The sequence below is a fragment of the Cydia splendana genome, chromosome 11 (assembly GCF_910591565.1).
Source record: "Cydia splendana chromosome 11, ilCydSple1.2, whole genome shotgun sequence".
Lineage (NCBI taxonomy): Eukaryota > Metazoa > Arthropoda > Insecta > Lepidoptera > Tortricidae > Cydia > Cydia splendana.
The window spans coordinates 7559011-7631099 of record NC_085970.1 but is presented as its reverse complement, the minus strand read 5'-3'; the positions used below and the strand labels follow the sequence as shown (position 1 = coordinate 7631099).

The 72089-nt window shown below is 40.8% G+C and overlaps 1 protein-coding gene across 1 annotated transcript; it reads left to right on the top strand.

Annotated features, from left to right (window-relative positions):
• Window positions 1-66623: 66623 nt before the first annotated feature.
• Window positions 66624-71777, top strand: LOC134795114 (uncharacterized). Its single transcript, XM_063766947.1, has one exon. It carries the CDS (start codon window positions 66624-66626, stop codon window positions 71775-71777), a length of 5154 nt encoding a protein of 1717 aa, XP_063623017.1.
• Window positions 71778-72089: the final 312 nt, after the last annotated feature.

Below are 72089 nucleotides of genomic sequence, written 5' to 3'. Positions count from 1 at the left end.
GTTGTAGAAGTACATTTAGTAAATTTAACTTCACTTTCTTCTTTGTTTTAAATTTAAAATGATGATTCTACTTGTGACTGCCACATCATTGATCACCTTTTAATTCTTTGGGGTTCACTACACCAGCCTACTTTCTCATTAGCGCATTAATTTAGCCTAAAATCCGGATGTCGCAGTCACTTGTACAAAATTGGACTTTTCTTGAAATGGCCATTTTTACCGGAATTCCAGGGACCAAGTCTGGGGTTGGAGTCGGAACCTACCAACCTGAATTCGCATGCTCCGCTTCGTTCCGGAAGGTTCCCGTGCTGGATCCGGAACCCTTTTTTTTGAAGACGGCCACCTCCAAGTTCGACGTTCTGCGACGTAGTGCAGGGAAGTGACCCCTATCAAGGACTCGTTTCACCACTGTTAATTGCCAGCTCAGAAAAGATCCACGACCTTGTCTTTCCTTTAGTTTTTTTTCTTTTTTTTAAATTATATTTCGTAAAATTTACTCTGGTTAGTTTTCTTTCGTCTCATTTTGCAATCTACCTACTTCATGCGACGCTAAACGTCACATTGGCAACAACAACAATACTAAACACTAATACTAAAGATCTAGTACAATAATACTAAAGACACTAGTACAATAATACTAAAGATCTTGAAAATAATAACCATGATTCTTATGCTTTTAATTCTGATCAAAATCAACATTCGTTTTTATGTTCAACACCAAACGCCAATAGTTCCAAAAATCAACATTCATTTCAATCTTCACCACCTAATTGTGCACCTAACAGTCCCAATATTCCTAATTGTGCCAATAGTCCCAATATTCCTAATATTCCTATAACTGACACTGTTATACGTAGAGTGCCTACTGGTAACTATACTACTAGAACAGGAAGGCAAGTAATTAAACCAAAACGATTAGATTTATAACTTTAATAGGAATTACAACCATACAGGGTTACTCTATAATCCGTACATCTTATAACATTGCTTTGTCGTCCAATATCAATGGTATAATTTACACTTATCACTTTTTCACTGATGTCATATTTAACTTAACTTGTGTTAACATTTATTCACAGATGTATTTAATTATAAAGATTGTTTCGATTAAAAACAACTTGTAAATTTATGTTACAGTATGACCAGTCATGTCAGATGTCACCTGTCACGTCAACGTCAATGAGATGTTTTATTTTTTATTAAAAAAGGGGCATGATTCATACTGGCCATATTGTCTATGGTGTTATAGTTTTTATATATTGTCTATGTTTAGAATAGGTTTTAGAATTTGGAATAGAATGTTATCGAAGATGGCTTCCTAAAAATAAAGAACTCCAATTAATATTCAAGTCTTTCCTTCACAAATAAAACAGGCACCACATCAGGGGGGACAGACACTCCCCTTGTGGGAACCCTCTTCTTGGACTAATTGTTTAATCTCTAATCTCAGGTGGGAGGCTACTTTCGACTTCGAGCCTTGACAATAATGTACTCAAATATATCTTGTGATGATAAATCAAGTAACTTTTTACGTCAAAACGCCGTAAACTGTTTTTAGTCACATTTATTAAATTACCTTTTCATGCTTGGCATATAAATCATTAATACAATGAGTCCAATCGACACTGAAGTGACTACTTTTTGGATTTTTATTGTTTGCTTATTTCTATATACTTATTATTAGATGACAAGCACCAGTTTATAACCACGTTTTATTGGTTATTTAAATATCTTTCATTTGATATATCACTCGTTTAAAAATGTTAGGTAGTTTTTGATATACAGTACAGCATTCTCAGTCGCGCCCGCACCTCCAAGTAACCGAGCGCGCGTGGTTCGCTGCGCCGCGCCCGCGGTATAATCATCGTAGTTTAATTATTTATTATCGGATTCACATCATTCAAGAAGTAACGTGTAGCTTAATCATCTACCTAAATTATTTATATAACATATTTTTTATCTAAGTGGCCGTTTTCATTGTGTTTTTTGAATGAGAAAAAAAAGACAGATATTAAGTTTTCGGATTTTTGTTAATAATAAAATAAATAATTGAATTACACTTTTAGTTATATAGCATGTTTTTTTCTACATTTCATCAGCTTTCATAAGACACCGCATTTTAAAAAATCTGATAGTAACTTGCCGAGTAATTATCTAAACTTTGAAACCTGGGACCGCCATCTTTGTGACGTCACAGTTAACCCCTCCACAGTCTTAGAAAGTGACGAGTTCTTATTTCGTACTCAGTAAACTCTACCGAACACAACGATACCACTCGTCGGTACGATACTGTCCAGTCACATCAAACAGTGTATAAGGCCCTTGGGCCGCTGTACTATTACCACTCAATTAAAGATAGTTTTCTTCATTTATACTTGTTTTATTTAATATAATTAATTAAATTGTACAGAGCTACTCATAAATGTCATCGAGTCGAGGGATGTTTGAGTTGCTATTTTAACATTTACGATTATGTAAACATATCACATTAAACTCGATACTTACGCGTGAAATGTAATATCAGGCGGTTAATTTTTATTATATGGTGTGTTGTGACTAGAGATGCAACGGATAGTTGTTTGGCCGGATACCGGATATTCGGCCTGTCCATCGGCCGAATATCCGGTATCCGGCCGCCGAATATTCGGCCGGCGGAACTATACCTACATTTCGGTTTTCAGGTGCACATTGTGCAGATTTTGACCTGCTTCGTAGTGAACGTTCGCGCGGACTCATTTCTAGGTTCGAAATGAGTGAGCGTGCATGTTTGTGGAATGATTAAATTGTTTTAAAATAAAAACGAGTACGATTATGACCGTGTCGCGAACATGCGAACCGGCTAATAGTTGCCAGCGTCATGGAGTAGATGGCGCTCGCAGTCATGTTTAAGTTAAATAACCGCTTCTAGGTTATTGTGATTTTTTAGGACAAGACAAGAGGGTAGACGCCGAACGATAGTAAGAAAGGGAGGTTATGTGCGAACAGATACGGAGGGAGAATTTTGCTTTGGGGATCAATTCAACGGCTTTCTTATGGTGTTATTAGATTAATGATGTGCCTCATGTAAATTGTGACTAACGTATATCAGTATTCAGAGTGAACAGTGATCCGAGGGAATTGTTGATGGCTAATATGAACTTATGGTAAACTTAGTGTGAGGAATGGGGTCGCTATAAGGGGAGGTTTGGAGGCGACTATGAGGTTCAAGAAACCAGGTGGATAATCAGGTGAAACTTATTTTATATGCAGGTAATAAAGTAGGACACCAGCAATGAGTGAATCGTCATCTCACTAACGTCCAGGCCTCATATAGGTATGTAGTATGATTACATATCGCTAACCAGTATCAGTAAAGGCATCATCTCATTCGATAGGTTAACAAGTATGGTGAGCTTGACGACAGACCGTGACTGTTTCTTAAATCCAATTTTGTTTACTCCGAAATCAAGCAATGTTACTATCCGGTATCCGGCCGAATAGTAACCGAATATCCGGTGCATCTCTAGTTGTGACACCCATTCACTGCACAAACAACCATCTTTCCTGTAGTTTTTGATTTTTAAACGGGAGGTGTACACAAACCGATTTGACTTTAAGTACTGCGAGGGCCATTCGAATACGATGATACCTCTACATCACATCTACCAATTTTTAGGTAGATCTACCTATTTTACCTGCGTCCTACCTATCTACCACCTTCGACGTCAAATCTACCTATTTTTTCAAAATATTACGGTATAAGCAATTTTCCTCCATGCGTGTACCAAAACGTTACTTACGTGGCAAGTTTGAAATATGTAGGCGCGAAGGGATATCGTCTCATAGAAAATTTGAATTTCGCGCCTTTTTCTACTGACAAGATTTGCTTGTTCATAAATATTTTTTACGCATTTTTAATAATTGTACTCTGACAAGCTAGGGTTGTCAGTAGAAAAATGGGGCAAATTTAAAAATATAAGCAAGAAGGATCGATATTTCATACAGATTTTGAATTTCGCGCCTTTTTTTCTGATTAAGCTGAGTAGGTAGATCTCCCTATTTTTCATTTTAAATTCTACCTATTTCTATGGCAACATCTTCATATTGCGTCTGCATTTACCAAAAAAATAATTTTCCATTAATTGGGTAAATATGGAATTAAATAAACAGGTGTTTCATATGCATGGAACAAGGACTTTAAATTAAATAAAAGATTATTTACGACGACCATGAAATGTATTCATAGACGCCATGTTCGCGAATCCTGGTGTTGCCACAGATAAACATATTTATGACACATGCCACATCCCCCCCCCTTATGCTAATTGACTACTTATACTAATTACAAAAGCTCTCGAGCCACTAGAAGCTAACTTAAATCAAATCCACCCAAGTAGGCAGGTTTCCTCGCCAACCTTCCCGTCCTTGTAACTATTGGCAAATCTAATGGCTCTTGTCGTAAATTATAAAACCTGTAGCTGTTCACGATCACGACGGTATTAGTTAGTTTTGTTTTACCTTTTGTACTAACTACCTAGCTAGAATAACATTGTTTCAACTTCGTGTGCCAGAATTCCATCGTAAATTGATTTATCACACGATTCGTAGTCACTATACAGGGTCTTACTTCTATTTCTCTCGTTGGTTCTTTACCACCGGTGCTTTATATGTACAGTCGACGTCAAATATATGTATACATTTTTCACCTTATTACAAAGGAGTATGCTGCAATAGGTACATATCTTTGACGTCGACTGTACATGATGTGACAAATTGTAAATGCTAACACATACAATATATTTTATTTTCAGTTACAAATATCGTTCAATGTGGAAGAAGAGCTTCCTGACAAAACCGTCGGTCGAAGAATTGTCGCAGTTAGTTACCATTCGATTCGATTCCTCACATTTTATCCAATAAAAGATTGTATGGAAACTATATACATAAACGCAATATTTCACCGACAAAATCGCTTGTTTTGTTCATACTTCAAGATGGACTCTTTGTGACCTTGACGTCACGGTCACATATCGTTTTGTTCGGGGCGTTTCGCGAGTGAAGTACGACTGTCGGACTTTGACTATCATTTCTGACTTTTGTATTCCTTTAATGCAATGGATCCCATATAGACTTTTGATCCTAAAGACAAACCTGATCGATTGATACCATAAATGAAAATTAGTCATCTAGCCTATTATCGATAAGTATATATGTTTTTCTACATCAAATTATCAATAATTTTCATTTTTTAGATTGTTTCCTCTATAAACTCCTAATAGTCTACCTTGGTGCCAAATTTCAAGTTTCTAGGTCAGCTCGAAGTGGGTTAGGTTTTTGATCTATTAGTCAGTCAGTCACAAAAATGCCGGTTTTAAAACGTTAATTTATGAATAACTGTTAGAGCTACGTTTACGAAATTTTGTATTCTAGACAAGATAAGGGGCTTGAATAAATGTGCAAAATTGCATGTGAGTAGGTAAAAGTGGTAATAAAATTATCAATAGGAAGGATCAAGAAGTTGTTGCAGCCAGAATTAAGAATTTACCAAGGAGAGGACATGTCACTATAATATTTTAATTCATTTTAAAATGTCATTCAGATTATCAATAAGAGTTTCTTATACCGTATTCGAATTAAAAGAAATATTTTATTAATTACACAATTCTCTCTAGTTTTTGCTCGTATTTAGTATACAACTAACTAATTATTCGTATAAAATTATTTATCGTAGAAACACTCGTATAGTTTCAAAATAAGCTATTTTATTTTGTTGGCATTGTCAAACCCATTGACTATTTTTGTTTTGCTTTAATATATGGTCAGTCGTAAAAGTATTAGCGTCAGCAATGGATTTATATAATGTATTTCTTTAAAAAACATGATATTTCAACATAAGACAAGCCCCGAGCAAATTTGCTTTTAAGAGGATGCTGCATAAACATCTGCTGAAACAAGAGTATGAGTAGGTAGTATCCATCGTAATATATTAGTATGTATGTGAGAATTATGTAGTAGTATATTTATTGTATATATTTTATTATTTTTATCTGTGTATTGTATATGTAGTTTATTATGTTTTTCAGTTGTTTGCAATAGTTCCTAATTGAATTCTCTTACTCTTCTTCTTGCACCATTTTTATTACATCTCTGTTTAGCCCTATGGTTGACTGGTAGAGAATGCCTTTAGGCATTAAGTCCGCCATTTGTACATTTTATTTGTATTTTGTGCAATAAAGTTTAAATAAATAAATAAATAAAATAAATATTTCATGCTAAGTAACAGAAAACAGTCAAATATTGTACCGGAAATATTAGTCCCGAAAATCCCGAAAGTACCGGGAATTTAATTCTGAAATCCCGGTTCTTTGCTTGGCTCTAAATCCCGGGAATTCCCGGTACTTTCGGTACCGGTATTTCCCGGGAGCAAACCCTAGTATGTAAGGACTGTAGGTACTGTAAAACGTTGTACGATACATGTGCCAATAGGTAATTCGCAACTCGTGTCGATTCAAAACACTCCCTTCGGTCGTGTTCGAATTTATCGCCACTCGTTTCGAATTTCCTATTTGCCGCACTTGTAAACGTAATGTAGGTAAGTACTATTACAATATGGTGCTACTTTACCGCATTCGTGCGATAATTAGCACATTACGTAACTATGTCGAAAATTTAAAGGGCCATATTATGTACTGTAAAACGTTGTATGATACATGTGCGAATTACCTATTTTTCGCACTTGTATCGGTATGCCCTAATTTTTTAATAAATATCGATGATATACCTGCACAGTATACCTAATAAATAATGATATTATAGAAAACTTGCATTCATTAATTTGTTTAAATATAAACTGTATTTACCCTTATAATTAAATATTATTGAAATAAGAGTTGACTTCATTAAAATGAATATTGAATTTGCACTATGTTTCATTTATTTTTCCAATTTAACTTTAACGCCATCTATGAGATGCAGCATGCTTTTTTTCAGTATTTAGTAGGTAATACGTTTTACAAATCAGTGTCCTGTTAGTTCATTTAAGTCGCTACTTCTTGCGTGGCGCTGTTGTATCGTCATTGTATCTAGGGGCGGGATGGGTGGCGTGAGGGGAGGCTCGATTGCAGATTTCATTTGGGTACGGGAACGGCCTTAAGCAAGTCGACCCATTTTAATGTAGAAGTGTCACTCATAACATTGTAAATCTCAAAAAAATCTTCGCCCGCGCAGGTTAAGAAAATGGCTACCTTTTTTTCATCAGACCCCTGTTCCAAATCCGTGGCCTGTATATATAAGTTTAACAACTGCTTGTATTTTTTCCAAGCCTCCGCATCTTCAATTTTGTATCCTTTAGGAGGCTGCTACCCCAGGGTCATTACGGGCGTTTCCTCCATTTTGTCTGATCCACAAAGGTTTTATTTTCTTAACAAAGACTTATATTTACCACTTAGGTTTTTTCTTCTTGTTATTCTCTGTTTACATTTTCACCTGACACCATGTTTCATATGCATGGAACATATGCATATGCATATAAAAAGTGCATATTCAACTTCGATAATTCAATAGGAAAACACTGAAAACAGTAATAGGATTGTTGTCGTATTGTACTGCCACCAACTGTAGGTTTAGGCAAAATTAGCTTAATATCATCTTCCTTTACATTTGAGAGATCTGGGACTGCAGGCATGTAATATTTATTATTAGTCTTCTTCCTCAGGAAACTTACGTAATAGGTATTCCAAGTTCCTGTTTCTCTCTTCCAGTATCTTGCCAATATAATACAGCAACTTCTTTTTTGTCTAAAATCTGACTAATACATAGTCACCCTCCCGTGGTAATCTATTTAATGGCTTGTTTATGTCTTTTTCAGTAATTATTTTATTTTCTTTTTCTTCCATGTCTTCTTCTATCCAGTCGTCTTCGTCTGATTCCTGATAAGGTACTTACATCAAACTGGGGTTCTTCTTCGTCTGAATCATCCTGAAGTATTTTTTTTACTATTTTGTTTTTAGTTTTCTTAACAACTTCCTTTTTTGACGCTGAAGCTTTAGCCAATTCAATTTCATTTTTTTCGGGAGTATCGGTGGCAATTAAGCTGCGTCCCAGTTTTCGAGGTTTGCGATTTGATTTCCTGGGTCCCCCCTTTATAGATTTTCTGAAATCGAACGGCGATACAAATTTCTGCTTACGTTTGCTATTATCAGTGCAAAGTGGTGTACTGTTGTTGTTTTCAAGGGCAGGTTGTAATATTTGTCTATTTGTGTCAATAGCACCAAGGATATGCAAGCCAATGTTATTTGGAGATAATCGTGGAGCGATTAATTTATTCGTGTTTGATTCATTATTTGGGCAAATAATATCATCTATTAGGCGATGTTGAGTAAATTCAATGTCAAAAATAGACGGCGACATTGTGTTTTCTCTGCGAATTCCCTTATCATCATTAGGCGATATCTCCTCTATCAAATTTGGAGTACTAGTACGAAAAAGTTCATTGTGATCTTCGTCTTCACAATAGGTGTCATCTGAATTATCAGATTGAATACGGATGGTGCGTGCTAGCACAGCCGAATAATCATCATCGTCAATTGCTCGTTTCGACACTGTTGCACGAGACGGACCCGGCAAATTCATTTCGGACTGTTGTTCATAAATTGGATGTAAACCAGTGTTGACAAAAAATCAATTCGAATTGACGATTGAGGATTGACCGATCAATTCGAATTGACGATTGACGAAACTAATTCTAAATCTACTGATTGAAGATTGACGATTACTAATCGTTAATTCGAATTGATCGGTCAATCCTCAATCCTCAATCGTCAATTCGGATTGACGATTACTTTGTATGTACCTACCTAATGTCCTTTTTATTTAGGCCATTTTTCGAAACTGACCAAATGCGTTCTGAAGCGGTGTCTGAGTTTACCAAAGGTTCCGAAACATGTTTCTGACGGCAATATGAAGGATGTCCTTTTTGGAACATTTTCGGGACTTTCCTTGAAATTAACCGATAGCGTTCAAAATCGATATCTGAGGTGCCCAAAGGTTTCGAAACTTGTTTCCGAGGGAAATATTGAGAGATGTCCTTTTTTGGGACATTTCTAGAAATTACCCGATTGCGTTTAAAATCGATGTCTGAGGTAACCAGAGGTTTCTAAACATCTTTTCAACTGCAATATTGAAAGGTATCCTGTTTTGGGTCATTTTAGTGACATTTGTGAAAGTGACTGCTTGCATTCAAAATCGATATCTGAGGTGCAAAACATGGTTTCAACGGCAATATTTAGATTCTACACTTTAGCCGCGTACTTACTTTACTACCTGCATTACGCCACCCTGCTGATAACAAGATGCGTTCTAAGGACGTACGAGTGCGAAAGAGATAGCATGATTCTAATCCTTTTATTGTTCTAGTGGTGTCCAGTTTGAGTCCAGTAGAGATAAGACATTCGGTCTTCAACCCTTGTTGTTTGTTGGTGTGTGACTGTGTGTGTTTGTTTTAAATTGGACTGTGGATTTTCTTTTGACGTTGGCTTGTTATACGGACTTTTGGATTTACTTCTGGACTGTTTCATACGATTAACTTGGCGTGACTTTGAGGATTGGACATCGCAGTTGTTCTTACGGTAAGTAACATTTACCAACTATTATTTGTCGTAAATATCGTCGATCAAAATATTTTTCAGAAATAATTTAATTTGTTCAAATACTTTAGTGTCAATTAGGGCTTCCAATACCGGGATCCCGTCTGTTTAAACGCATTTTTTAATACCGGTATTTTTATATGCAATACCGGGATCCCGGTATTTTCAAAAACAAGGAAAATGTGCCGATTATAACGTTTAAAATCTATTAAAATGATCAAATTCGGCTGTATCAAGAAGATTACTTGCCCATTGAATTAAAGAAGATCATTTAATTTAATTGAAACCAGATCTGAGCATATGCGTTAGATAAATGTTAGGTGATGAATTCTGATGTCCAGGATAATTAATATAATTAGTTCTTAAAATTATATCAAAAAGTAGAAAGAAATGAATTGTAGTATGGCAAACGAATTTTTGGTGGCAAATTTGAATAAATATTGGCTGGTTTATTAGGTTGAACTAAAAATGTGACTGGTGAAGTCAACAAGGCGGATAAAATGATTGCCAACCTGGAGGGTGAAATGATCATTATTGCAGATGGCGATTATTGTTTAATATCCTAAGCTAAGGACATACACATCTGGTGTTACAGTGAGCCTTTTTTAAATAAAACCCAAATTTCTTCATGCGAATATGATTCGAAATATTCCCTCACGGATTTCTTGCTATTATATTTATTTTTATTTAGAGCATTCAATGTTTCAAATGCTACATCATTTTTAGGGTTCCGTACCCAAAAGGTATAACGGGACCATATTACTAAGACTTCGCTGTCCGTCCGTCCGTCCGTCCGTCCGTCCGTCCGTCTGTCTGTCACCAGGCTGTATCTCACGAACCATGATAGCTAGACAGTTGAAATTTTTACAGATGATGTATTTCTGTTGCCGCTATAACAGCAAATACTAAAAACAGAATAAAATAAAGATTTAAATGGGGCTCCCATACAACAAACGTGATTTTTGACCAAAGTTAAGCAACGTCGGTCAGTACTTGGATGGGTGACCGTTTTTTTTTTTGCATTTTTTTCGGTTTTTTTTTTCATTATGGTACGGAACCCTTCGTGCGCGAGCCCGACTCGCACTTACCCGGTTTTTTTCTATCTTCTATGACTGATAATGGTGTTGGCTTATACTTCATGTCACTTGCTCCATTTGTTGTTGTCATTGGCTGTGGTAATGGCCCGATGTGCAAGTCTAATACGTGTGTGGTCATACGAGACTTCCTTTTTATAGTCTTCCCACACACTGCAGACATATTGACTCTTCGACTTGCCAGTATTGTCTGCATACGTAGTGACTTAGATGTAGTTTTCAAAGTCAATCTTAAAAGGCCGGTAGGCTAGTCGTGTCGCTCCAGACTCCATGCTCTTGACCGAATAATTAGTTATAGTAGATGCGATGGAAGGGCTGTTGAAGTGGGTGATTACGTATGCCGTATGTGTATGCGTAGCTATGATTGTCTAGGACGAATGGTCTAGGCAAAATGATTATACGGTATGTGGATTTGGTCTTAAATACTAACTGTTATCTATTTGTCTAGGAGTGGGGGGAGTGGCCGTACATTTGTCTAGGTGGGGAGGAGTGGGGAGACTAACATTAAAATGTCTATTATATTGCATTTAACTTCCTATTAAATTTGTATTAATTTTCAAATAAATTGCAAAGTCGTACCAGTAAGAATTATAAGTTTAATACCTATTAAATTTAGCCATCGTCATAAATTCATGCCATATCATATTGTACTTGTTATAAAAGGACCGTGCATACGCTCATGTTTCATACATCCTCAATACAATACAAAATACAAGCCGGTTCTTCTGCCGTTGTTTAGCAATAAATCAAAAATGTTTGCCTTTTACAACGAATTGTTGGACAAGCTAAAGTCCAAGGAGTATAGGCTATTTTCAGCCTATACTCAGGATCAGCAGTGTACGAAATATGTGCCTAAGGAATTCAAGTACTGCAAGGAACACTTCAAGTTACTCAAGCTGTCGTGCCGCCAATACCACTTCTTCGACAGAGCAGTATTGGTGCGCCGTGACTACGAAGAACGACTTAGAAAGCTTCGGGAGTACGACGCATCGATCACTCGCAAGTTGGAAGAGCCACAGCTTGAGCCAAACTACATAGAAGAATTGCAACACTTGAAGGCACACATAACGGAACGCCTGTATGACTTAATAATCAACCCACCAGTGCCAGCGGAAGAAGATGCAGAATTGGCAAGGGTGGAACTAGAAATGAGAAAACGTTACACTCAGCGATTCTGCATCAAAAAAGACACAAATCACGACATGTGGGAGGCCTATTTAAACAAAATTTTAGCCAATAGTAAAAAAAACAGTGAAGTGACAAAAGACAACACTATCACATAGTGAAAAAGACAAGTACGCTAAAGAACAGTGGTTGTTAGAGTTAAGAGCTATCGTATACGACTATACACCAGACTTGACCTCACAGACTACTCGATTGACAATTAATGAATTAGGATTAGAAGTTAATTTAGATAAAATTAAAGCCCCCCCCCATAGTTGATAAGTTAAACTTAATATCGTGTTTGCCGATTGGTGATCGGTATAACACATTTTTAGAAAAGCATGAAGAATTTGGAAAAACTAGACTTAACGAATATTATTATAATTATCATTATGGCTACCCCCTATTTCAACCGTCATATGTACCGTCCCGGGAAACATGGGCATAGCATTGTTATTAGGCTAGAATTGTATCTCAATATTATAGAATATACTTGTTATTAGGATTTACTTGTTATTAGGTTATGTACTTATTAATTTACTTTCAATTTATTTGTACGATGTAGAATATAGCCAATAGGATTGTATCTCGAATTTGCTTGTTAGATTATGCATTTATTCTTGTTATTCACTTAAATTTAAAAGTGGAAAAATTACTGTCTTGGGTGAGACTTGAACTCATGGATTGAATAAATAAAAATTATGCTATGAATACATGTATTTTTTTCATGATCCACATATAAGTATTATCCACGTCTTACGAACGAACGAACTCCTTCAAAACCCGCTTAAAATAAAAAAAATGGATAGGCTATATCAGGGACACAGCCGCTATGGTTGACGTGAAACGTGGTGTGGACAGCTAATGCGAAGGCCGAACGCCGAGCTCCGCGCAGGGCCGCAGGCCTGAAGCGTCCGGGATGTCAGTGCTTAAACACAGAACAATAGTACAAGTGTCTAAATGCGAAGGCCGAAGGCCGAGCTCCACGTAGGGCCGAAGGCCCGAAGCGTCCAGGCTGTCAGTGCTTAAACACAGAACAATAATATAAGTGTCTAAATGCGAAGGCCGAAGGCCGAGCTCCGCGTAGGGTCGAAGGCCCGAAGCGTCCAGGATTTAAGTGCTTAATCACAGAACAATAGTATAAGTATCTAAATGCGAAACCCGAATGCCGAGCTCCGCGTAGGGCCGAAGGCCCGTAGCGTCCAGAATGTCAGTGCTTTAGCACAGAGAAATAGTACAAGTGTCTAAATGCGAAGGCCCGAAGCGTCCAGGACGTTCGTGCTTTAGCACAGAACAATAGTACAAGTGTCTAAATGCGAAGGCCAAAGGCCGAGCTCCGCGTAAGGCCGAAGGCCCGAATCGTCCAGGCTGTCAGTGCTTAAACACAGAACAATCGTTCAAGTCAGAGCTTTAGCACAGAACAATAGTGTCCGGATACAGAAGTAGAATGGAAGAAAAAGTTTTTGATTATTTGCGGGAAAGGAAAAGGTCGGGGATAAATAACGCATATGCATTGTCCGATTCAATATTCAGTAGAAGCTTTTTAAACCAGTGCAGCTGGGCTGAATCTCGAACGTCTGAACAAAAGATTTGCTTCAAAAGCCACACTAAAATCATAAATCTCTTTTTTTGATATTGTTCATGAGTCAGATAGTTAATTTACCGTAATAGAATGCCACAAATTCTTCAAAACCATTTTGAAAAACTCACGTCAACGCAATGAAAGCAAACAAGAAAGAACATCTAGGACAAAGAATCGACCAAAAATAAAAGCAAACCGCAAGAACTTGTGTAAACGAAAACAGACACCTTTACCCATTACCGGAACATCTGCACAAGAGAATCGCTCAGAGGCCTCTTCACCAGTTGCTGGGACGTCTGCCTCTGGTCCAGAAAACTGCTCAGAGGTATCAGTTATTGGAAAGTCTGTTCCAGAAAACAACGACCAAATGTCATCTGCATCCGTCGCAAAAATACATACTGAGTCACTTCCCTTTTCCCTGTTTCAGTAGGTACGTCTGTATTAGTTTGTGTTAAGTTTTGTGTACCTGTCGTATAACCCGCATTAGTGCCCTTAGCAGTACCGTACTTGGGATCTAGCTAGTCGTCGATCCCATTTTTGCCACTGGACATTCACTGCTTTAGGCCGGATGCCCGGTGTCCTTATATATATGCCTTTGCCTTGCGCAGTTTGTGCACCTTGCTGGTACCTCACGATTCTGGCAGTCCCTCGTGTCATGCGCCTCTCCGCAGTGCCCGCATGCTTGCGGGTGTGAGCAATCTGTGGCCAGATGCCCAAAGCGCAAGCAAGCGTAGCACTGTAGCACTGGGGATTGGTCGTAGGCCGCTATCACTTGGTACCCCGAGTTTAATTTTATTCTTTCTAAACCGTGCCCATATCTCTGCCTCTACCTCTATGATAATGTTGGTTGTTTCTGGTATCAGGATACATTGGCGGGGTAGGGCCAGGGCCCTAGTTCTTCTTACAACCCTTATCTTCCCCTATGGCTCCTATTCCTATTCTCTTCCTATTCTCCTTCCTATTCTCCCCGGCCAGCTGATGTTTTGCCCGTCTTGGGGGCCAGGAACGGTGTCTGTTTTGACTCTGGGTAGTGTTAGGGTTTTTGCGACTTTTGCGTAGGTTACTAATTTCTGTCACATTTCCCTCACTTCCCTTCTAAGTTCCTCATCTTTTCCCACCGTTCCCAGCTCCTCTTTGATGACTTTGGCCATTTCCTCTCTAAACTCTGTTGGTTCTGCTATGGGGTGGACCGGGGCCCTTGCCATGATTTGAGCTTCCTCCGTTATTTCTTTTAACTTGCCTATTTCTTCACGGATTTCCGTAAAAGGACCTACGGAGGGAGCCCACCTCCTCCCTTAGTTCTTTTAGAGGTTCACGGATTTCCCTTCGAAGGATTGTTTTCTGGATAAGCTAGACCCACACACTCTGCGATATTGTAGATTGTATCGGTTTCCTTGAGTTTCTTCGGAACCATGAATCTAGAGCCATATTGTAATAAGTTTTAAATGGCCCATTTAAGCCCACATCAAGTGGTTGCATTTTGGCTGTTGTATGTGGGTGCAGAGTGAGAATAACGACCCCAGACCTTTTGGCTAAATCCAATGCTTAAATGGGATTCACGGTTGTCCATTATTAGTAACGCGGGGCTCTCGTGTCTTAGGAAATGCTCCATCACCTGGACAAAAAGCTCTGCATTAGGGCTTCCAATACCGGGATCCCGGGATCCCGAAATACCGGGATCCCGTAATACCGGGATCCCGTCTGTTTAAACATATTTTTCAATACCGGTATTTTTTAATGCAATACCGGGATCCCGGTATTTTCAAAAACAAGGAAAATGTGCCGATTATACCGTTTAAAATCCAATAAAATGATTAAATTCGGCTGTTTAAAGAAGATTACTTGCCCATTTCGTCGCCTAATACCCACAACACAAGCCTTATTAGCTTACCGTGGGACTAGGTCGATCTGTGTAAAATTGTCCTATAATATATATATTTAATTAAATAAGATCATTTAATTGAAACAAGATTTGTGCATATGCGTTAGATAAATATTTGGTGATGAATTCTGATGTTCAGGATCAAAAAAAAGAAGGAAAAGAGAAGTAGAGATAAATGAGCAAGGAATTGTATGGCAAACGAATATTTGGCGGCAAATTTATTTATTGGGTTTGCTGGTTTATTGGGTTGAACTAAAAATGTGACTGGTGAAGTTAACAAGGCGGATAAAATGATTGCCAACCTGGAGGGTGAAATGATAATTATTGCAGATGGCGGTTTAATATCCTAAGGTAAGGACATACATATCTGGTGTTAAAGTGAGCCTTTTTTTATAAAACTCAAAAATTTTAAGCGATTCATAGTCAATACCGGGTGTTAGCAACATTAAAAAGAAGAACTAAAGGTTCTTTATTTGAAATATTATAAATATTGTTATATGCCATAGCGGCACTTCTTCAATTTTCTTTCCTATGACAATGCATGTTTTGTGTTTTTTCTTAACCTATTATTTTGAGAGCGTTACTAAACTTTATTCACCTCTCAAAATAAACCTATTCTAACAATATTAATACTACTATGATATGCAGCGACATCATAACTTGGACAGCCAAAGCTGTTGCAGAGTGTCCTATATCTGCATTATTTTCTCGTGTCTGCGACTGCATCATATTGGTCCTTAACGGAGTCATGTGCTGCTTGAGCTGCATCCTTGCTTGGGCTTCCAGTCCTTGCTGTCGCTTTGATGGCAGTAGTAGTTGGACGCTTTGCATCTGTCTTGCTTTTGACAGACGTAGATGCATCAACAACATTGCTGGGCACTGTTTCTACTGTACTATCCATCTTGCTTTTAGCCAAAGCTCTAGCATTGGCCTGTTTGACCTGAATAGACTCAAATGTTGCTATGAGTGTCTTTGAGTCAAGGCCTGCAGGGACACCTCCCAATGCATACTGGCACAGGATTTCAAATGTATCTTCATTGTAGATCTTTTGCTTCCTGGTGTACTGCTTGACCATTTTAGACAGTATTGAGTCCCTTACATTTTTGTCAGTCATCTTTTTTGTTGCACTAATAGTTGCAGCAATTGCACACTCTATTCTAGAGTCAGATAAATGCTGCCCACCTGAGCAACAGCTAGCATTTATCATAGTCACCACATCAATCACCTGCTTGCCTAGGTCAGCACTCATTTTAGTGATGTCATCCTTTGAGAAGATTGCTCCAGCCAATGGTGTGAATACTATTTTTTGATCTATTGAATATATATATCTAGCGACTGCATTCATCACTTTGGTTGCTAGAATTCCTGCCTGCTTGAAGGTTAATACCATTGTCTGTGCTGTTGTGGTTCCAACATATGTAGCTTCTTTGAATGTCGATACAAGGACTGTATGCATACTAAGCACCTTCTTTCCAGTTTCTTCATTGTTCTTAACATATGGGAAGAAGAACTTGACAACTTTGTCACCCTTAGTCTTCTTCTCTGTCCTTAGCTGTGGTCCAACTTCAAATATAATCTTTGTTGCAAACTCAACTGCTCTTGATTTGCTGTTGCTTATAGGAGATCCATAATCCTTACAGTGCAGCATAAATGTCTCTTCAAGTTGTGCCAAGTCAAATTCTTGCCCAGCATACTTCTCTTGCACCTCAGCTGGTGTTATACCATAGCAAAGGTATGATTTGAATTGGCTTGCAGACACAACCTCCTGTGGGACTGCCCCAGCCAAGTTGAAGGCTGTGACATTATCTTGGTCTGAAGGATCAAGATCAAGAGCCTTGAGAATAGTCGGTAGCTGAGTCGGATCTGCCCTCTTTGCTACTCAAATCACTCAATGCTTCTTTGAGTGTCTCAAGTATCGGGAGCCTATCTGTATGATGGAAGTGTGCTAGTGCTGTAGCTAATGTCGATATGCCAGGGGCATCAAACGTTCCTGTATATGCAAATGTGTCAGATGATCGAGCTATGCCACTCACGAAAATTATGATATAAATATCCTGTGTCCCGTAAATAATTGGTGCAGTGTAAACAGTCCCTTCTGGGCTGACTTTGAAACTTGCAGATCCAAAGCAAGCTAAGTCTTTAGAAATCGTAAACTGCTTATCAATAGCGCTAACTTTTAATATATACTTGTTGAACATTAGTTCTTAATCCCCTGCGTGCTGCTTATTTAGATGACTACTAAGGAATGTCAAATGGTTAATTCTTAAATTCTGTAAACAAAGACCTTTTGTTTATATATGTTAACATTTGTGTTGATTACCAGATCATCCGTTGTTTTCTTTAAAATGTAAGTTATATTAATTGAATTGTAATGACTCATGTTAAATGTTGCTCATATTAACATACGCACTTAAATTTATGTAATTTCATATGATCCTCGTGGCGCAATAATGTTAGCAACATTAAAAAGAAGAACTAAAGGTTCTTTATTTGAAATATTATAAATATTGTTATTTAGTTGCCATAGCGGCACTTCTTCAATTTTCTTTCCTATGACAATGCACCGGGATCCCGGGATCCCGGTATTAATGAAGACAGTTTCGGTATTAATACCGGTATTGAAAGAAGTCCGGTATTTGGAAGCCCTACTCTGCATTCATCCACCCACTTGGTGTGATCTTTAAAGTTTTTCTAGGGAAAACAAGCACTGGAGGTAATGCATGCCCCGAAGCGCATACAATAGCGCAGGTGGTTACTAATGTGCCTTTTTCGCCACTCATAATCTGCCCAAGATTTTGACGTCCCTTTGCTGCCAACACTTTTTTTGGCTTTTGTACAGTAGTGGTTGCAGTCTCATCCAATATGTGCATTCTACAGCCGGTGCCGAAAGATGGATGCCGATCCATGGCATTTTTTAAGTTCCCAAAAAAGGTTTTTACTGTTTCTCTATTAAAGGCAGTAGCTCGGGCTAAACTGCAAGCTTCCGGTTTTTTCAAAGAAATATCAGGATGCCTTGTCCTAAAACTCCTGACCCATTCCACACCCGCCATTCTCTCTGCCTCCACATTGTCGGGATATTTGATATGATTTATGCGTGCCGTTTGGTATGCCATGCTCCGAACGTCTCTGCAAGATAATCCATAAAACTTTGCAGCGCATTCCTTTATGTAATCCTTCAAAGCAGCTTCCTGTTCATTTGGGTTTGGTTTGTGGGTAGGGTTTGGCAGGGATATTGCAAAGAAGAAGGCCTTTATTACATGCACTTTATTTACAAACGGGAGTAAATGTCTAATACAAGGCACACCGCTTAAGTGGGCGCTAGGAAGTCTACAATGTATGGACCGTTAATGAAACGTGGGCCGTCCCCACACTTATGTCTAACTTACGATCGCGAAACACACGAGACGCGAGAGTTTGGCCAAAATCATAACGTAAAGTCAGTGCACTCACATTTACCGGAGCGGAGACTCTATCCGCGAGAGCATTGATGCTCATCGCAGCAGACAAGTCATAGTCAAATGGCGGCAGGCGTCCGTCGAGCCCTCACTTTAGCAAATCAGAGCGAGGACAGCCCGCGGCAGCTGGTACTCCATCCATGGGCCCACGTGGCAAGGCCTTGGGATCGTCAGGCGGCGCTGCTCGCCGCCCGACTCACAACTCGTGGGCCTAAGCTGTGCCCTACGGTCGAAGACGGCGTCAATACGCCGCGCCGTGGGGCTGTGGCGCGCATGGGCGCGCAAGGGGAGCATAGCCTCCCGTCATGCTCGAATCCACGAGCAACGTAGGAAACACTGTTCCACGCACTTCACAAACACAATTTATACGCGGCGACAACCGCACAATACATTTTGGGCTTCCCCCCAGCCATACCAGACGGCGGAGGGAGGCGTAATAAATTTCCGAATATACAACCAGAAACCATCCGACCATTAGCAAATCCCCAATCGAAGTCCCTAGTGCCCCTAGTGTCAAAAAAGTACGTCAGTCAGACAAATGCCGTTCCGATGCACACAAGCTCGCTAAACGTTAAACCAACTTTTACCCGACGGATCCCTTTCTATGTTTCTAACTAATTTCATGATTGAATTTGAAAACGCTAATTAAATCGGGATGTGACCAATATAAACAGTTACAGTGACTCGCGACGATCATTTTGATATGCGCAAAGCCAGGTTCTGTCCAGTAATCTCTGCGCTATATGGGTGACAAGTTTCGTCAAAGTGGCGTGGTTCTTTGGACTTGATTCTTCGGAACGAGCTAACCAGGAGGCTGAATGTCCTAGTCGACCTACAGCTGAGAAGGTACATTACAGTTTTACATAAGTGGCACACTCTAGTATATGTTATTTTGTCGGAAATGCGACACTCATTTTGTTCAGGTTATGTACTATGTTTTTAGGATGGGAAACTGTGTAGCATCGCTACAGACTTTAGATTAAATAAAAGATTATTTACGATGATCATGAGATGTATTCATAGACGCCATGTTCGCGAGTCCTGGTGTTGCCACAGATAATCATATTTTTGACACATATGTCACAACAGGTGTATCACGAAACAGAGAATATTATGACGAAGAAGACCAATCACAGTCATTATCATCTACGCAGATAAGCCCTGAATATTAGACCAGAAAACATATGAAATAAAAGGATGCAGGAAATAATCCAGAGGCCAAACCAAGCGAAGATAGCAGTGCTAATGCTAAACCAGAAGAAGAAACTACTTCGAATGACAATTAATGTGTTTTTTGTACATTTGATCATGGCCTAATAAAACATGGTCTCATGGTATAATAATATACTCCGCCTGGTACTCTATTCCGAGATTCGCGTATGACCTAACTGACACGGGCCGACGTCATCATGCGGTTTACAGGTTCTCAAACTTTAAAATGTGGGAGAATTTTAACCAACGGTGAAAATTATTTTAACGGCATTAATTTTAAGTTATTCATGTAGAAACATAGTAAAATAAAACAAATCTAATGTATTGAATTAAACTTTATTTATCTATACTAGACAAACGTTTGAAAAACTAATTCACAGTTACACATTAATTACCAAGCTTACGACGTGAAAAGTTTGGAAAACACTGCGACTGCTGACACTGAGCGAGAAGGAAATAACAATTAACACGCTTTCGACAAGGATGACGGTCAAGGCATGAAGTTATCTAGATCCGAATTGTCAAATGTGACAGCGCTATCCTGTGCTGCCAGTAATGTAAACAGAATTACCCGAACGTCTGAAATTTCTTTCGTGAATCGGAAGATAATGCTAACGAATAATTAAAAATGACGTGTTATTGTAAAATCTAAGATAAAATACATATAAATGAAAATTATAAAATTATAAAGAAATATTTTAACTTATTAACCATAGGTATAATGTACCCATGTTTTATTAGACCATGCATGGTCTTCTATTCCCAGAGTGACACGGGCCTACGTCACAATAACATTGCCACTTTATTTCAACATAACATGTTACATGGGTACATTATACCTATGGTTAATAAGTTAAAATATTTCTTTATAATATTATAATTTTCATTTATATGTATTTTATCTTAAATTTTACAATAACACGTCATTTTTAGGGTTCCGTACCCAAAGGGTAAAACGGGACCCTATTACTAAGACTTCGCTGTCCGTCCGTCCGTCTGTCTGTCACCAGGCTGTATCTCACGAACCGTGATAACTAGACAGTTGAAATTTGCACAGATGATGTATTTCTGTTGCCGCTATAACAACAAATACTAAAAACAGAATAAAATAAAGATTTAAATGGGGCTCCCATACAACAAACGTGATTTTTGACCAAAGTTAAGCAACGTCGGGAGTGGTCAGTACTTGGATGGGTGACCGTTTTTTTTTTTGCTTTTTTTTTTCGTTTTTTTTGCGTTATGGTATGGAACCCTTCGTGCGCGAGTCCGACTCGCACTTGCCCGGTTTTTAATTATTCGTTAGCAATATCTTCCGATTCACGAAAGAAATTTCAGACGTTCGGGTAATTCTGTTTACATTACTGGCAGCACAGGATAGCGCTGTCACATTTGACAATTCGGATCTAGATAACTTCATGCCCTGACCGTCATCCTTGTCGAACGCGTGTTAATTGTTATTTCCTTCTCGCTCAGTGTCAGCAGTCGCAGTGTTTTCCAAACTTTTCACGTCGTAAGCTTGGTAATTAATGTGTAACTGTGAATTAGTTTTTCAAACGTTTGTCTTGTATAGATAAATAAAGTTTAATTTAATACATTAGATTGGTTTTATTTTACTATGTTTCTACATGAATAACTTAAAATTAATGCCGTTAAAATAATTTTCACCGTTGGTTAAAATTCTCCCACATTTTAAAGTTTGAGAACCTGTAAACAGCATGATGACGTAGGCCCGTGTCAGTTAGGTCATACGCGAATCTCGGAATAGAGTACCAGGCGGAGTATATTATTATACCATGCATTTGATAAGGACCTCGACAAACGAAACTATTATTTTGGAAATTTACTAATGGGTGAATTACAATTTCTACCGGCGTGTATGCGGTCTGAAGCTTATATCAATATTTTAAAGTATGTAGACTCATTAAAACATCAACATCGTGACAAATCCAATTGAAAATATTAATGTTATATACGTAATTGCTTGTTGACACCATGAGCAAATGATGTGATTTTCCGTATAAGTAAGTTCATATGCTGTGAATGTACTGCGCAGATGTGTAAATAATCCAAGTCAACAGCAAGTAAACGCTGTTAAACGCATAATTAGATACCTAATTAATACTCAGGATTTAATAATAATAAGCTTGGGGCCTGCGGGACATCCTGCCCCGCCCACGGCTCCCGCTACCGGTGGTATAGTGCGACGCATGAGATGGTCTCGAGACATGAACGAGAATGTCATGCGCGCCTATTATGGGGCTACAGAGGGGGGAACACAGCTGTCCGCCTATCGTTCGAGAATACTGCCTCTGTTTCAGACTCTTGAACCCACCATCACCGTGTCGGAGCAGATATTATCGGATCAGGTGCGCGTCATTCAGCGGCTAAAGCGCTTGGATGACGCGACACTTGATCGACTTCGCCAGGAGGCTCTCTCTGCTCGCGCGGACACCACCTTGGTCTACCCGCCACGTCGCCGGATCCGGTGCCCGTACCCGACCTGGCACCGGAGGCGCCACGGGTTGATTTTTGTACCGACGAGGGGGACTTCGCGAGTCAGAATGTGAGTACGACTGCTTATGAGCAACTGAGGAGGACTTTTGAAGAGGCGATTACACAGTATCGCACCACAACCAACTCTAGGCCACGATTACCACGTCTGCCTATGAATAGACGCAATCTAGCGCTAATGGGAGCCCTAAACGCTTTACTAGAGCCATATTTACGGACTAGTAAAGATTTAGATGATACGCACTCGATCACGTACTGCGGAGTCATCGCGGCGTGCCGTGTTGCTCGCGTCAAGTTTCCGGACGCTGAACGTGCACCTAGGACCGTCGGAGGTGTCCCTGCATGGCAAGTGCGGATCGAGCGACGTATCAGCTCGTTTAGGACTCTCATCCCAAAGCTGATCTGCTTCAGGGGGGGCAACAATCGCCCCCGAGTCATGCGCTTTGTGAACCAGGCGTTCGCGGGGACGGATATCAGGCCCCGCGACAACATGGCCAATGTCACAGAGCGCATCGACTTTCTAAAGCAGAAAGTCTATGCATGGGCAAACCGTATTCGCCGCTACAGAGAGCGTGTGGATCGATTCCAGCAGAATCGCCTTTTTCAAAGTGACCAAAGGAAAGTGTACCGAAAGTGGGAGGAAACCAACCTTCGTACACCCGACACGCGGCCGCCGGATCCTACTGCCATGACTGACTTCTGGCGTAGCATCTGGTCGGTGCCTGCCGGGCACACCGTGGGGGGTTGGATGAGTGTTGTCGAGCGTGAGAGCGAGTCCATCGAACCCATGGGGGCAGTCACCATCAGCCCCGATGACGTGAGTTGTGCCATCCGCACGGCCCAGAACTGGAAAAGTCCTGGGCCGGATGGATTGCACTACTTCTGGCTAAAGTGGTTCCGATGCTCGCACTCGCGCTTGGCAGCACAATTTCAACAAGCCCTCAAACTTGGTTCCGTCCCACCTTCCTTAACAACTGGTGTCACCTTCCTGCTAAGTCCGGTAGTACCACGGAAGCGAAGAACTACAGACCCATCACATGCTTGCCTACACTCTACAAGCTTACATCCATTTTGAGAGCAAAAATCAACGCGCACATTGTCGCAAACAATATTCTGGCTTCCGCTCAAAATGGATGTAGGGTTGGGTCCTGTGGTACTAAACAGCTCCTCCTTATAGACATGACCATCTGCCAACAAATCCGGCGGAACAAGGGTGCCCTCTAGACGTGCGCGCCGTCTTTAAATTGAATTTAAATTAAATTTATTTCATCATTTCAAAAGCTTGGAAGTCAATTTATGAATATTGTTTGGGAGACCTCCTGGATCGAGGAATTAAGCATCCCATCTGCCACTGCCACGTCGTCTTGGTACCACGTGCGCGGCCCCTGAGCTCTACATCTCCGCTCAGCTTCTAGCCTTCTCGGGGAAACCAGTCTGACACCCCGCAGCGTCTGAGGAAGGTTTTCATCCTGAGGTCGGTCCTTTCCATGTTTTAATTTTGTAGGGCATCAGCACCAGCTGTAAAGTGTAGAGTGAATTTTAAACTATGAGCAACCATTAAAGTAGCATAAAGACTTTTGAAAATCCTGGTACATCGAATTTAGAGTTACGATAATTTAGTTCTTAAATAAGTAGAATTCTGTGTGAAGCTTTATTCTGGACCTATTAAGCGGCCCCGCCGTCCACTGAGCTAAGTTCTACCATTAGGTGTCGTCAAATCAAGTTAGAGGTTCACACAGAGGTCATAAGTTTAGGTTAAGCCACTAACATTGCATAGGCAAGATTTTAGTAATAAATAAAGTTCCTTAAATATAAATTTGTTCGCTTTTTATCTCCCAAAATAGGTTCCTCCAGCAAGCAATTTTTGACACCACATTTTTACTAATTAAGTTAATTTTATTTTCTGTGCTAACGTGCTATGCTTTATTGAACAAGCCGGAGCTTTGCAATCTTATTTACCTTTTAAAATAGCACGTTTCACTGACGCTCGTCTACTCGGCGCGGCGCGGCGCGACCCGGTTATATCGAGGAAGAGGTAGAATCAGGTCCAGCATCAGAATCAAGCGATCTAAGATCTAACAATGACGATTTCGGTAGAATAGAACATGTGCCTACCATTAAAATATCTTATCCAACACGCTGGCATAGCGTGCTTGTTATGCTGGAAAGCCTTGCTCACTTTTGCAATAGAAATCTGGTCAATAATTGCAGTTTTTAGTAGGTAATCATCATCTTCCTCGCGTTGTTCCGGCATTTTGCCACGGCTCATGTGGTCCGCTTGGCAACTAATCCCAGTAATTGGCGTGAGCACTAGTTTTTACGAAAGCGACTGCCATTTGACCTTCCAACTCCGAGGGTAAATTAGGCCCGTATTGGGATTAGTCCGGTTTCCTCACGATGTTTTCTTTAACCGGAAAGCGACTGGTAAATATCAAATGATACCAATTTTTCATGCATACGAGTAAGTTCCGAAAAACTCATTGGTACGAGCCGGGGTTCGAACCCGCGACCTCCGGATTGCATGTCGCACGCTCTTACCTCTAGTTTTTAGTAGGTAATACCTAAATGAAAAAATTAGCTACACGCCGGCGCCGCCGCGCCGAGCCGACCTAAAATGCCGGCGCGCACGTCTAGTGCCCTCTCAGCCGCTTGGATTGACTACAAGAAGGCCTATGATTCGGTGCCCCATTTATGGTTGGGGAGGGTCTTAGAGTTGTATAAAGTTGATGCAGCTTTGAGAGCCTTCCTAAGCGCGTGTATGAGGCAGTGGACCATCACAGTCCTTCGTCAACCAGGAGGCGGGGATGACCGCCCTGGCCCGCAGGATTTTATAAGGATTGAGCGAGGAATCTTTCAGGGCGACAGTCTGAGTCCCCTGTGGTTCTGCCTAGCTTTGAATCCCCTCAGCACCCTGCTGAAGGATTTGGGACTAGGTTGCCGGCTTCGGAGAGAGAGTGAAATCATCTCTCACCTTCTGTACACGGATGACCTCAAATTATTTGCACCAAATAGCCAAGACTTATTGGAGCTACTGAAAATCACCGAAGTTTTCAGTAGTGCCATCAACATGGAGTTTGATGTCGATAAATGTGCGGTTATGTATGTACAGCGGGGGAGGGTTGTAAATTCAACAAATTTACAACTCTCTGAGACAATGTCTTTCAGATCTATCTCTGAATCAGAAACCTATAAATACCTTGGTATGTCACAGTCGTTGGGTATTGAGGACGAGGGTATTAGACGGTCGGTGAAGGTGCGCTTTTTCAGTCGGCTCACAAAAGTCCTTAACAGTCTTTTGTCAGGAGGCAATAAAGTGCGCGCCTTCAACGCCTGGGTAATGCCCCTACTCACATACTCCTTTGGCATACTAAGGTGGACTCAGACCGAGCTGGACGCCCTGGATCGGAGGGTCCGGTCACTGCTGCGCACATCGCATGCTACACCCACGCTCGTCAGTTATGAGATTGTATATCCCACGGAAGTGTGGAGGCCGAGGCTTCCTAAACGCCAAGGATCTCCATAACCGTGAGGTGTACAATCTCAGGAATTATTTCCTTAACAACGAGTGTGGGATGCATCGTGATGTGATGGCAGTAGACAGGAACCTCACGCCGCTCTCCTTGGCAAACGAGAACTGGCGCAAACCTGTGGTACTAAGTACTGCGGATCGCAAGGCGGCATGGGAGAGTAAGGTGCTACACGGGCGGTTCTACAAGGCCCTCACGGGACCCGATGTGGACCTGCTCGCGTCGGTGTACTGGTTACGATTCGGGGACCTCTTCGGAGAAACCGAGGGTTTTGCCTGTGCAATTGCGGACGAAGTGATGATGACGAACAACTATCGGAAATATATCCTGAAGGACGGTACGGTCGACATTTGTCGGGCATGCCGCCGTCCCGGAGAGTCACTCAGGCATATCATTTCCGGGTGTTCTCATCTTACTAACGGCGAGTACTTGCACAGACATAATCTCGTAGCCAGGATTATTCACCAGCAACTTGCTCTTCTATATGGCCTTGTGGACCGCGTAGTACCGTACTACAAGTACTTACCTGCGCCTGTTCTCGAGAATGGTCGTGCCACGCTCTATTGGGATCGATCTATCATCACTGATTGTAGCCAATAAGCCTGACATAGTGATAATAGATCGATCGCAACGTCGGGCTGTGCTCGTTGACATCACCATCCCCCATGATGAGAATCTCGTGAAGGCCGAGAAGGACAAGTCCAGTAAGTACCTAGACTTGGCTCACGAGATAACCGCCATGTGGGATGTTTATTCGACGATCATTGTCCCGATAGTCGTTTCAGTGAACGGTCTAATAGCGAAGAGTCTCGACCAACATCTTGAGAGACTCTCGCTAGGTGGTTGGATCAAGGGTCAGATGCAGAAGGCGGTGATCTTGGACACGGCGCGGATAGTCCGCCAGTTCCTCTCTCTGCGGCCCTAACCACCGGTATCTTGGGCCTTGCCCCGCTGCTGGCGGCACCCTAGGTTAGGTTTTTTATAATGTGTTTATATGTATTTTTTATCGTTTTGTAAGTGTTTTTTTATTTTACTTTTATATTCATATTATAAATAACCTAACTTGAGATGAAAAATAAATAAAGAGAATATAATAATAATAAAAGACGTTTATTCAAGAAGTTTGAACATAGGTACATAATAAAAGTACACGATAATGCTTACAAACTAATTAATTAATTTGTGTATAAAGTATGGAGAAAGTAATGATCTTGTTGGTTTTCCGGATTCTGATTTTGAAAGTGACGTGAGTGAGTGAGTTATATTTATATTTATATCTTTAAAACGAATAATGGTCCAATAACATGGCCCAGTCAGAAACAAAAGACCATTTCTCTCTCCACGACCGAGGCAGAATTTGTCTCGGCTTGTGAAGCTGCAAGGGAAATTCTGTAGCTAAATCTTCTTTTGTCAGAGTTAGGTGAACAATTTGATTGTTGTAGGTACTATCACATTCACATTAATATGTTGATAATCAATCAGCGATTAAGCTTATTAATAATCCTGTTTATCACAAGAGAACAAAACATATACTTAGATGTCAAATATAACATTAGAAGGGAGAAAGTAGCGTTGGGCCTCATTAAAATTAATTATATACCAAGTAAAAGTCAATGAGGGTTTCCGCCATCGCGTTTTTCACTAGATTACAACACCGTGGCGAGAGGTCTAGCTGTCATAATCCACCAATCATGTGTAACCATGTTTTTTTTTATTGGTGGTTTTTGACAGCAGGTGTCAAAAAGACCTCTCGTCACGGTGCTGCCATCTAGTGAAAATCTCGATCGCGGAAATCCTCATTACCAGATATTTTAACGAAAGCTTTGCCCACGCAAACTTTTACCTATTGTTATGAAAATTGTGTTGTGTTGGTTGGCAACACTGCGAATAGACTAGAGACTTAGGCGCATAGGCGCATAGGCGTCCATTTAAGACATGATGAGAAGATGTTGTAATATGTGTCAAGTAACCTGTGAACGTGAAAATAAATATATCTAATTATTTAACCTCTCGTATTAATGTTGATCCGCGTAAGAAGATCCTCAACAAGTGGCGACCGTAGGAAGAAATCGCATATTACAACAAAGGGTGCGCACTACAGCGTATCAAAATGGCGGAAATACCTAAAAGCAGACCGCGGAAGGAGACAAATACGTAGGTTGTTCAATAGAACAGCAACCGCGCTAGAACAAAAAATAGTAGAAAATGATGTCAGCGCGGTGGAAGAGGACTTCTTATACTTGATGGAAAAAAATAATCGATTGAGGGTGCTCGACGAAGTCATACAGTCTGCAGTCGACGAAGACAGAATTATGAAGAGGAGTTCACTAAGGAAGTGGATGAGGCAGAAGAATTTCTTACGAAATACGTGTACTTCAAATTCTGACATTATTTTGTTTACTTACATAGTCTGTAACGATGCACGTTACTATAGGTATTTAAATTAAAAGTATTCTTTAACTATCACTTAAAATAATAAATAATTATAAGCTTAACATCTTGATTTAACAATATTATTATGTTCATTTAAGAAATTAACGCAACGCTTCTGTGCGCGAGTGTACTTTCGGCCGAACGACGGTGTCAGCAGTTTTGTCCTTCTTATATGACCGGCCAGCACTCCGCGCCCCACTCTGCTTCCATTCGTCTTAGAGAACAGCCGTGCCGGCTGCGTTCACGAGCCTCGCGCCGTGACCCTACACGCGCCGGCCGGTCCTCGTATTATTTAAAATTAAAACTGCAATCAAGTTTTATTGAGAAAATATTTAATCAGTACAAGTAAAGCATAAGCAATTATGCAATTGCGTAAATTAAAACGTACATAAGTTCCGTCTTGCACCCCGAGTAAAGGGTAAGTGTTGAAACGTTATTAGATTAAGAGTGTGCTTGCTTATAGTGCTAATATGCTTAAAATAGTGTTAATAATTGTATCTCATTTAATGCTTAGTCTTGCAATCCGCCGAGTTATCGCTTGTTAACCACTACGGCGTAAAGTCCCGTTACAAAATGGCTGCCCATACATTTGGGCCAACCTTCAATTCCGCTAAATCATCTTGTAATTTCGATTAACACAGCTTATTACTCCAAACTATTAGTTAGATATTAGTATTTTTAAAGGTATCCAATTTATAATCTTACCACTTTGTTTTGCACCTGCTTGTAACTCCGTTCTGATAATGAACACCCACCAGCTGCTTTCTGCTCCCTACCGCCTAGCTTAGCGACATCAATGGGGTTCAATCTGAGCGGCTATTTTATACAAGTGCCTAAGGATGGACGTAATAAATTCCAGGGTGCAAGTTCCGGACTGAAAACCTGGGCGGCGGCGCGGTATCTTTGCTCCCGGCCGACCGCAGAGTACCCCACGACGCAAAGACCTCCGTCCACTCCAGCACCAGCGGGTCACGGCACCTTCCCACTGTTCCCCATCAACCCGGAGCGGTCCAGCGGCGCGACCAGCTAGCGCGACAGGGGAGTACCGTCCCTGCCACGGAACCAGACGGCCATTTTTGAATTATAACGGACCTTTACCACGACCCTCGCTCGGCAAAGTTGGATAGTTTTTTTTCTAATAAATTATTTATTTGAAAGCGACTGGGTGTTTTCCTTGACCACCCAGCCCTAACCGCTTCAAGTCTTCATAATATTGCTGGTAGACCCGATACTTTATGTACATATTCAAGATGCTAAAAACGCAAAACAGATTTGGGATAATTTAACTAAGGCATTTGAAGTGGATTAACTCGGACGGTGGGTTTGTTAAAGGAACTTATTAATACCAATTTAGAGAACAGTTTCTCCGTTCTGGGTGCAATTTATCTAGATCCCAGAGTAAATTCGATGTTGATAAATGAGCAGCTGGTATTAGCAGTGCCCATTTAATTGATACAAACTTACCAAAGACATGTAAAGTTGACAACGGACACTCACTTCATAGTAACAGAAGATGAAACACCAGCCGACGCCGTACCATCATCTTCAGCGTCTATGTGTAGGAATAAAAACAAGGCATCTGCCAGCATCAATTAAGGTGCCTAGCCATTCTTCGACAACTTGAAATTTTATATTTCTTAATTTGTGTGCCGCTGTCATTATTTTATAATAATCTTCACAAATATTAGAAACGGTAAAAAAGCCACAACGTCGGGTTTTAACGCGACGCTTTTTAAGCTCTCGTGCTAATGGGGCCTTATTAAACTGTTCTGACTCTGAGCCGCTGTAGCAAGGCATTAGCCGCCGTTTTCCTTTGTAGACGCCGACACAGAGACGCCGCCTTGTGCTCTCTCCTTCCCACACGAAGTAATTCGTGATTTTGTTTCGTTCGGTTAGCCATTTGACATTGCCACGTGGTCTATCCCAGGTAGCAAACTGACGTCACCGACGCACAAGCGACGTCATTTATAGGTCATATTAGGGTCAGTCATTTATTCATTATCAAATTACACAACGGGACTTAATCGCGTATTTAAGTTTTAAGATTTACCTCCGACGTTTCGAGGACGGCGTTGTCCCCGTGGTCTCGGAGAAGACTGGCTCAAGTTGACATCAACATCTTCTAGCCGCGCGAGTTTTTCGAACTACCCGCACTTGGTCTTGTTTATCAGTTTGAACGTTTTGCGCACTAGGGATGTTACTCTGTCGACACACAACACTAGTTATTCGTCGAGACGACGTTTAACTGACGTCATTTTGGGGTCACCATCAGGATGTACCTTTTTAGGCACATAATTGACGTTTTACTGACGTCTTTTTGGGGTCACTGTCAGGACGTATCTTTTTAGTAACAAAATTGACGTTTTAATGACGTCTATTTGAAGTTACTTTGAGGACATACCATTCAAGTCGCAAAATTGACGTTTCACTGACGTCTATTTGGGGAAGTATCAGGACGTAGCTATTTAGTCACAAAATTGACGTTTTACTGAAGTCTGTTTGGAGTCACTATCAAGACGTACCTTTAAAGTTTCACGGATGCGTTTTTGGGGTCACCATCAGGACGTACCCTTTTAGTCAAAATATTGACGTTTCACTGCCTTTTATTTGGGGTAATTATAAGTACCTACCATTTTTGTCACAAAATTGACGTTTTACTGACGTCTATTGGGGTCACTATTAGGACGTAACATTTATTCGTCGAGTGTAGACGTTTCACTGACGTCTTTTTGGGGTCACTATCAGGATGTACCTACTTACCTTTTAGTCACAAATTGACGTTTTACTGACGTCTATTGGTGGTGTCTATTAGGACGTACCATTTTAGTCACAAAATGGACGTTTCACTGACGTCTATTTGTGGTTGCAAATCGACACTATTAACGGTTGCAAACCATTTTAACTTGAAGTTTTAGGTGGCAGTTAATTTGTGCTAGTTAGTTATCCTATACTTTACTCAGACTAAATCTGGCCACTATCATAGTGAATGCTAAGGGCAAATGCTATACTAAAATATTATAATTTATAACAGCCAGTTCTTACTTATGGATAGGAATTTGAAATTTGAACAGTTTCATAGTCGTTATAAGTATGCGACTTAAAAAAATTACGCGTTTCGTTATCACGGACAGTTACACGACAGCATATGTTATAAATAAATCAAAAATGAACAGAAAATTCGCCAGATATGTTGTAGATTTAGCCCCATTTGATTTCATACCAGTGCAAGACCTGGCAAACAAAATTGTTTCGCAGATCTTGTCAACATATCCCTTAGAAGATTTATGTATGATGATATTAGTCACAAGTAATGAAGAAAAATTAAAACAAGCACAAAATAAGGACAATTTCATTAAATTAATATGCACAAAATTAAATCAAGACCCAACAACGCACCATTTTCAACAAATTAGACAACAATATAAAATAGAAATTCTCATACATGTCAATGAACAAGAGCTTTACAAAAAAGAGAAAATTATAGTACCACAAAGTTTGAGACCTTCAATATTAAAGTTGGCACACGATGACAGTGGACACATGGACATGAAATCAACATTGGCAATTTGGCACGCATAAAACAAAAATATTGGTGGAAATCAATGCACAAGGACATTAAAGCTTACACAACCTTACGAGTTGCGAATTACCTATTCGCACGTGTATCGTACAAAGTTTTACAGTAAGTACATCATATGGCCCTTTAAACTTTTGACATCGCACGAAAAGTGCTATTTTATGCACTAGTGCGGGAAAATAGGACCATATGTACTGTAAATGTTATTTTTAAAAAGAAGCTTTAAGAAAAGATATTGGAACGGAACGCTTAATTTCAGTCAGTTTGATTGAAGTGACGTTTCGAGTGACGCTGTTTTCCCTCCTTTTTCGTTTGCCCGTTGCGCGGTCTGTTGTCGGTTTACCTGTTGTGTCGTACGTAGGGTTTGCAACCCGGATCCGAAATGTATGAAATTATCCGGATCTGGATCCGGATCCGCGGATATTCCCATACATTTCGGATCCGTCGTACGCCACGCAAACCCTAGTCGTACGCCACGGGCGTAGCCAGGGGGAGGATTTTGGGGGTTCAAACCCCCCTCCCCCCGAAAAGTTCAGAATATTAACATTCATAGAATTAAAATAAGAACAGGCGTGCGGCATATTTCATTGATTACTAATTATTACCTAGTATACGGTGGTTTGGATTTTGGATTTCTCCGCCATCGTCGATTATCGGATCGCATTCGGTAATCTTCGTATATTTTCGTGCCCTTTCGTATCCCACGCGCTGCGCGACAAGTGCGCGGTGCACTTGTCGCTATTGAAGTCTGTCAGTGTATGCATGACTTAATCTTATCCTGCTCTATGGTATTATGACAACACTAAAGTGTCTACTTTATCTATACATGTCAGACGCCATGTCCTACCCCTTTTTTCTCGCAACCTCCGTCAGGATAGCATCGTCGCCGCTCCGCTCCCTAGAGTTATGTCACAAGTCTTTTGCTGTATGTTAATCAATGTTAATTCACAATATAAGTTCACTAACAAGACTGAGTTTACTTCGTGTACTTCAAAAGTAAGTTATCCCCTAGTCTACGGGGCCACGCGCACTCTGCGACACCCCACGACATACTTAATAGGTTACGGGGCCCAGACCACGTTGCGAAGAGAAGCAAGTAAGAAAGCACATTCATTAAATCGAATTACCTACTCAAGGAGGGAGCATGGCCGACCAACCCGTCGCGCCTGTTGGAGCCATGTCGGCCGGTTCGGGCCACGTGGCGGCCATAGAAAAATTGAACGGTGCCAAAAACGTCTACTCGTGGAAATTCGCCATGAAGATGTCGTTAATGCATGATGGCCTGTGGGAGACAATTAATAACGGTGCAGGAGAGGGCGATCGACGTGGACAGCGCGCTCTCGCCAGAATATGTTTGTCGGTGCAAAGTAACCTTTACCAATATATACGGTCTGCAAAAACTGCTCAGGAAGCGTGGAAGAGTTTAGCAGACGTCTTCGAGGATGCTGGCCTTGTGAGAAGAGTATTACTACTGCGGCAGCTGCACAGGTTAGAATTTAGTCAATTTAGCTCTATGTCAGAGTACATAGAAAATGTAATGACAATAGTGCAGCAGCTAGCAGATATTGGAAAAGTAATAGAAGACACCCGAGGTTGCAGAGATGCTTCTCAGCGGCTTGCCAGCGGAATATGACTCGCTTGTGTCCAACTTAGAAACGGTAGGCATGACCGAGGAACTCTCAAGCGAAATCGTCAGGGCTCGCCTATTGCAAGAAGAGTCGAGGAAATCCGACGTGGAGAACAACACCGCATTCTTATCGAAGAATAGGCCCTTTAAAGGGAAATGCCATTTCTGCAAGCGGCCAGGTCACACAAAAGCACAATGCTTCAAGCTGAAGAAGAACCGACCACGTAGGGAGGAACAAGCCATGATGGTGCAGCAGCAGTCGAAGAAGGAGTGGTTCATTGATAGTGGGTGTACTAGTCACATGTGTAATAATAGGGACTACTTCATAAACTTTAAGAATCATAGTACAAAAGTGACTGTTGCTAGCAATGGTGTTCTTCAATGCATTGGTATTGGTGATGTAGAATTAACTTTAAATGGTGTAATTAGAAGGCTGACAAATGTTCTGTATGTACCTGATTTAATTTCTAATTTAATGTCTGTTAGTAAATTGGCCAAAAGCGGTTTCAAAGTAGAATTTAACAATGATGGGTGTGTAGTGGTTGACAGATTAAAAAATGTAGTTGCGACTGCTTCGGAGCACAATGGAATGTATAAATTACATTGTAGTGAGCCTTTGCGCATTAGGGGGGGCTGCATTCCCTCGCTAGGGCGACAGATGTCAAGCTCCGCAGTTGCTGCTCCTGTGGTGACAACAGATATACTTCACCAGAGGCTGGGGCACATAAATCATAGGGACCTTATGGCTGTTAGGGACAGGTTTAATAATATTATGTTGCAGAATGGAGACCTGGAGATGGAAAGGACCTGTGTTCCCTGCCTGCAGGGAAAACAAGCAACAAAACCATTCCCTAAAGCGAGTACAACGGCGCCTGGAGACAAGCTGGCGCTGGTTCATACGGATGTATGTGGTCCTCTGCCGAGCAGCTGGAGTGGCGCAAAATACATTCTCACTTTTACCGACAATGCTACAAGAAAGTCATTTGTTTATCTATTAAGAAGAAAATCAGAGGTATGTAATAAATGTATAGAATTCATTAATATGGTCGAAAAGCAGTCTGGTTCTTCTGTCAAGTGCATAAGAAGTGACGGAGGTGGTGAATACTCCAGCAAACAACTTTCAAATTTTTTCAAGGGTAAGGGCATCTTGCATCAAGTTACAGTTCCATATTGTCCTCAGCAGAACTCGGTAGCCGAACGCCTGAATTTGACTCTCATGAGTAAAGTTAGGTGTATGCTGCAGCAGTCCGGTCTTGACCGAAGGTTCTGGGCGGAGGCAGTCATGACCGCTGTTTACCTTAAAAACAGATCTCCAACAGCCGCTTTAGGTGGCCAAATTCCAGAGGAATTGTGGACAGGGTCAAAGGTTAACCTCAGCCATCTTCGAGTCTTCGGCTGTGTAGCATATGTAAAGGTACCTGATGTTAAACGGACAAAATTAGATGCAAAATGCAAACCATATATTTTTGTGGGTTATTCGGAGACAACCAAGGGTTATAGGTTGGCTAATTGTGCAGACCCAAGGAAAGTTGTGTTGTCTAGAGATGTGGAGTTTTTAGAGAAAGAATTTTATAATTTTGGACATGTTAATAATAATGATCATTTTAATTATGAATTTTTAAATAATTTTGTGAATAATGATTTTATTAATGACATGAGTAATAGTGTGAATGAGAGTAACATTTCAGTGAAAGGCACGAATGAAAGTAATGTCGTTTCATGTGACTGTGTGAATGACAGTAGCACAGAGGGCTGTAGGAATGATAGTACTACGAGCGGTATACAGTGTGTGAATGAGAGTAACACAGTGGGCTGTAGGAACGACAGTACTACGAGCGGTATACAGTGTGTGAATGACAGTAACACAGTGGGTTATAGGAATGACAGTACTACACCCAGTAAAATACAGTGTGTGAAAGATAGTAGCAGAATAGATGGCAGAGGGAAAGAGAGTACCGTATGCACCAATATAAGTGCAAATGAAAGTAGCACAAGTTGTAATAAAAGCATGAATGACAGCAGTGACTCCAGAGTTGTGAGTCAAGCTGATAATGTTTTAAATAGTATAAGACAGGATCATAATTATTCTTTGAATTTTTCAGGGTCTGGAGATGAGTACTGTTCAGCCAGTGACAGCGACTCACACCGTGGCAACTCATCCCATGGCGGCTCACCCCGTGGCAGCTCACCCCATGGTGGCTCACCCCGTGGCGGCTTACCCCATGGTGGCTCACCCCATGGCGGCTCACCCTGTGGCGGCTCACCCCATGGCAGCTCACCCAGTGGCAGAGAGTCTGTGTGGTCTCCCGGTGCAGAGGACGCTTCAGGGGAAGTCCTGGCAGACCTGCACGTTCCACCATCATCAACGTTAGAACGTCCAGTAAGGAGTACCCGCTCCATTCCACCTAAGAGGTATGGTGATTATGATATGTCTCTGATGGCTAACGCTTGTACACTAGAGCCAACTACGTATGAGGAAGCAATGTCTAGTTTAAATGCTGATGATTGGCAAGATGCTATGCAACTAGAATATAACTCGCTAATGTCCAATAAAGTTTGGACTATTGTTGATAGGCCTAGAAATGTTAACATTGTCAAAAGTAAATGGGTCTATAAAACCAAAAATGATGCTTCAGGAAATTTTGTATGTCATAAGGCTCGGTTAGTCGCTAGAGGGTTCTCTCAGCAGGAGGGAATAGATTATAATGATACATACTCACCTGTCGTACGTCACTCTACTATGAGATTATTGTTTAGTATAGCGAATGAATATGATTTAAATATAGATCATATAGACATCACAACTGCTTTTCTTAATGGAAACTTAAATGAAACAATCTATATGGAACAGCCTAAAGGTTTTAATAGCAATAAGAATAAGGTGTGTTTACTTAAGAAAAGCATTTATGGTTTAAAACAATCCAGTCGCATGTGGAATTTAAGAATTCATGATGTCTTGTGTACTATTGGTTTTGTTCAAGGTAAAAGTGAACCTTGTGTGTACTATATAAGGTCCAAATCTGATATTGCCATATTAACCTTGTATGTGGATGATATATTTTTGTTTTACAGTAAAAACAGTGCATATAAAAGTAAATTATTGCAAGCTTTAGAAAAAGATTTTCAAGTTAAAGATCTAGGCCCCATACAAAGTTATTTAGGTATACGTGTTACTAGAGATAGACAAAGGAGCATTTTAACTTTGGATCAATCGGTGTACATACAGAATATTTTAAAAAGGTACAAAATCAATCAATCAATCAATCAATTATTTATTGATAACAAGCGTTATTTATTGATAAAATGGAAGATTGTAAACCTGTGTCTACACCCATGCTTCTGGGGACCCGCTTGGTGAAAGAAAGTGAATGTTTAAATGATGATACATATAGGTACAGACAGCTGATTGGTTCTATTATGTATTTATCTGTCTGTACACGCCCAGATATAGCTTTCACCTGTAGTCAACTTAGCTAGTTTAATAACTGTTTTAGTAAATCTCATTGGCTTGCTGCTAAGCGTTTGTTAAGGTATTTGGCGGGGACAATTGATTACCGTTTATATTATATAAAAAGTAAGGAATTGTCAATAAGTGCATATACCGATGCTGACTGGGCCAATGAATGTCTTGATAGAAAATCATATACTGGTTACATAATTAAGCTTGGTTATAACACAGTGAATTGGGAATCCAGAAAGCAGCGGTCAGTTTCATTAAGTTCTTGTGAAGCTGAATATTTAGCAATAGCAGATGTGTCTAAAGAATTATGTTTTGTTAACCAACTTATGTCAGAGATAATGCCAGAAACTGTAGTAAATATAACATTGTATAATGATAACCAGAGTGCACTTAAATTGGTAGATAAGAAAGAAATGTGCCATAAGCGCACAAAGCATATAGACATTAGATACCATTTTGTTAAGGATCTAGTAGAAAGTGGCTTTATGGTAGTAAAGTATTTATGCTCAGGCAGTATGATAGCAGATGCTTTAACTAAAGTGTTAAACAGTAAACAAAATAGTTTGTTCATGAATGCAATGTGTTTAAGGCGTTGTTAAAATGTATGTTAATGTTGAGTATAATGAGTTTGCATGTAGAGCCCATGCATTGAATGTGAATGTTTATGTTACTAAGTGTCAAGTTTTTTAGTAATAGAGTCACATCTGTTCGAAATGTAGAGTCACATTTATGCGAAATGTAGAGTCACATTTGTATGAAATGTAGAGTCACATTTATGCGAAATGTAGAGCAACATTTATATGAAATGTAGAGCCATTTGCATGATTTGTAGAGTCAAATTTATATGTCATGTAGTCATTTTGCATATGTTAGCATGGTTTTTGTATAAGATTGTAATGCCTAAGGGGAAGTATTGAAGTCTGTCAGTGTATGCATGACTTAATCTTATCCTGCTCTATGTTATTATGACAACACTAAAGTGTCTACTTTATCTATACATGTCAGACGCCATGTCCTACCCCTTTTTTCTCGAAACCTCCGTCAGGATAGCATCGTCGCCGCTCCGCTCCCTAGAGTTATGTCACAAGTCTTTTGCTTTATGTTAATCAATGTTAATTCACAATATAAGTTCACTAACAAGACTGAGTTTACTTCGTGTACTTCAAAAGTAAGTTATCCCCTAGTCTACGGGGCCACGCGCACTCTGCGACACCCCACGACATACTTAATAGTCGCGACGCGTTCACTTAGTTACCGAGCGCCGGTAAACGAAGTTATTTTTATGATTAGAATTGATTAGAATTTTCACTACATAGCAGTGTTGCCAAATCGTACCTTTTAGTACGGTTTTACGTACCTTTTTTGTACGCAGCGTACATCGTACTATTTGATGTACGATTGTATTTCAAATTTTTTTTCGTAATGTTGGTTCAGGTTCAGGACAAAATTTCTAATCTGACATTAATGGCCAACATAAAAAAAGTTGCAGTCGGCACTGTTTGCCGGTTGTGACTTTACCTGTGGTCTCAATTTTTTTTCAAGCTAGGAAACTTAGGAAAGAAAATGCCAATAGAAACGCGGGGTTTTGTTCAACGACAGTAACGACTTCAACGTACAATTGACCGTAGTTCTGTAGAAAGCGACCAACTTTTTATTTTTGTCAAAGTGACTTACACCCTAACTCAGTAGTGTTTGGTAAGGGGGTAAAATAAATAAAAGAAAAGCTCCGGCTTGTGGAAAATGGAAACAGCCATGTTAACAAAATAAAATTAAATCAAAATTAAATTAAATAGATTAAACGGAAACCTTGCTGCAGGAAAGCTAGGAGGAGAAACAATTAAACAAATTTATATCTAACAAGCTTTATTAGTCTAATCATTTACTGTTAAATGCTCAGTGGTAAAGCTGGGTCGCTTCACAGGTTCTAGTTATAAGGGTTTACACCCATTAATTAAAAACTAAAAACTAAATTTCGAAATACCTAAGTTTTATGCACCAGAACTTTCAAAACTTCAAACTGAATAAAATTAAATCATAATTAACCATTTTAAATTTGTAGTTGGTGGCGAATGCCACTCAAAAATTATGCAACAGACCGACCTCAAAAACTGCTGCTATGGAACTGCAGCAGCGGGGGCGAACTCGCCTTTCCCCGGGAAGCTGGCCGCTAACCTGGTTGGAGCCGGCCGCTGCAGATGGCGTGGTACATATCCCACAGCCTCATTTTACAACTTCTAAACATCTTCAAATGAATTTCAAAAGAAATTGAAGGCTCTTCAAAAGAATTCGAAAGCTCTTCCAAAAAATTCACAAGCTCCCGGCTCCTGTAAACCGAGAAATGGATACATTAGCCGACGCCTTAATGGCCGCTAAAGAAAAATGAAACAATTGGAAATTTAGCTCACCGCACTGGAAGCTGTTAGGACTTCTGGCGGAGCACTCCCAACCCTCGAGCAGGAGTCAACTCTGTAAAGAACCAAAAACCTGGTTAAGGACGAACCCACAACGTTTCGCGCCATTGTGGAGTTGATCACACCTAAATTCCATTTGTACTTACTCAGTGGAGCACACCGAAGGACTCGAGCTGCTTCCAGCATTTCGACCAACATGGCGAATGTGTGGTCTCACCACAAATAGTACTCATGCGAGCGTGCGTCCCCGGAGGGGTCCACACATCAAAAGTGCATGTCATCTCAAAGTGACCTCCTCATATGTTGAGTACAAAAGGCCAAAACAAAAGTAGGGTGCCAATCCCTTGAAGACACAAATCCAACGAAAATTCTGACTGATTTATTTAACAATTCACTCCTGAGCCTAAGAAATATATTTTATCAATAAATCTAATAAAGTTTCATTTCAGAGCCCCCTTTTTGGAGTCTGTAATTCCTATGTTTTATTTAACATCTAAATTCTCTCTTACCTAAAAAACATATCTAAATCATACAAAGTTTTCCTGGAGTGACAACCTAAATATCTCAAGTTTTAATTATTTTTACTCGTATGACAACCCCGACAACAGATAAGCATAAAGAGGTGCATCTGAATGCAACAGATTATGCAAATAAGTACAACCAATCGAGTTAGTTTGGGATATTGTTAAAATCGTCGAAATAAGAAAAGGAATTCAACCCAAAAATTTTAATTTAAAATTTAAGAGACTGTGGTCACGGAAAGACGTCGGAGTCTTTCCGTGACCACAGCTGGTGCAACTCAGCTGAAACGTCGGAATTAAAGGTAAAAACAATGAAATTATATCGCGGTAGACCCGTTTGTGTAATTAAATAAGTGCTTTCTTAGCTCAACACAACTTGCCATTGTGCTTGGCAGATGATTTTATACCATTCATTAGAAGCACTTTCCCGGACAGCAATATTGCTAAACTAGTATCATTGGGACGCACAAAAGCCACAAAGACGTTAACTAGTTGTGGGCGACAGCCGACCCGCGGACCACAACCGACCATATTTATCTCATAGATGATCCTAAGTTTTAAATCCGATACTTAAGTTGTAACAGCTAACAATAAAGATCTTGATCACCGTAGGTAGCCTAAGATCTAGGTAGACAATGTATTATGCCTAAGTTGTAATATTATTTAAGACCTAACTGAACCATTAATTTATAATAAGTACTAGAACCTACCTCTATCCCAGCCATAATAAGAATGAGCCCAAATTTGCCTACATTCAATTTATATTTACGTGGTCGAGCCATGGCACGGCGTTCTGTAATTGGTCGAGAGTAGAGCGTAAGAGTGTGTGTAGATAGGTATACAAATGGTATTTTTCCCCAAAATAATTGGGGAAAAACTTTGGTACTCATACCTACTTCAGGCTTAGAACTGCGGCTAGAAGTACGTATGACAAACATTGTGGAAAATGGTAACGGTTTTGATCTGGGTAAAATCTAGACACACACTTTTCTCCTCGAACCGTAGGACAAGAAAATGTGCATAACAAAAGTCATTCTGGCAAACTTTGGCTCATTGAATTTAGACCTTGTAGCTAGACCGTAATCATGCACTAGTTTAAACTATTACCAGCATATAGAACGTAATTAGACCCATCTAAAAACATATAGTTATATAGCCGAACGATTTAGCTTAAAGTAGGAAACCTAGATTTATACCAAAATGAAAGACAAAAACGCTGGCAAATACCTCTAAACTTGTGCATTTTTACCAAATAATATAGGCCAATCACGATCGAGAGACCGAACGCGTTAGTTGGTGCGACATAGTTCTAACAATGTCGCGCGCCCGTAATTACCGTAAAGAGAGCCGCTCTTACTCGATCGACATTGGCTATAATTCAGTGCTCGAAATCATACAAATACGAGCGGACCCGGAAAATCCAGTTCAGTTACGATCCAGGACCCGAACGAGAAACACGCGAACCCAAGTGACCTGACCCTAGGCCCTAAGCTAGACCCTAAGCCTGAACCTAGACCAGTTGTGATCCTTTTAAACTCATATTTAAGTGAACCTTGCAATAAGAACCTTTTCATATCAGACCCTTTTTATTTGAACTTTCTCTTACGATCCGAACCTGAGCGAGCTATCGTAGATGTAACTGTAGGCGACCGTCACCTACACTAGTATTTTAGGTGACACATGTTCATTCAATTAATAGGCAAATTAAAAAAAATATTTTTCAGCCTCATAATGGATGAGACGACAGATAACACTATAAAGAAGCAATGTGCACTTTCAGTTATATTATATGATGACATAACTAATAAAGTCCAAACTCAATTTCTCAGTATATATGAAGTAGATTCTGGAAAAGCAAAGGACCTGTGCAATGAAATGATGACCATTAGAAAATTTTGTGGGCTTTGCATCAGATACAACTAATAGTATGGTTGGTCAATTTAATTCTGTGTTTACCCATTTGAAAGAAAGTTTGCCAGATTTAGCATGTATAAAATGCAGTTGCCACATGATACATCTGGTGGCATCTAAAGCCTGTTTAAAACTACCCAGATCAATTGAGGATCTTTTGAGAAGTATAGGCGCTCATTTTAGTAGAAACTCCAATAGACAAAACAAACTTAGAGAATTCCAAACATTCTTCCAAGTAGACATACACAAAATTTTAAGCCCTTGCAACACCAGATGGCTGTCTCTAAAGGCATGTGTGGACCGAACCTTGGAACAATACACAGTGTTAACTGAATATTTCCGAGTTGAGTTATTGGAAGATCCAAGTAAAGTAACTGAGGACATAATCACAACTTTAAATAACCAATTCATAAAGATATACTTAGAATTAATGTCCTATACCTTAGGATTGTTAACTGATTTCAACACACTCTTCCAGTCATAAATCATAAATCATTTATTTTTCGTGATAAACTTAGTGTACATACAAAAGTAAAATTAAATGCTTAATACAAACATAATTACAAATTGTTTACCACGAAATGGGCTCGCCTCAGCATAATGCTGACCCGAGAGTCGGCGCTGGTCTTCCGGCGAGTCCATTTTGGTGGGCCACGAACGCAGCTGTACGGCACGGCCTCGTAGAACTGAACGCAACCACTTGCGGCGGCTGCCAGCGCCATCTGGCCTACGGGTGTGACAAATGACAGATAACCTAAAAGGCAATGCCGTACAGACAGGGTGCTAACAATAACAATTGAGAATACTAGAACATTTCAAGCATAAAACACATGGAATAACTGTGAAAACATTACAAATATTAAGATACAAACAAACAACATAAATAAATAAGACTACATACGTGATTAACGTTTAAAAAGTTACCAAACACACTGTTTACTCTGTTTACTTTACTTCAGACAAACCATTGCTGCATAAAATTAAACCTGAAATTATAAAACTAATAAAATCAATAACAAGTAATTATATGGATTTTAACTACTGCCGAACCACAGATGCACTGAAGATAGAGTATGCTAACCCCCGCTTTTTTTTGACATTGGACAAAATTTACCTTGGTGTGGCAGCACAACACTCCATAAATGATTTTAAAAATGAAGTGCCTAGCCCAGACTCAGAAATTCAGAACTTTCGAAAATCATGCTTATCATTCTACATTGAGGTCATAAAACAAATAAAAACCAGATTCGATTTCACTGACCCAATATATGATATCATCACCCCAACACTAGAGCCAAAAGAAGCGCAAAATTTTACAGTAAAAGATTTAAGTGCCATTGTACAGAGATTCCCTATTTAAAAAAAACATATTGATGAACAAGAGGCTCATAAAGAATGGAGAAACCATGCGCTTTTAGATAAGGACGAAAGTATAAATAATTTAGAGGCGGATGAGTATTGGCCGAACCTGTTTCAATTGAAAAAGAATTCAGAAGAACCTCTGTTTAAAAATTTAAAAAAAGTAATGTCACTTCTACTGGTTCTTCCTTTTTCCAATGCATCGGTAGAGCGTATTTTTAGCCAGCTGAAATTAATAAAAACTGACCATAGAAACAGACTCAACACAGATACCATAGAGGCTTTAATGCATGTAAAACAACAGATACCGGATGCCTCTGCCTTTGAGCCCTCAGAAAAAATGTTAAAAATGAAAATAAAATACTAAAGCTTTGTTTGTTTTATGCATGGTGTGATTGGTGTGTTACACAGGTGAATATTTACTTTTCATCCAACTCATCCAACTGTCTATCTAACATATTAATGTAGTCTGTATTTATTGAGCTAGCATATTACTTACAGATTAATTGTATTTCTTGTTTCAGAATCAGAATCAATTTATCACACCATTAATTGTTTCAATAATGTAATGATTTTATTTTATCCCTTGAGTATGTACCTATACATACAAATTAAGTAATTGGGACAAAACATATTGGTTGTTGGTGATGATCTGATGAAGGTAAGTACATAGGCAAAGTTAACTAAAACACATTTATATATTTTAAGTTTATTCCATATTTTATTATTGCATACAGACATTAAATTAATTTCTATTCTTTATTTCGGATTAATCATTCAAATTAAAATGATTATAATTTAAGTACAGTGATGATTCCTCTTGCTTTCAATGGCATATAATTTATAATAGAGAGGTAAATACAACACCATATCAAATAAAATATTTGTATCATCATCATTTGATTGAAAATAACATGTTTAGATATGGATTTACATTCACATTTTACATAATTTCAGGTGGACAATCTTTCTCACAACTCCATATTTATTTATTGGATGAAGTGGCAGCCTCTTGGCCCTCATGGGCCCTTATCAGTAACACAGTAAGTTTTTATTTATTCATATGACTATATGAAATATAAAGATAATATTTTGTGTTTATGTATCCATTGGATTACGTCACTGTCGAGGGTAAACAAGTCTGCCAGGTTTCCGTCGTATTTGCTAAGTGGGCAGTACTGAATGATGTGCTCGATGTCCTGCACAGGAGCCCCGCAATCGCATCTTGGAGACTATCCATCCACATTTGTGCAGGAATGCTCGTGAGCGACCGCAGCCAGTTGTCAATCTATTCAGTTGGCACCATTCTGTCTAGGTAATGAGAGGGCAGGTGGTTTTACTGTAGGGTAGGGCTGATACCTTCCATTTCCCCTCACACATTAAGTAAGCGTAGATCGTAAATTACAAGTAAAATAAAACATTCATTTCACAATACAAAGTGTAAACACTATTTTTGACATTGACAGTGACATGGAAGCGCTCTGGCAACACTGCTACATAGGTACGTTAAAAGGATTTTTGACTTCAAGATAACACAGAAGTAAACACTTGTCTTATAAATACAATGGTAAGTAAATAGTGATAAGATTTAAATTCATTCTAAACGCGCAGTGTAGAGGAATAATTTGACGATTATTTTTAAAACCAGATTGTTCAGGAATAGCTTGGTTATTATTTTAAAGCTATCTTGACATACCAAATTCAAAATCCAAAGCTTTCCTCTTTTAAAGTTCACTTCATTTTGATCCATTCTTCGTTTAGCCTCATGTTAATAGCTTATATTTTATACACTATGTACTAGTAATATTGGAAATAAAAACTCTGAACTTGGATTTTATCTTGAAGATTTATTATATTATTTGATGAATCAATAAACTGAGGCCATCTACGCCTCAAAGTAATTTATTAAATATCGTAATAAAATGTCCTCATCCTGATTACCTACTTAGCGTAATCTATACTAATGCTCGTATTATAAAGAGAAAAGCTTTGTATTTTTGTATGTTTGTAACAAATAAAAAACTAAAAAAGTATGGAACCGATTTTAAAAATTATTTCACCATTATAATGCTACATTATTCCTGAGTGACATAGGCTACATTTTATCGCGGGAAAATACCTTTTCCTACGGGAAAATTAAGTTATCGCGGGCGAATCTGCGGATGGAAGGCTAGCCATCTTATAATGTGTAAATTTGATTACCTCTTAGTATAGTATTTTTTTATTATTTTAGATTAGAAAATGGAGACAAACAAAAGAAAAAGAAAAGGCGATAAGCTTAAAGGTTTGGAGTATTGGAAAAAGTGGTGTGGTCAAGCGGCTACCCGTAAAGAAGAGTATTTGGGACCAACAACTAGTTCGCATGCCGATACTAAAATTGTGACGACAAGCGTGCCTTCGACTTCGTTTGCAGTATCCAATGTCGAGAGCGAGTCGGTAATGCCGCCGGCGCCCTGTTTCATGACTACCACTACCGAGTCTACATTTATCCTGGAACCAACCAGCAGCAGCACCAGCTCACCTGTTACGTCATCTTTTCGGTCGATGATCAGTTGTCTTCTGAAAAAAAGAGACAGCAGCAGGAAAACCGGAAGAAACTAATCCCTATCGTAAAAGGAGTAATTTTTTGCGGCAAACAAGGTATACCTTTAAGAGGTAAAACTGATTCGGGACGGATCCACATTACACCAGAGTCTGAACACTCTGAACAACCTCTTCAAAATGATAGTAATTTTCGAGCACTGTTGCGGTACGCAGCCGAATCTGGGGATAAAGATCTTTCTGAGCATTTGGTCACTTCTCAGAAGAATGCCCTTTACTCGAGCCCTCAAATCCAAAATGAAATAATTTACATTTGTGGTGAAATTATTCAACATAAGACCATCGGTGGAGTAAAGGAAGCCAATTTTTTTACGATTCTTGCTGACGAGACGACTGACATTGCGCGTGTTGAGCAAGTCTCGCTGTGTTTGCGATATGTTGATTTAAAAGATATTAAACAACATAAAGTTAAGGAGATGTTCTTAGAGTATATTCCAACTGTTGACGTGACAGGATCCGGTCTTGCAAATCTCATAATTACAGCTCTGAAAAAGCATGGACTTGAGTGTTCTCATGTGGTTCGTCAAGGTTACGATGGGACTGCAGCTATGAAACACGGTGGGTTCACAAGCATGAAGCCATTATAAGATTCAAGGAAATTTATTCAGCTATTGTGCATGCTCTCGAAGAACTCCAATCTAACCACAATTAAGAAACATCGCAACAAGCCGTTCAAATGCTTAACACACTTCGATCTTGGAATTTTGTCATGTGCCTAGTGATTCTTCAAAAAGTCATGAGCTACACATTGTCGCTATCAAAGCAACTGCAGGCAATTAACACAGACTTCAGCATTCAATCACGTGGATGATGTTATTAATGCTTTACAACTTTTGAGAGATAAAGTTGACGAAGAGTACCTCCATCTCTATGAAGAAGCAAAGGTGTTACTCGAAGAAAATGGTGGTATACTGCTTATGCCACGTATCGTCGGAAGGCAGTTGAATCGCTCTAACATTCCTGCGTCGGATATATCCACGTATTACAAAAGAAATTTATTCATTCCATTTCTCGACCATACAATTCATCAATTGATTGAGAGGTTTACAAAACACCGTAAAGTAGTATCGGCACTATCTGGTTTGTTACCGTCAAATTTTGCGGCCGGTTGCAAATCGAAGAGGCATTTTGTATGCATTCGCACACTATTCTCCTCAAGTCTTCTTGTTTTCCTGCAGAACAGAAGGACATCTTTGAGTTCGACGTCCTTTAGTTCGTTTTCTTTTAGTGTGTCTCTACCGAATGTATTAAATCGCGGTGCCGCGTACACAGTACATTCTGCTAGTAAGTGTAACAGACTCAACGGCTTGGCTCTCATGAACATTCACTATGGGATAGAAATTGATGCGAATGAAGTAGTGGATATATTTAAAAAGAAAAACAGAAGATTAATTTTGTAATATTCTGTTTCTGTGATATATAACAGAACGTTATTTTTGACATTGGAAATGTCTTTTCGTTCGCTCCAGTATAGGGTCCGATTTCACGAAAAAGTGCGATCCCCTTATATCTCGGAAAGTTGTGAAGATATGATATTAAAAAATAATTATGCTCAAAAGACGCATAATCACGAGAGCTGTAAAGTGCAAAAATAATTATTCGAGAAAGTCAAAAACGAAAAAAGTTATGGTCGAAATAGTGAAAATAAAATTAATTTTTTTCCGAATTTTTGAAAATGGTGCTCGATAATTTGGAAACGAAGAATGATATCAAAAATTTGAGAAAAACGGCTCTGGACAATTTAGTCAGCTACAATTTGAGCCTAAAACAAAGACGATCGGGTTAAGGGTTTGCCCTGTAGCCTAACCTTAAAATAGTCAAAAAGTCAGAACGCACTATTCGACAATCTATGCATTCTTGTGGTGGTGGAAATAGAAATAGAGATAGAGGTAGAGGTAGAGGTAGAGGTAGCGGTAGAGGTAGAGGTAGAAATAGAAATAGAAATAATTTTATTCGTGGAGCTCGGGTTTAATACAACATAAGCACACGCTGTTTTGGTCATCGGACTCGTCTCGATGAGCACTTAGGAGAGTAGTACCCAAGATAGAGCTGATGCTGAACCCTGGCTGTACCTAAAGGAACTCAGGTTTGTTGCAACATAGGCACACGCTGTTTTGGTCATCCGACTCGTCATGATGAGCACTTAGGAGAGTAGTACCCAAGATAGAGCTGATGCTGAACCCTGGTTGTACCTAGCGGAACTCAGGTTTGGTGCAACATAGGCACGCGCTGTTTTGGACATCCGATTCGTCATGATGATCACATGGTAGAGCATTACCCAAGATAGCTGATGCTGAACCCTGGTAGTACCTATTGGAACTCAGGTTTGGTGCAACATAGACAAACGCTGTTATGGTCACCTCTCGTTGCGTCAAACTGCTGTCAAGAAAATTTCATATCTTGCAGCAAATGGGCCGCTGCCGATCAAGACTCGAGTGACGATAACGGCGATGTGGCTACCACTTCTCGAGTTGACTACGGATTTGCCGTGTAATAATTTTCTTGTACTTTGAACATTAATATATCCTTATCAAACTGCACAACGGGACTTAATCGCGTATTTAAGTTTTAAGATTTACCTCCGACGTTTCGAGGACGGCGTTGTCCCCGTGGTCTCGGAGAAGACTGGCTCAAGTTGACATCAACATCTTCTAGCCGCGCGAGTTTTTCGAACTACCCGCACTTGGTCTTGTTTATCAGTTTGAACGTTTTGCGCACTAGGGATGTCACTCTGTCGACACACAACACTAACGATATTCGATTTATCGACTGTCGATATTCGTTTCCGCTTACATTTACTAATGACTGGATTCCATGTGGATGAGATCTTAAAACCCTCGTCCCGATTAAAATTGCAATGTTTTTTGATTTCAATGGCTTCCCGCACTTTTCTACTGTAGAAATGGCGATCCGTGGAGAGGATTTTAGGGTTATGCAGCTCAATCCAGTGGTTTGGTCCTGACTCCAGCAAATGCTCAGCCACCGCAGACTTGTTGACCTGACGATTTTTGACAGCTGCGATATGTTCCTTAACTCTTTCTGCTATGGTGCGCTTAGTTTCTCCGATATAGGAACTACCACAACTGCAATCTATTTTATAAACGCCAGGTGACTGGAACGGAATAACGTCCTTCGGTGACCTTAGGCTCCCTGCTACTTTGGATAAAGGTGTGTACACCGTCTTTATAGAGTACTTTCCAAGTACTGTGCCAACTTTATCCGTTACCCCTTTTACATACGGCAAAAATGCCGGCTGTCTGGAGACATCAGGACGTTTCCGCGTTGCCTTTCGTCTGGGTTGCCACTTTTTTACCTTGTACCCGTTCCTCCTTAGTACCTCCTGAATATGCGACATCTCACTCTCTAAATATTCAGGGTCACACAGATCATGTGCTCTGTTTACTAGCGAGGTAACCACCGATTGTAAGTGACGAGAGTTGTGCAGTTTGATAATGTTTAATAATCGTGAAAGTTTAAATCAGTATTAATATATCCTGCTTATTAATCGAAAAATGAAATATGTACCTATACTTATGCGCCACGGCGACAATTATTCAAACTTCGATACGCGTGTGGAAATTTTGCAATTTGTTTGTTCACATGCGTTATGTCCAGGATACTTGTGTTAATCTAAGAATAAAATAATTATCATTCAACGTTGTAGTTTTATTTTGTAACTTTTTCCTTATCCAGACTTTCTCGTCGCTCAGCGACAATATTTTTTCGAATTCCGTAGATTCATTTCCAATGTGCTCGATAGTCGTTTTATTTAGCTTATAGTTTATACTGTCCCACTACTCGAAAAAGGACTCCCCCAATTCCTTCGAGGAAATTTTTTCTGTATGTATTTGGGGAACGCAGAGGCCGTCCCCGAACTGAGCACCAGTACATACAAAATACTTGGGGCAATTGGTACGGAGTGCGCCACGGACATCGGCGTCAAGCAGGAGACAGGGATTGGACGGGGGGCGCATCCGCCTCACTCTTAATAGAACGGGGAACGCAGAGGCCGTCCCCGAACTGAGCACCAGTACATACAAAATACTTGGGGCAATTGGTACAGAGTGCGCCACGGGCATCGGCGTCGAGCAGGAGACAGGGATTGGACGGGGGGCGGATCCGCCTCACTCTTAATAGAACGGGGAACCCAGAGGCCGTCCCCGAACTGAGCACCAGTACATACAAAATACTTGGGGCAATTGGTACGGAGTGCGCCACGGGCATCGGCGTCAAGCAGGAGACAGGGATTGGACGGGGGGGCGGATCCGCCTCACTCTTAATAGAACGGGGAACGCAGAGGCCGTCCCCGAACTGAGCACCAGTACATACAAAATACTTGGGGCAATTGGTACGGAGTGCGCCACGGGCATCGGCGTCAAGCAGGAGACAGGGATTGGACGGGGGGCGGATCCGCCTCACTCTTAATAGAACGGGGAACGAAGAGGCCGTCCCCGAACTGAGCACCAGTACATACAAAATACTTGGGGCAATTGGTACGGCGTGCGCCACGGGCATCGGGGTCGAGCAGGAGACAGGGATTGGACGGGGGGCGGATCCGCCTCACTCTTAATAGAACGGGGAACGCAGAGGCCGTCCCCGAACTGAGCACCAGTACATACAAAATACTTGGGGCAATTGGTACGGAGTGCGCCACGGGCATCGGCGTCAAGCAGGAGACAGGGATTGGACGGGGGCGGATCCGCCTCACTCTTAATAGAACGGGGAACGCAGAGGCCGTCCCCGAACTGAGCACCAGTACATACAAAATACTTGGGGCAATTGGTACGGAGTGCGCCACGGGCATCGGCGTTGAGCGGGAGACAGGGATTGGCTCGGGAGTTGTTAGTATCAAATGCCGTACATAAATACAGAAACAAAAGTAAAAATTATGTTTTTCATATTATGGGACATGCGCTCACATCGACGGCCGGACGCAACTGAGGCGCGCGCAGGCGGCGCGCACGTATTTACGCAACGGTTGGAGCGAGATGGAAGACAGGGCGTGCTACTCTCGAAAGCGACATTCTCCGCGGTAGTCCTGAATTGCTGTATTTTCTACTACCCATTTCATGCAACCGGCGATTGTGAGCGGGATAGAAAATATGCCATCGCACTCTAGAGAGGCGCGATCTACGTCAAAGGGTAGATTAGATTCTGCAGTTCTAAGATACCTATCTTTCTGTTTTTCGTAGGTTTAGGAATAGTATATAAGACGACGATACATTTCAATAAATGTTCATTATTTAACTGACTATACCGCGGTTATTATTGCTCCTCCTGCCTGGACCCCCATATCTGGTGACCCCGACGTGATATTCTCGCCGCCATGGCCGACAAGATGTTAGAGCACGCCGAGCCAGTCACCGTTGCTGCAGTCACACAAGCCACAGACTTTCAAGCCCCGCAAAGCAGCCAAAACACTGCTTCGACAAGTCCTGGAACGCCTAGATAAATACGGCGTAACTCTCAATGTCGATAAATGCGAGTTCGGACGAAGAAAAATCAACTTCCTTGGCTATGAAGTATCACCCGACGGCATCAGTCCCACTCAAGAACGGATCGAAGCAATATCGAATTACCCAAAGCCGAAGACAGTCTGTGAGCTGAGAAGATTTCTAGGCATGTTAAATTTTTACCGTGACTGCCTACCACATCAAGCGGAACTTCAGTCTCAACTCAACAAGTATCTGCACAACTCCAAGAAAAATGACAAGACTCCTATCGAATGGAACACCGAGTCAGATGAAGCTTTCAAGAAATGCCGCCAAAGCATATTGGAAGCAACTACGCTATCATATCCAGTTCACGGCGCTCCTCTATGTATCATGAGTGATGCATCAGACCACAGCGTAGGAGGACTAGTCCAACAGAAAGTTGATGATGTTTGGAAACCTCTGGCATTTTTCTCGAAGGCACTGAGTCCGACGCAACGCCGCTACAGTGTGTATGATCGCGAACTCCTAGCGATTTACATGGCTGTAAAGCACTTCAGACGACTTATAGAAGGCAATGACGTCATCGTCTACACGGACCACAGACCACTTACGCACGCACTTACGCGAGCACCGAGCAGCAGCGACACTCCGAGACGCGAGCGCCAACTGCACTTCATTAGCCAATTTTGTTCGAGCATCCAGTATATCCCCGGCGACAAAAACAACATCGCTGACGCCTTATCACGAATCGAAGAAATACAATGTGCTTCCGCCATCCATTTTGACAAGTTAGCCACCGACCAGCGCACCGATGAAGAATTAACAAAATTGAAAACTCAAGAAAATCTGAAGTTCACTGAAGTCACGCTACCAGCCATCAATCGACCAATCACGTGTGAGCTCTCAACTGGCACACCGCGACCGTACTTACCTATCGCTTATCGTTATGCGGCCTACAAAGCGCAACACGATATAAGCCACTCAGGTGTACGCGCAACGAGGAGACTTATGGCATCTAAGTTCTTTTGGCCAGCAATGAACAGAGACGTCGCACTTTGGACTCGAGCATGCATTGGATGTCAACGAGCTAAAATACATCGTCACGTGATTCCACCTATCGGCGAGTTCCCGCCATCTCAACGTTTCGAGCATCTGCATATCGATATCGTGGGACCTCTAAGAATATCAAATGATTATCGATATTGCGTCACAATGATCGACCGCTGCACGAAGTGGCCCGAGGCAATACCAGTACGTGACATAACAGCTGAAGTTGTCGCTAAAGTCTTGTACGAGCACTGGATTACGAGATTTGGATGTCCGCTACGCATCACGTCAGATCAAGGTCGTACCTTTGAGTCAAACCTTTTCAACGCTCTCCTGAAGAAGCTTGGGACTACGAGAATACGTACCACTGCCTACCACCCTCAGGCGAATTCTCAAGTGGAGAGGCTACACCGCACCTTGAAAGCCGCTCTTATGGCAAGGGGCGAAAGTTCAAGATGGTCCGAAGAGCTGCCTACAGTTTTATTTGGATCACGAGCCGCATTACGCAGCGATAACAACCTAAGCCCTGCATTGATGACGTATGGATCTCCACTACGCATGCCAGCTGATTTCTTCGTACCTACAAAGTCGACGATTGAAGATGCAGAGTTTGTACGACGTTTGTCAGAGATAATGTCATCACTTGTTCCTGTAACCCGGACGCACGCCACGCAATGGAGACCTTTCGTGCATAAGGACCTTGCGTCGTGCACTCACGTATTCGTGCGTAATGACACCGTGCGACCCCCGCTCACACCACCATATGACGGTCCGTTCGAGGTTCTCAAACGCTACGACAAGTATTTCAAGATACAAATGCCACAACGAACTACTGTCGTCACTATTGAGCGTCTGAAGCCAGCCTACATCTACAATGAAGACGTCACAAGCGACAGCCAGCCTTCTGCATCTAGCCCAGACACTCAGACGTATGTGACGAGATCGGGCAGAGTCACGAAACGTATTCGCTTCGCTTGAGAGGGAGTGCTATGGGACATGCGCTCACATCGACGGCCGGACGCAACTGAGGCGCGCGCAGGCGGCGCGCACGTATTTACGCAACGGTTGGAGCGAGATGGAAGACAGGGCGTGCTACTCTCGAAAGCGACATTCTCCGCGGTAGTCCTGAATTGCTGTATTTTCTACTACCCACTTCATGCAACCGGCGATTGTGAGCGGGATAGAAAATATGCCATCGCACTCTAGAGAGGCGCGATCTACGTCAAAGGGTAGATTATATTCTGCAGTTCTAAGATACCTATCTTTCTGTTTTTCGTAGGTTTAGGAATAGTATATAAGACGACGATACATTTCAATAAATGTTCATTATTTAACTGACTATACCGCGGTTATTATTGCTCCTCCTGCCTGGACCCCCATAATATAAACTAGGTATGATTAAGATTTCTTAACATCGGATTATATACTTATTCATTCATTATTCATTATATCTTGACTTGAGTAGTTTCAGTTTCAGGCCCGCCCAAATGAAATGGAAGTAAATGAACATATTTAGTAATAAATTGTTTTCTAAATTTAAAGTTGTAGTTTTGAAATAATGGCATTGCAAGATAAATGTGAAATTCAAAATTAAAACAATACAAATATTCTTTTCAATTTAAATTTCAAAGGGCATTTAAGGGCAAAGTCGATGTTTAGGTCGAACCATAATACTCTCATTCGATAGGTAATAACAACACTAGAGAAATAAGGATAGACATATGTATAAACACTTAGGTAAGAAAGAGATAGCGCTATACCAATAAAGAACATTTCCAATATGTCGTTGTTTCATTAACACGTCCTTACATTGATAGAGTCTGGCTACTGAAATATTACACAAATGTTTGGCGGGAAATTCAAAAAATCTTGGGCTAGTCACATTTTGTGTAGTAGGAATTATAGTTTTGATACTAGAAAATATTTTTGATTTTCTGTGCACACGTAAGGTAAGTACCTAAGGATATAATTAAGTAAAATATACGTTGACGTGCAATCAACGTCAGCTCACATAATTTCTACCACTATGTAAAGTACAGTCAACGATAAACACATCGCCGTGTGCCTGCTATACGGCCACAATTCAAAAATTTTATCTTTCTGGATTATTGCAGATTCGTATTCAAAATTGTTCAATTTACGACCTTATTTCGAGAGCCATAGCAAAAAAGGTCTTTAAGAGCCTTTTTCTCACAAGTGGCCTTATGGATTTGACTATAAATTGTCAGACGATTCCCTGCAATACAGCCACTTGCCAGTCTGCCGCCTGCTCCCGCGGCGTTCGCACGTGAACTGACGGCCCTTTGAGTTGTGGCTATATAGCACACGTTTTAAATGAATCTTTTGAGTTGCGTCCTAGAAAATAATAATTAGTTGAGTGATAATTACGATGAATCACTATAAATATAAAAGAAACAAACGGCAATTGGTTGTGTCACAGCAGTAAGTATTACACTTATTATTACAAAATTACCAGCTGTAACGTTGCACGTTACTATATGTAGGTAATTGAACTAAACATAATCTTAAACTCAACTAACACTTAAAAATAATAAATAAATAAGAACTGTAATCATAGGCTTAGAATGTAGATTTAACCAAATCAATACATTAATTTACGAAATGAACGTAACGTTTCTGTGCGCGAGTGTACTTTCGGCCGAACAACGTTGTCAGCAGATTTGCCCTACTTATACGACCGGCCATCACTCAGCGCCCCACTCTCCTTCCAATCGCTTAAGAGAACGGCTGTGCCGGCTGCGTTCACGAGCCTCGCGCCGTGACCCTGCACGCGCCGGACGGTCCTCGTTTTATTTAAAATTTTAATTGTTATATTGAGAAAAAGTTTAAATCAGTAAAAGTAAGAAAATAACATAAGTAATTATGTTATTGCATAAATCAAAACGTAATTAAGTTCCGTCTTGCACCCCGAGTAAAGGGTAAGTGTTGAAACGTTATTAGATTTAAGAGTGTGCTGGCTTATAGTGCTAATATGCTTAAAATAGTGTTAATTGTATCTCATTTCATGCTTAGAGTCTTGCAATTTCTTTTATCCGCCGAGTCATCGCTTGTTAACCGCTACGGCGTAACTGTAAAGTCCCGTTACAAAATGGCTGCCCATACATTTGGCCCAACCTTAAATGCCGCTAAATCATCTTGTAGTTTCGATTAATAGAGCTTAGTACTCCAAACTATTAGATATATTTTAGTATTTTTAACGGTATTCCAATTTATATTCTTGCCTCTTTGTTTTGCACCTGCTGTAACTCCGTTCTGATAATGAACACCCACCAGCTGCTTTCTGCTCCCTGCCGCCTAGCTTAGCGACATCAATGGGGTTCAATCTGAGCGGCTATTTTATACGTGTGCTTAAGGATGGACATAATAAATTCCAGGGTGCAAGTTCCGGATTCAGAACCTGGGCGGCGGCGCGGTATTTTGCTCCCGGCCGGCCGCAGAGTACCCCAGGACGCAGAGGCCTCCGCCCACTCCAGCACCAGCGGGTCACGGCACCTTCCCACTGTTCCCCATCAACCCGGAGCGGTCCAGCGACACGACCAGCTAGCGCGACAGGGGAGTACCGTCCATGCCACGGAACCAGACGGCCATTTTTTTTTTTAAATCATAACGGACCTTTACCACGGCCCTCGCTCGGCAAAATTGGATAGTTTTTTTTTAATAATAAATTATTTATTTGTAAGCAACTGGGTGTTTTCCTTGACCACCCAGCCCTAACCGTTTCACAGCTCGCCACCGAAACTACCACAACGCAACAATATGATTAAGCAAATCTCAACTTTGTTTTCTTTCAGTATTGAGCATGTTTTCGAAGAGTGTGTATGTATTTAACTAACATTTTATTGTATATAATATTATGTGTGTCTAATTCTATTGCACGCTTTACTGCCAATAATATGCAACGGATTTTATTGTGTGAGGTAAATTACTAACTGTGTTCGGGATGGTTGTATTCGGGATGGTGTCATAATATTGGAATTTCGTTAAATATTATAATAACTGCTTTTATTTTGGGGACTTTGGCGCCAAACATTAAATCACGTGGAAAGTCGTTACTTTGATATATTTACATTTACTTATTTGATAATGGTTAAGGCATTTTCGTGGTAATGACTGTGTTTAATGTTTTTTCGGTGTGTGTCCTAGCTATTCAATTTATTTCAATTAAAATTATTTTATGGAGAATGATAGAAACTAGATATAGCTATGTTTTATATGATGGCAACCCCGGCTGTCAAACGATAAGCAGCTGATTTTGCTAGTTCCCTTGTAATTATTTTAATTTTAATGATATTTCATGTAATATTAAGCATTAAAAGTGTGAATCAAATAGTTATAACATTAAGTTTTATATATACATAATAAGTGAAGTGCTTTAGTGACGTTTACTAGTGTCTTGTAATATCTCGGATTTGTAGCCGTTACAGGTTATAAATTTGAAACCTGCGTTCGCCTTGGAATCCTTTCTGGGTTTTTTTTTATCACTAATATTTACTAAATGTGTTTATAATAAAGCATTGATCATTGTACAGGGTTAGAACGCAGTGTAGATACAGTCAATCGTCACTATTTCACGTAAGTACCTAAATATCACTTAGCTTGAGTGAGCGATTCCTTGTTTATTTTTGGGTTTAATTTCAATTGCAAAACTGTCTACAATGCTTACCCGCAGAGCAGCCGCAGCGGCTCGCCAGCAGGAGACTGATAAACTCCAACTTACCTTGCTGGAGTTGAAAATATCCAAGGAATCTTGTGCTCAATTGCTCAGTGAAAGGGAAGACAGTGAGAAGGAACTATTATTAGTACTTAGTAGCAATGATAAGCTTAAAAAGGAACTTTGCTCATTAGAAGCTGACTACAATAATGTAAATTCAGAGCGGGCCCGGCTTCAGGAGACGGTTGACAGGTTCACTGAGTGTAGTGTTGCGTATGAGCAGGCCCTGAAGGACATCAACTCATTGGAGAGAGCACTGCACGACGCCCACGAACAAATCTATGAGCTACAGGAGGCCCAACACAATGCAGCAGCGGCACACTCTCAGAGCTTGTTCGAAGAACTGGTCCGGCCCGACTCTCAGTTGGTTACCGCACCAATTGAAAACCTTGTGGCCACTACAGATTTAGCCTATGATACTACCACACCAAGGTTAGTAAATTGCAGCGGGAATAAACTAAAGAAATATATTAAATTAAATAGACTCATAAAAAAAAACCAAAACTTGTCAAAAATAAATAAATTGTTTTTTAAAAAACCGGCCAAGTGCGAGTCGGACTCGCGTTCCAAGGGTTCCGTATATTACACAATTTTTAACAATCAGTGCCGGATTAAGATATGTTGATGCCCTAAGGATTTCTAGGTGCCCCCTCTCCCTCGGGTCATCAAGATTACATTGATTTTTTGGTAAATTGAGAGAAGTTCATTGCCGCGTTACAGCTGAGAATGGAAATCAGTCACATCATTTTATCACGAAAATTGACAGTGGCGCAGCAGTAATGTTGCAACAGAGTACCTAATGCTGTTGCAGTCGCCACCCGAATGTCACCTTTATCATAGCTTAGAAAGTAATAGAAACGCGAGCGAAGCGAGCGCGGAAATTTTTCGATATAAAAACGCAATATGATAGACAGTTGTAAATTTTTACTTTTAGTATGGAAATCAGTCACATCATTTTATCACGGAAGTTGACAGTACTGCAGCAGTAACGTTGCAACAGAGTAATGTTGCTGCAGTCGCCACCCGAATGTCACCTTTATCATACCTTATAAAGTTATTGAAAACGCGAGCGAAGTGAGCGCGAAAATTTTTCGATATACAAACGCAATTTTACTTTTAGTCCCAACCAGGCGCGAATCCAGGATTTCATACAGAGAAGGGATGGGACAGTTTTCTATCAGCCTAGCTTCGCATAGGGCTCGATATTTCTTAGGCTTCGATATTCGAGGTTGTTTTCATGCATAAAATATGCAAGAAAGCAGAGCTTGGAATTGAATTGGCGAAGTGTGAGAAAGGCAGTAGGCCTAGCTGCGAAAGAGGAAAGCTTGGATTTGGATCCACGCCCAAGTGTAATTAAGGCAGAAGGCGTCGCATAAGACCTAACGCCGAACCGCAAAAGAGTGGGTTGAAATCGAATCTATGCATGTAATCACGACTCTTCTACTGCTACCGATTGTTTCCCAAAGAATTACGCGCCATTATTTTTGCAAATTAGCTTTTGGACAGCTAAAAAAAATCGTGTGGTAAAAACGATGTCTGTCCCTAATTTTAAAATTTGTTCACCTTTTTCAACCTGGCATTTTGGTGCCCCTCCTGAACGTGGTGCCCTAAGCACGTGCTTGTTTTGCTTATTGGTTACAAAGTCTTTATTAATTCAACCATTAAAGTCGACGAGTACAAAAAACTTTAAGCTAGCTCTCAATTTAACATTTTTTTTAAACATTATTTTTAATTTGACCTTACAATTACTCGTAAGTAGGTAAGACCGTTAAATATTTAAAATGATTATCTTATCAGAAAATTATCACCAATTACTCTAAGAAAACGACTACTCTAAGTAATCCGGCACTGTTAACAATGTATTTTTTATGTGAAACGTGAGTGAAATCTCTTTAAAAAATCCGTAGGGGTCGGATTAAAAACTGTAATTAAGTCCGACTCACGCTTGACTGTACATTTCTAATAGGTTTTCCTGTCATCTATAGGAATAGACCTATTTTATGTATTTTTTTCAAAATTTTAGACCTAGTAGTTTCGGAGATAAGGGGGGGGGGGAATGGTCATTTTTTGCCTATTTTCTTGAATAACTTCTAAACTGTTGATTCAAAAATTATAAAAAAAAAATATTTGAAATCCTTACAATAAGCTCTTTCATTTGATATGTAACATGATATAGTTTGAAAAATTTTTTTTTTTCATTTTTTCATTTACCCCCCAAAAGTGGCCCCCATGTTTAAAATTCATTTGTTTACGTTACATGTCCGTATTCGGGTCACAAACTTACATATGTGTACCAAATTTCAACTTGATTGGTCCAGTAGTTCCGGAGAAAATCGGCTGTGACAGACGGACAGACAGACAGACAGACAGACAGACAGACAGACAGACGCACGAGTGATCCTATAAGGGTTCCGTTTTTTCCTTTTGAGGTACGGAACCCTAAAAATTGAGATTTTGTAAAATTAATGTTAATTTAGTGGATAAGTTAGATTTATATTCTGCCCAGTTAGAAAATAGTCAATTGCAATATGAAACCGACACACAGACTTTAAAATTAAAAATTCAGAGTTTGGAGGATTCCATAGAATCCTTAGAAAAAATAAATGAGAGTTCTAAAAAGGTGATTAATGAATATTCTTTGGCCATGGATGATTTAATATCCCAGATTAAGCTTAATTCAGAACGGTTTGAGTCACTGACCAATGCCCAGTCATGTGCTTGTAAGCAAGTGACTGAACATTCGTCGACCAGTTTACTCGACCTAAGCCTGTGTGACGGTTTACCACAACAGCATGTAAATGATAATAGCTCCTTCCACACTACACAACAAAGCACACCTAAACCTAATGTTATTATGTATTCTGATGAAATTGGAAGCAATATGATCTCATTTTTAAGCTTTTACCTAAAGGGACTTAGTACAATCAGCAATTGTCTGCCTCACAGTAGCTTTGAAAATATCTTAAAACAAATTTTAAATGACAGTAATATTAATTCTAAGACAACACTGCTTATTCTTATGGGGAATAGGGGTAATGTGAACAAAAATAATTTAATTAAATACTTTGAACAGTTAAACTCGCTTGCAGTGCATGAAATTATTTTTTTCACATTCCCCTATTGTGAGCAAATGTCAGAGGCAGAAAATACCACTAGACATAAGTTAAATATATCTCTATATAATCTTTGTACATATAGTAGTAAGTTTAGCATAATTGACACTAACAATTTTGTTAGTAAATACCATATGCCTATGGTGTTTTTGACTAAAGGCAAGTGTTGCCTTTCAAATTATTACAAAAGACAAATAGCTTTATCGCTATCATATTTACTTGACATTTCTGCCAAGAATTTGGCAGACAATTCTGCTCCTATTGAGCAGCCCAGTATGAACATGGAATTGGTTCCAGTCATAACCAATGATTTAATAGATTTAAACTAGCTGTTAAGACAAAAGATTCTGTCTCTGGCAATTTAGTTTTAAATAAATATAATGAAAAATACTGCAAACATGGAAAGTATATCCACCTGGTGCATCAAAATATTCAATGTATTAGAGGAAAAAATTTACAGATAGAACTTTTTTTGAATGATTTTAATATTGATATTTTATGTCTTACTGAACATTGGTTAAATAATAATGAATTAATGCCCCAATTTAATAATCACCAGGCGGGAAGTTCGTTCACCAGACTTAGTTCCATACATGGTGGGTCATTAATTATATTAAATAGTCAGTTAAAATTTAAGGAACGTAAGGACATTGTATCCATGTCTGTTGAACGGACTATAGAACTAAGTGCAGTAGAATTAGAGCAATTTATTGTTGTCTGTGTGTATAGGCCGCCATTAAGTAATTTTGAATTATTTGAAAACATAATGGAATCTGCCCTACTTAAAATATCATCTTCTAGTAAGAAATTGCTTATATGCGGCGACTTTAATGTAAATATTATGGAAAATTCAACAATGTCTTATAGATTATTGAATCTTTTTAAATCTTGTAATCTCAACCACATGTTTATGGAGCCCACTAGAGTGACTGCTACTAGTGCAACCTGTATAGATAATATTTTCACAGATATTTTTCCTATTGCTAAAAAAGTTATCAGCAATTTAGAATCAGACCACTTAGGTCAATTAATGGTATTTGAGGCATTAAGGAAAAATACCATGAGAAAACAAATAACTTTTGTACCAGTAACCTCGGACCGCGTGGAAAGAATGAAGCTAAGTTTAGTTCAGGCGCTACCCTTTTTGTCTTCCGATATGAGTCCTAATAGTATGTATAATTCATTCTTTCACACTTTTATGGATCATTATAACGCGATATTCACCTCAAAATCGGTCGTAGTTAGTGGTGCATCAGTTTTTAGTGAGTGGGCTACTGCGGACTTACATCAAAGAAGACGTGAACTGTATGCCTTATATGAGGAACGGCGGTTTAATCAGAGTGATGAATTTAAAGAACATGTGAAGGAGTATTCGAAGAAGTTTAAAGTAGATTGTCATATAGCTAAGCGAAATTATCTAAGTCAGAAAATAAAAAGTAGTTCCGACATTGTTAAAGCAACCTGGAAAGTTATAAATGTGGAGACTGGTCGCTCGAAACATACAATTAAAGAACTTAAACTAAACATTGATAACAAAATTATAATATATTCCAATTTAGAAGTAGCTACAGAATTTGAAAAATTTTTCACCGAGGTACCAGTATCCACAACTAAGGATTTAAATTCATCACCCTCATCTGCTGTTACATTATTAAAACATAACGCTCCAGAGTGTTGTGGAGACCTTCATTTTGAACATGTTTGTACCTCAGATGTAATAAAGGCGTTTACATCAATTAATGTCAAAAAAACTAATGACCTCTAGGGAGTCTCTGTCCATGCTGTCAAATCCTTAGTAGAAATTGTAGCGCCTGACTTGGTAGTTATATTTAACAACAGTGTTGATTGCGGCGAGTTTCCTGATCTAATGAAACATAGTAAAGTAATTCCTTTATTTAAATCTGGTAGCAGCTCTGACCCCACTAACTTTAGACCGATATCTGTGCTACCAACATTTAGCAAGATTTTTGAAAAATTAGTTCTTTCTCAATTAGTACGACATTTTAACGTTAATAATTTGATGCATAATAAGCAGTTTGGTTTTACACGGGGTCGCTCAACAACCGATGCTGGTGTTGAGCTAATTAAGCATATTTTCGATGCCTGGGAGGAGTCACGAGATGCTTTAGGTGTCTTCTGTGATTTATCTAAGGCCTTCGACTGTGTTTGTCATGAAACATTAATCAGGAAACTTCATTATTACGGAGTTAGAGGATCGGCACTGAATTTACTTAAGTCCTACTTAAATGGTAGAATACAAAGGGTCGATGTGAATGGACAGCGATCACCTGGGTCATTGGTCTCTATGGGTGTACCACAGGGGTCAATATTGGGGCCTTTCCTGTTCCTTATCTACATAAATGACTTGCCATTCCTTGTTAAGACCCACCATGATATAGTATTGTTTGCAGACGACACCTCACTTATTTTCAAAGTCAAACGACAGCAACAAGCTTACAATGATGTAAACAATGCTATTTCAAAAGTAGTAAATTGGTTCAATGTTAATAATTTACTGTTAAATGAGAAAAAGACTAAATGTATTAAGTTTGTCACTAGTAGTAACGTAAGGCATGTGCAAACAAATGTCATTGTGAAGGATGAGGAATTGGAATTAGTTGATAGTACAGTTTTTCTTGGTATAACTTTAGATTCTAAACTCCAGTGGGGTCCCCATATTGCTACTCTTTCGAATAGACTGAGCTCTGCAGCTTTTGCAGTGAGCAAAATCCGTCAGTTAACTGATGTGAAAACAGCTCGATTAGTATATTTTAGTTACTTCCATAGCATTATGGCATATGGTATTTTACTGTGGGGCGGTGCTTCAGAGATAAATACCATTTTTGTTCTGCAGAAGAGGGCTATTCGAGCAATATACAAAATGAACCATAGAGACTCACTTAGAGATAAATTTAAGGAAATTGACATAATGACAGTGCACTGTCAATACATTTATGAGAATATTCTGTATGTACATAAAAATATTGTAAATTTTAGGAAAAATTGTGAAATTCATAATATTAATACTAGAAATAAACATAAGCTCGCAGTGCCCTTCACTCGGCTCCATAAAATTAAAAAATCATTCATGGGTAATTGTGTAAGATTTTATAATAAACTTCCAAACCATATTACTGAATTATCTATTAATAAATTTAAGAATTATGTAAAGCGTAAACTTATTTCTAAAGCTTATTATACCACACAAGACTACATGAATGATATTACAACGTGGGATTAATTGTTATTCGAAATGATTATTTATTTATTAGGTATATTTGATTATTGATGAGGAAATGGATATTCCGATGTAATACTATCTACTTCTTTTGTAACTTATGCTTTTTTTTTGACATTTAGATTTTATTCTAGAAATTCTAGACTAGTATTTTTTTATACAATCTTTTTAATGTTTGACGATCCTTTTGTGAAATCTTTAGTGTTAAATTTGATATGTATAATAATCCAATTTTATTATGGAATAATATTAACATCAATAAATTGCTCTGATAATTAGAATAAGATTAATTACGATTCATAAGAGCTTGTTGCCTACATGAATAAAGTAAATTTTGTTTGTTTGTTTGTTGTTTGTCTTGCTTGTTTTAGTTATTTTAGATCTAAAATTTCGAGGACTACGAGTAGATCTGCTAACACACGTAATGCCACCTCGGACAGTCTCTCTCGTGTGACACCTTTGTCAAAAGCGAAGGATTCACCAGAAAACAGAAGTTTTTCCGGTCTTGATTATGACCTAATGAAAGACATGTTCAAAGGACGTGGAAGACTATTATTGGACGCTGCTCGAGCCCTACAAGATTCACCACCAACTGTAAGCGATTTTCATTTTTCCGAAAGTCACTCGCAATATATACAATGCATTGATGAACTATCTTTGCCTAGGAGCCCACAACTAACACCTGTTCCAATTCGCGATCACGATCATCACTTTTTTGAGAGGAACATGTTGCAAGACCATGAGCCACCGCAAGAAAAACATTATGCAGAATTAACCCCAGTGAAACTAATGAATAAACCACAGGTGAATACTCCAATTAATGATAACGATCATCACTTTTTAGATAGGAACACATTTCAAGACATTGATACAAATTATGCACTATTTACCCCAGTGAAACCAGTGAATAAACCACAGGTGATTACTCCAATTAATGATCACGATCATCACTTTTTAGTTAGGAACACATTGCAAGAACTTGAACCACCGCATGAGAAAAACTATACAGAATTAACCCCAATGAAACCAATAAGTAAACCACAGGTGATTACAAATGAACCAATTCGCGTCGAAAGCCCCTCTTTGTTATGCGTGAGTGACATATCGGCAATGTTAGCATATAACGATTTAAGTTTAAGTGAACCTGATTTTACGCTACTCGATGACGGCGACTTGACGGACTGTGAAACGCATACCTGCAATTCCTAGCTCTTCATCTAGTCTTCTAATTCCATTTAATATTAAACCACCCAATGACTGTGACTTAACAGACTGTGAAACTCCTATAAAAGAGATCCCTGCCATGCCTAGCTGTTCATCTAGTCATCCGATTCAATATAATATTGAACCAGACCGTAATAGCAATTCGACCTCGGAATTGGATGCTGACCCAGATTATGACACCTGCCCAAACAACGAAAATCAAAATAGCGACTCTGATTCGAACCAGTCTTCATCCAGTATTCCTAATCCTAAAACTAGAAAACGCAAAGCTAATCCTGAACTATGGAAACGTAATATTGTAAAGAAACTGAAGAATTCTGGTAAACAGTACACTAATGTCAAGGGAAACTTAGTCCAAGCGAAAACTGTGGGGCCTCCATGTGGTGAAAATTGTAGACATAAGTGTTCTACAAAATTATATCAATTTAAAATTTTCATAAAAATCTTTTTCAGACGTGGCGTGATTTGAAGAAAATAGCCCGTGCGGACGGGGGGCGGATCCGCCTCACTCTTAATAGAACGGGGAACGCAGAGGCCGTCCCCGAACTGAGCACCAGTACATACAAAATACTTGGGGCAATTGGTACGGAGTGCGCCACGGGCATCGGCGTCGAGCAGGAGACAGGGATTGGACGGGGGGCGGATCCGCCTCACTCTTAATAGAACGGGGAACGCAGAGGCCGTCCCCGAACTGAGCACCAGTACATACAAAATACTTGGGGCAATTGGTACGGAGTGCGCCACGGGCATCGGCGTCAAGCAGGAGACAGGGATTGGGCGGGGGGCGGATCCGCCTCACTCTTAATAGAACGGGGAACGCAGAGGCCGTCCCCGAACTGAGCACCAGTACATACAAAATACTTGGGGCAATTGGTACGGAGTGCGCCACGGGCATCGGCGTCAAGCAGGAGACAGGGATTGGACGGGGGGCGGATCCGCCTCACTCTTAATAGAACGGGGAACGCAGAGGCCGTCCCCGAACTGAGCACCAGTACATACAAAATACTTGGGGCAATTGGTACGGAGTGCGCCACGGGCATCGGCGTCAAGCAGGAGACAGGGATTGGACGGGGGGCGGATCCGCCTCACTCTTAATAGAACGGGGAACGCAGAGGCCGTCCCCGAACTGAGCACCAGTACATACAAAATACTTGGGGCAATTGGTACGGAGTGCGCCACGGGCATCGGCGTTGAGCGGGAGACGGGGATTGGCTCGGGAGTTGTTAGTATCAAATGCCGTACATAAATACAGAAACAAAAGTAAAATTTATGTTTTTCATATAAACTAGGTATGATTAGGATTTCTTAACGTCGGATTACATACTTATTCATTCATTATATCTTGACTTAAGTAGCTTCAGCTTCAGGCCCGCCCAAATTAAATGTAAGTAAATGAACATATTTAGTAATAAATTGATTTTATAGCAAACCCCGTAATTAAATTACCCGCGCGCGCCTCTCGCGGACAACTCCCGGCGCGATATAAGTAGAACGGAAGCTATGGCCATCCGTCTCGTTCAAACGTTAAGACGTAGTGTTGCCGTCCCGCTCCCGCAAAACATCATGGCGAGCGCGTTCTGTCTTGTGGCTCGACACACGTCTCACACGCGCTCTCGAAGACTTTTGTTTATTTTGTTTAATGAATAACTGTAGATTAAGTTTAGTGATTATTGGGTTTGAATCCCAAACTGTGTGCATAAAAGAACTGGCTAGTGTACGGATTCTGTTGTTGTGACTGAATAGATTGACTATATAACCTACACGGCCGTGTTATTTTATCACCCCTGAGATAACCCTCTCATATATGGCGCATCCAACGTGAAATAATAACAAGTTCGTTCGAAAGTGTAGTTGAAAGTACATTTCTTTAGTGAGTGTGTCGATATGCCCCCGAAAACGAGAAAAGCGGCCAGTACAGAGCCCGACACCGACGACGAACCGCAAAATGGCGGTGATGAAGTTCGCGAAGCGGACGCAGCCGACGCGGTGACTACGGCATTGGCCGACATTAATATGTTTTCGACTCAAAATGTGCAAAATATCATAGAGACGCTACAGCGATCGCAGACCGAAGCCCTGAAAGAGTTGTTACAATCAGTATCGTCGCGTACTACGTCGTGTACAGCTCAAGGTCAAGGAACGTTAACGGGCTGCAAGACCACGTTCTCCGGCCAGCCGCAGGAGTCAGTGGAAGCATTTATTGACGCAGTAGACGCCTATAGTGAATGCGCACAGGTTTCGGATACAAATGTCCTGCGTGGTCTGGCGTACCTTCTAAAAGAAAACGCGGCGACATGGTGGCAGGGTGTGAAGCAGCAAATCACTTCATGGCAGCAGGCTAAAGAGAATCTGATAAGTGCCTACGGTGATCGCCGCCCGCCCCATCGCTTATACATAGAGATATTTTCATCGCCACAGCAAACGGAAAACACCGACGTGTTTGTGGCGCGAATACGTTCCCTTTTCGCGCGACTCCCCGAGGGAGATATTTCCGAAAAGGCGCAACTTGACATGACGTACGGACTCATGAATAGCAGGATAAGGAAGAGGCTACGGAGGGAGGACTTCGCAACTTTTAAAGAGCTACTCCGCCGTGCGCGAAGCGTGGAAGATTCTTTCGACGAGGGGGAGAGGAAACAAACACCGCCGCAGGCTTCAAGCCGCACGGTGACCTCAAACCAACGCGCGCCTCCCGCTTCGTCAACCACGGCGCGTACGGGTACATCGCATGCCAGCGGCGCCGCGGCCGCGCCGTCCCGGGCGCCGCAATCGTCCGCGCTCGCGCTGCCGCGCGCGCCGGCGCCGACGCCTGCTCAACCGGCGGCCGCGCAAGGCACCGGCGCTGCTGTCACCAGTGTCACCACCGCCGCCGCGGACGCGACCGCGAAGAAGCCGCGACCCGTGTGTGCGTATTGTCGAAGGTTCGGACACTCCAAAGACCAGTGCCGTAAGCTCATGAACTCAGGTGAGTCCACGTCTAAGAATAACTCTGCAAATAGTGCAAATGTGCTATCTAACAGTGAAACAAGTGATATTAGCTTTTATAGTGTCGATTTCAACCCGTGCAATATCACGTCGAAAGATAGATCACAAAATCCCTATTTTGCTATGAGTGACACATGCAGCAATTTGAACCCTATTTCGTATAATAATAAAGTCGAAAGTGGCACTATTCATAATTCTTATGAATACGATGGGCCAAGTGATAACAAGATTCCTGCATGTAACACTACAACTATAGGCGAGAAATGTGTACATTGTTTGGTACCTATAGCTTTTAAAAATATTACGTGTGCTAATCACTCTTTGCAAACGACTAAACCTCATTCATGTAACGAACAATTTCGCAGCCGCGGACCGCTTAGTTCTATTATAGTTCCGATGTGTTCTAGTAATAATTCAATAATTTCAAGTGAAGACGCGCGAAAAGGTTCGATGATGGATAGTCGTGAACAAAACGAGCCTAATATAACAAACGGTCCTAACCCACTTTTGTGCGTATGTAATAATAATCGTTCCTGTAATAATAATAATGAATACTCGTCGTTCGCGTCAAAGTGCATTAACCCTTCAAATGGCAGGGGCGTTACGGAAGTTGATATGTTTTTTGACGCGGACTGTAGTAAAATTTCTGACGATGAGTTGTTAAATCTGTACATGACTTATGTTGATGGGGATTGCGAGACAGTGAGTCGAACGACAAGGCCGATTTTTAATATAGAGATTTTAGGCGTGAAAGGCACTGGTTTGGTAGACACGGGAGCGAGGCGGTGCGTCGCGGGACACACACTATATGCTATTCTCTTGCGTCAGAACCATCCGCTTCGCATGATAACGCGCAACATTAAGCTTGCTGATGGGGTGTCGCGTACAATGGAAGTACTAGTTACCGTATTAGAGGTGCGATTAGAACAGGAAATCGTTAAAATTCCATTCATAATTTTCCCTTACGCGACTAATAATGAAACGTTGTTAGGCATCGATTTTCTTACTGCTGCCGGGGTAGATATTGATTTCCTCGAGTTGGTATGGTGTTTTAGCAGGAACCGCACGGTTCAGTATAAACTGTGTTTCGAACCTAATTCGCCCAGTGTAACCTGTGCTGCCACAAACGTCCTACGGGCTGACGAGGGAAGTCATCTTACACCAGCTGAGCGTCAAGCGCTCGCTGGCGTTCTTACCAGGCACGCACACGTCTTCACACCAGGGGGAGCTCCGACCCCTTACGCTGAGCATCGGATAGAAACAGGTGAGCATCCTCCTATAGCAGTACCACCTTATCGACTCAATCCAGCCAAGAAGGAGTTGATGAAGAAGGAGATTGATAAGATGTTAAAAGACGATATCATTGAAGAATGCGAGTCAGCTTGGAGTTCACCAGCTCTGATGGTGCCGAAGGCGAATGGTGAGATCCGGTTCTGTGTGGACTACCGTCGTTTGAATGCAATTACCAAGTCCGATACTTACCCGATGCCACGCATCGATGACTTGTTGCAGAATACGAAGCGAGATTGCTACATGAGCACCCTTGACCTTCGTTCATCGTACTGGCAGGTAATGTTAAGGGAGGCGGACAGGGACAAAAGCTCATTTGTGTGTCCTTTAGGTACCTTCCGCTTTAAGCGTATGCCATTTGGCCTGAAAAATGCCCCGGCGACGTTCCAACGGCTGATCGACCGCTTACGTTCCTGCTCAGCATTAAAAGACGTAACTGTCTTAGCTTACCTAGACGACCTTCTAGTGATCTCGGAAGGTTATCAACGTCACTTACAAGACCTCGAGGCAGTTTTCAAACGTTTGGCCGAGTTCAACCTCCATGTCAACAGGGAGAAGTGCGCTTTCGCGCGTGAAAGCGTTAGGTACCTCGGCCACGTCATAACGCAACAAGGCGTCTCCACCGATCCTGATAAGGTGAGTGCTGTACTCGAGATGAAGGAACCAGGTACTTTGAAGCATCTGCGAACCTTTCTACAAACGTGCTCGTGGTTTAGGAAGTTTATACCAAACTTCTCTAAGGTTTCCGAACCACTGACACGCCTAACTAGGAAAAATCAAGTCTGGATCTGGGGATCAGAGCAGACTCAAGCATTCTTTGAGCTGAAGCGCCTTCTGACCACTGCTCCAATTTTGGTTCAAGCCGACTTCAGTCGTCCTTTTATTCTTAGGACAGATTCGAGCAACTACGCCCTGGGAGCGGTCTTACTACAAGGCGACGGGAACGAAGAGCGACCTATAGAGTACGCCAGTCGACTTCTTAACGCAGCGGAGCGGAACTACTCCACTACGGAAAGGGAAGCTCTCGCAGTGGTGTGGGCGGTAGAGCGTTTCCGACCCTACCTGGACGGCCAGCCGGTCGTCATTGGCAGTGACCACCAGCCCCTCCGTTGGCTGCTGTCACTGAAATCACCAGCAGGGAGGTTGGTACGTTGGGCCCTTAGACTCCAGGCCTTTGATATCCGTTTCGAATACACTCCGGGGAAGGCGAACGTGGTAGCCGACACGCTGAGTAGGCCAGTCTGCTCCGGGGACTCCCGTGAGCGCTGCGGAATCTGCTCAGTCGTGGTCGACCTACCAACGAAGAACCCAGCAGAGTTGAGGCGCGAACAGCTTGCTGACCCCGAGGTGGATAAGATTATCAAAGAAATCGAGGGTTCCGACGAGGTGGCATCTCGACGATGGACGGAGCGCGGTTACCTAATGGAACAAGGAGTACTATACAGGTACAACCCCGATTCAGATAGTGAAACACCACAGCTCGTGATACCCAGTAGTCTCAGACCGGAGATTATGAAGGAATGCCACGACTCGCCGGTAGCCGGACACCCTGGCGTCGATCGTACGTATCAGAAGATTGCCCAGCTGTACTACTTTACAGGTATGCGGAGAATAATCACTGATTATGTCAAAGCCTGCATACACTGTCAACGCTACAAAGCCACAAATACCAAGCCTCCAGGTCTTCTGCAGACACCGCTCATGAACCAGCGCAATGAAGTGCTGGCCATGGATTTATTCGGTCCTTTGCCACCAGGAGACCAGGGGGAGAGGTGGATTTTCCTCGTCGAGGACACTGCTACCCGGTGGACAGAGCTATACGCACTCAAGGACGCCACTGCTGAAGCTTGTGCGGTGATTCTCGTCGAAGAGTACTTTATGCGTTTTGGTCTACCACGTAGAGTCATTTCCGACAATGGTGTCCAGTTCGTATCCGCAGTTATGCGTCAGTGCATGGCAGCTCTAGGGATAAAACAGAATCTCGCCCCGTTATACCACCCAGAAGCCAACCCTGCGGAACGCAAAAATCGAGACATGAAAGCGATGTTAGCACAGCTCGTGGAAGAAGACCACACCTCTTGGCCACAGAAGTTACCGGTGATTCGGTTCGCCTTGAACAGTGCAAGATGCCGCACCACAGGTAAATCACCCGCTTATTTAACTTTCGGGAGGGAAATGCGGTCACCCACAGAGGTCATCCATGACCTACGTGCCATCTTGGATAAAGATAACTTTGTCCCACAGATAACTCCGTATCTCCGATCATTTTTAAACTCCTTATCAGGTATTAGGGAACGTGTGGAGGTCCAACAGGATAAAGCAAAGCAGTATGCCGATGCGTCGCGCCGACCTTCAGATGAATTTGAGGTAGGTGACTTAGTCCTCCTTAAGTCGCATCTGCTGAGTAATACATCGAAGGATGTAACTGCTAAGTTTCTCCCACGTCGCGATGGACCGTACGTCATAACAGAGAAGGTTAGCCCTACGACGTACACAATCGCTAGCACCGAACAACCGGATATTTCTCTCGGTAGATACCACACTCAGGACCTTACCCGTTACCAAGGTAACGATGGCGATACCCCACGACCTGTTATTCCTAAGAGGAATCGCGGACGTCCAGCTAAGGCTGATAGGAATGATAGGGTACTAGTCCAGGAGCGGGGGCGTTCTCCAGGACTAGAGGGGGAGCATATAGCAAACCCCGTAATTAAATTACCCGCGCGCGCCTCTCGCGGACAACTCCCGGCGCGATATAAGTAGAACGGAAGCTATGGCCATCCGTCTCGTTCAAACGTTAAGACGTAGTGTTGCCGTCCCGCTCCCGCAAAACATCATGGCGAGCGCGTTCTGTCTTGTGGCTCGACACACGTCTCACACGCGCTCTCGAAGACTTTTGTTTATTTTGTTTAATGAATAACTGTAGATTAAGTTTAGTGATTATTGGGTTTGAATCCCAAACTGTGTGCATAAAAGAACTGGCTAGTGTACGGATTCTGTTGTTGTGACTGAATAGATTGACTATATAACCTACACGGCCGTGTTATTTTATCACCCCTGAGATAACCCTCTCAT

What these genes read in the sequence shown, in the direction of transcription:
- LOC134795114 (XM_063766947.1), top strand. Translation starts at nt 66,624, where the DNA reads ATGCCCCCGAAAACGAGAAAAGCGGCCAGTACAGAGCCCGACACCGAC.